Raw genomic sequence first — 69,549 nt, 5'->3', positions numbered from 1 at the left:
GACCTGGGCAACTTTTCCCTAATGTCCATGATATCATTCATACTTGGTCCAACTATCATTACTTCGTGTATACAAGTCGTATATAATTAAAATTAGTGAGACGGTCGGATGTACGACTCTGTCCCAGGTCCACAACCAAACAAGGAACAGGAGATAGGGCGGAAACACACATACTAAATCTGCATAATCATAATTATATACCACCCTCGCGTATACACTTATTAGTGATAGGTGGGTTGTATTCGTCCTTAGCCTCTATGCTTGAACTTGATATGTTGAACGAGTGGTATTTCGGGAAGGTCTGATGAACATACGGCGGCAAGGCTTCGGAAGGCAAAGTACTCTTCGCATGAGTACTTCGGGGTTTAGAATACGAGATAGGCGATTCCGAGGTCTGGGTCGGGCTGTCGTTACGAATGACGAAGGTTTCGTGAATTTGACGGTCAAGGCGATGGAAACATATGAACTTAGTATGGTGAGGACCATGCCAACTCATGATGAATGATAGCAACGGACTCTTTACTAAACAAAAGTTTGGCCGATTTGAAAGAAACGTCTGATATACGATGATGTATCCCTAGTGTGCTCGACAATGTACTCTGTGTATACTTTCTAGTGCTTTCTGTTTTCTCCTTGATGTTAACAATTCTACGTATTGTACCGTGATGAGCGAGTACATACAATGCAAGTGTTTTGATAACTAGTGTCGATACTTTATACTACGATCCTCCTCGGTACCACTATGATCGCCTGGAATATACAAGTTATGAATAATTAAGATGAATAAGACAGTCGACTGAGTAACTCTGCCTCAAATCCACAACCAAACATGGAACAGGAATTAAGGCAGAATCACTCACTCTAAGTCTGCAAAATCTTAGCTATGCACAACCCTGATGTACATACTAAGCCATCATAGCTTCTCTGAACGGATCTTTTAGTTCTCTTGAATACTGTGACTTGTTCCGATAAGTGAGTTATTATAATTACTTTTAAACGTTTTCCCCAAGTTTTAATCTTATATAAATATAAATTAAATTTTAAAGCAAATTATAATCCGAAAACGTACCGCTGCTCGCTGGCGACTCCGGGGTTGATTCTCCTGCGGTGATCATCAGAATCCGTCCATCCGCGCCTGAGTTCTTTGTTATCGGGCAGTCCCTCCTATAGTGTCCAATCTCACCACAGCCATAGCAGGCTTGGTTTTCTTCTACTCCGAGGACTTGGGAGATCGGTTGATTCGGTGCCCTGCAGAACCGGGTAGTGTGTCCCTTTCTGTGGCAGTTCAGGCACTGCATTTTCCGAGATACTCCGGTGTGGTGGTAGTTACAACCATCACACTTCATGATAGTTCCAGCATACCGACTGGCAGGTGCTGGAGTAGCAGGTGTTGTGGCGGCGTATATAGAACCCTTTTGTTGCTCCTGCGGGGTTTCCTGGGTTGTTCGCTCTTTCCTCTTTTTCCCCGACTTTCGTTTATGGTCTCCTCCCTTCAATTGCTCAGGAACGGGGACCACCACGCCATGGCGGACTCCATGGTCAATGAGTCGTTGGGCCAGGCGTTTGGCACTATCGAATGTAGTTGGGTTAGAAGATAGTACATCTCCTTAAATCGGGGTAGATAAACCCCAGATGTACCTTTCTATCTTCTTACTCTCCGTGTTAACCATCCCTGGACACAGTGCTACCAGGTCGCTAAACCTGTCAGTGTAGGTCACTATGTCCGAACCAACCATGGTATGCTCCCATAGTTCTTGTTCCAGCTTTTGAACTTCGCCCATCGGGCAGTATTCTTCTAACATCAACTCTTTTAGGTTCTCCCAACCTATTGATTTAGCCACTGTTAGGGTCATTGACTTAACATGGCTATTCCACCATGTCAGGGCTCTGTCGGAGAAGGTGCAAGCAGCAAACTTCACTTTGCTCCCTTCTGAGCACGAACAGATTTCGAAGACCGAATCTGTTTTCTCGAACCATCGCATCAAAGTAATGACTCCCCCGTTTCCATTAAAGGATTTGGGTTTGCAGTTCATGAAGTCCTTGTACGAACACTCCCTTGGGTGTCCGAGAGTAACTCCGGGGTTGGTTAAGTGGGTACCGCTACCAGTTCCGTAGGTACCACTTTCGCTGAAGTGAGATAGAGTAGTTGCCACTGCGGCTGATATAGCTGCTTGGAGAGCAGCAGGATCAAACTGAGGAGGAGGTAGTGGAGTTTGAACTAGAGTTATCAGAGTAGTGTGTCTGTTTGATCTACGAGGAGGCATCTTTGCTAAAAAGAATACAAAGATGAGATGGAAATAAGTCTATAGCAGTGGATATAAGCCGAAAGCTGAAAGACAAGGTTATCCTAGTTCTGAGTGTATCGGGTCCTGACTTTCACAGGGTTCTGGAAACAATTCATAAAAGAGTCTATACCAAATAAACTTTACGAATTAAAAATGGCTATCCTCGAATGAATATATGTGACTTGAATAACTGTTACCAGTTGCACGAAAGAAAATAATCCTAACACATAATGTGAGCAGCGTCTCCACTTGCTCATTAAGTTAAACAAGATTATTATTTATTAGTGTGACGCATAAGACGCTTTGGTTACTCCGGTTGATCCTTCTTTGAAAACTTCTCATGAACCTGCTCTTGTTCCTCCTTGACTCTTCTGTTGACCGCTACGAGGAAGTGGTTACATCTATCTGGGTTCGTCGTGCGAGAATGGAAGTGTCTAAAGAATCTATGAGATTTAAGTATAACATTATGGGGTGATCCTTACAGAGTCCTCCTATAATTTCACAATGTATACAAGTTGTATATAATTTAATATTAAATAGACCTTCGAATAAGTGATCCTACTCCAAAACCACAACCAAACAAGGAACAGGTAGTGAAGCATAGATCACAAATTCTAAGTCTATAAAATCTCAGTTATATAAAACCTTGGAAGTATACACTCCAAAATTATAGATCTATCCGTAAGGATCTTTTAAGTTATCACATAAGTTATTTATAGTGCCTAAAATTCGCCTATAGTATTTTAATGTAATGAACATGGTATGTTTCACTACTAGAAAAACAGCCTTTTACGACGCGCAATGTTTGTCGTAAAACGCTCAGATGACGCGCAAATACGTGTCAAGGAAGGCCCTGTCATAACGAGAGACGACACGCTTTTGCGCGTCGTCTATTTACGACGCGCATTTACGACGCACAGTTATGACACGCAATGCGTATCAAGGAAGGCCCTGTCATAAAAGAAGACGACACGCATTTGCGTGTCGTAACCTTACGACGCACGTGTTTATGACACGCAATGCGTATCAAGGAAGCCCCTGTCATAAACGAAGATGACACGCATTTGCGTGTCATAAACTGTTGGGGTACAAAGTTTTCCTTGAATGACTTTGTAATGTTTGACTTTTGTAAAACCCACTTGTATGTGGAGTATTAGCCTTGTGACACATGAAAGATAGAGAGTGAGAGAGAGACATGTAAACACCTCTATAAATAGTGGGTTCATACAACTTGTAGAGGTGTGCTTGAGAGATGTAAAAGTGAGTGTGTAAGTGTGTGTTATTTATGTAGTCTAGATCTAGATCCTTTTTGTGTAACACCATATACAATCAATACATCTCTTGAACACCCAAATCACCATGTTCATTGTGCAAACTTTAATTCCTCATGCCAAACCATGTTCTTATGTCACTACAATTGGTATCAGAGCGGGTCTTCAAGATCAAGGTGATTTTTGAAGAACGATTCTCGGTTTGGCAACTTTTGTCACAATGGAAGCAATTTTGGAAGTTACGATATATATCGACAGTTAAAGAATCAATTGGAATCGAAGTTCGATTTAACATGTTTTGATGTCAATTATAGATTAGAAAGAAGAACTGGAATGAAAACTTTGAATTTGTTGTTATGAATTCGATTAAACAGAAGAGTCAAACGGAAAGTCAAAATTGAGTTTTTGGGTTGATTCAATGAATTGTAAGAAGAAATTGATAGTGAGGTTGAAAGAGTCGAAATCTATTCTGATTACAGTTTATTTTCGAATTTGGAAGAGTCAACATTCTTGATGACGAACTCTATTTGAGTCGGTGGGTGATGTTTGGAGTCGATTTGATGATCAGGTGAATGACGAAGGTTTAATTTGGGTCGAGGATTTCTTATTTGTTAAAAGCAAAAGCGAAGTATGTATATGGTTTGATTTCGAATTCTTACAGAGTGTTAATCGATAATTTGGTTTGGGAATCGATGATTTGGGATCTATATTTGTGAATCAAAGGATCGAGTTGCTGTGATGAAAAAAGCGAATTTGTGGTTTACTGGAAATCGTTATTTGAAGTCAATTGACGAACAGATGACGAAAAATCGAACAGATGGGTTTTGGTTTTGGATTCGTTAGTTTGGAATCGATGGGTTAGTGTTTGAAAGACGAAAGTTTTTGATGATTTTGGAAGAAATGTAAAAACGAATATTTGGGTTCGTGTTTGAAAAGCGAAGTGACTGGAATCGATTATTTTGATTTCGTTGATTGATGATTTGGGAACGAATCAAATGGTCAAAAGCTTTGATTTTAACGAAGACTTGAAATCTGGATTTCGCATGATTGGAGTCGATGATCTGTAAAAGCAAATTGTTGATTTTGGATTGTTTGTCAATCGAAGATATTGGAACGGCAGTCAATATTTCGAAAATGGCTTCACAATTGGAATTTTGGGAAGAAGGCTTGTATTAACGAAAGCTTGGAAGAGTAATTTCGTTAGTTTGGGGATAAAGAACGAACTGGGAAAATCCGATTCAGAGGTTGGATGATTAAGAGGTTACTGTTCATTAAGAGGCTTCGTTATGCTTTGATTTCGTCTGAAAAAAAAAATTCGTTAATATGACATTGAAGATTTCGTACGAAGCAAAGAAATTCGTTCAAAGGGTGTAGTGAAATTTCGTATGCTTGGGAAAGAATAGTTTCGTACGAAGTATCAAATTTTCGTGTGAATTGAAAATAACAAAGCTCAAAGTTTCGTAAATGACCCCTAAACTTTGGACAGTTTAACAAATTTTCCAAACATCGTATGAATAGACAGGAGGAAATTTCGTATGAATTGAAGAACAAATGACAAATTTTCAAAATCAGCCCCTGAACCTTCGAATATTTGGCACTTTGAAAATTAAATGAAGCTTCGAATGTTTGGTCAACTTTTCGTACGTTTGGAGCAAAAATGGCAGAATTTTCGAAAATAGTCCTTGAGGCTTCGAATGTTTGGCAGTTTGTACCCAAGTTCGAAAAAAGACTGTTTCTGCTGAAAATTGAAGAAAATGCATTTCAAGCCCCTGCAGTTTGTGCAAATTGACGCTTTCTACTCAGCTTTAGAAAAGGGGAAGAGTTTTGCATATTTTGCTGTTTTGGGCGCACCGGGTCACTGCAGAATTTTGAAATTGACAATTTCTACCCATTTTTGTGAAATTTTATCAAAGGCGGTCCGTGAACGAAGCTAAAAATTGAATATTTTTTGGGTTTTCCGGATTGAAGCACAAAGTTTATGCCACATGTTAAGGGGGAGTTTTGACACGAAAAATTCCGAATAGAGCACGTTCTCTTTCCTTGAAGGTTTTATAATCAAGTTTCGATTATAAAAAGGAGGAGAAATTTATATGGAAATTCGAACTTGAATTTTTCATATTACGCGGATTTGACGACCGAAGTGATCTAGAATTTTTGAAGCTTACGAAATGATGAAATTAGAAGTTCGGAAGTGATGTATTCGAAATGGGTTTGGTTTTATTGAAGATTTTTGGGGTGTGCTTTATGCTCAACTTTTGGTGATCAATTTGGAGTTTGAGAAGCTCGTGATCATTCGTTGATGCTCGGTTTGTATGGTTTCACATCCTAGAGCCCAAATTGAAGAATCATGGAAGAATTGAAGATTGAAGTTCGTTTCGACATGTGTCACCCTTGAGGCTCGGACCGCGTAGTTGCTCGATTTTGGAAGATTTGAAGTGGGTCATTCATTCCTAACTTTGATGGGGAGAATGTTGGGGTACAAAGTTTTCCTTGAATGACTTTGTAATGTTTGACTTTTGTAAAACCCACTTGTATGTGGAGTATTAGCCTTATGACACATGAGAGATAGAGAGTGAGAGAGAGACATGTAAACACCTCTATAAATAGTGGGTTCATACCACTTGTAGAGGTGTGCTTGAGAGATGTAAAAGTGAGTGTGTAAGTGTGTGTTATTTATGTAGTCTAGATCTAGATCCTTTTTGTGTAACACCATATACAATCAATAAATCTCTTGAACACCCAAATCACCATGTTCATTGTGCAAACTTTAATTCCGCATGTCAAACCATGTTCTTATGTCACTACATAAACTTCAATAACCATTTACGATATGCATTTACGACGCGTCTTTACGATACTCATTTATGCATAATACAAAAATATGTAAACAAATATATACCAAAACAATCAATTTCATCCAATAACATCATGTCAAAAAATTGTAATACATTGATATTAAGGGGATCTAATTGTACATTGTTATTAAGAGGTTTTCCCTAACTATATAACCTAATACTACATTGCGTATCAAGGGACACCTTCTGCAAAGTAATGCTATACAAACTAACAAGATATACAAAAAGATGATAAACATCAAATTCCAACTAAGTAGAGTTGCATCTTGCCTTTCAAAATTCTTTAAGACTAATGAACCCCTGCTCCGATAATTCTTGTAACCTGATCAAATAAAAGTCAAAAAATTAATATGCTAATATAATTAATAGAAGAATCAAACAAGGAATGTTAGTTGCAAATACCTGTGCCAAATGTGAGTGGTCAAATGAGGGAAAAGTGAACATCTGCAAGCTTTTTGACACCGGCCTACACACAAGCACATATACATATCAAACAAAGAATGTTAGTTTTACTTTTTACCTTGTCTTTAACCAAACCACCCGATGTAAAAATCCCAGCATTTTCTAATGCAATTAAAACCTTTTTCTGCAACAAATAATAGTATCAATTAGCCAACAAGATAACAAAAAAATTAATAATTACCAAATTTATGATTATTCTTTATTGGTATTTAAATGGGACCCACAATATAAGTAAAGATATAAATTATAATACCTCACTTTCATCATCTAAGACTATTTCCATGAGATAAAGGTCACAGAATTTTGTTATCTCCAAAAGAACATCCAAAATAGATGATCTCACAGTTGCTTGATTATGTTTAAAAAAAATTAGTGAACACTTAAATGATTAAAGTATTGTTATAACTTATAATATATATATATATATATATATATATATATATATATATATATATATATATATATATATATATATATATATATTTCAGTGGCTAAATTTATAAAATGATGTGAATATTTTACTAATACTTGAAGCTCCTGTGGGGTACTTTCTTCAAGTATAACTCCAAGCAATCGACAGGTTACCTATAACAAAATCATGATATCATTATGAAAAATTCAAAGCCCCTCATACGTAAATCCAACTCCACTCCTTCAATAATTACAGCAGGCGTGGCATCAAACTCTCTTATATTTTGCCAGTTTTCGTGAGGGTAAGATGTTTGAACTTTCGTAACCAACGCAAAAGCAATGGATGAAGAACTGATGGTGATGCTTTCATGCGATATAATGATGCCATTTAATATCTCCAAATGATCCTTTGGCTTTTGGTGCAGTCCACCTAATATCGAATCTCCTACGATATAAGAAAAAAAAACGATAATCGAATGAGATAGATGTTTGTTTCTTTAGTTACTTTCTGCTTAAAGAGAAATAAATTAGATGTGGTTGAAGTCTTACGGTTTGAGCAATGAGCCATAGAGTTTTGTTTCTCCATTCAAATCCCCTAACTTGAAGGGTATAAGATGATTATAACCAGGAACATACTGATCCATGATTTTATCAAAGCATAGATTCCCAGAAAAGTTCACATCCATTGCTGTGTCATCTTCCTTGCCCTGTAAATAAATAGAAAATCCAAGATCAGATCATGGAGCCAATATAGAATTTCATTTTCCACCAGTGTCAATGAATAAGAGAAGTTGACGATAAAATTAATGATCTGAAGCCATAAACGATGACAAAACTGTCTTAAATTAAGTGTACACAAACAATATGAAATACATTAAATGCTAAGATAGAGAAGATGATGCATTATCAACAAGCGATAAGTACCTCTGGACAAATCCATGCATTATCAACAACCGAACTAGATAGCTTTCTTGAAACCAAACCACTTCCCACAAATACTGGAGCATCCAAAGGGCCTTGACAGTTGAAAACAGCTGTCATTGATCCTGCCAACTGCAACCACAGAGATAGGAAGTTAAAACCAAACCACACATTTGGAAATCTGTAGATTAGCATTAGCTTACTCAAAAGGAACATACATACCGGAAACAATAGAGGTTTCATTTTAAAACTTTTCATCAGGGCATTTACTTCCACAGAAGGAACCCGACACATAAGGTGATATTCTCCTTCCTCTGGTTCAATTCCGAAATCTCCAGAAGCTTCTAGAGGAACCGCGCCACACCAACCGCTCGCATTGTGTAAAAATATTCGTTGAGCCCGAAAACACAAGCTTGCAGATATATCCTACAAAAGGGGAGGGGGATGCTTATCAAGCAAAGGTAATTATGATGAAATTGTAGTAAAAATGGGACATACAGAAAATGAAGATGGTGCATCAGATATTTGAAAAGCCAACCCTGTCACATCATGTTGTCCATGAAGATTTGGGAAACTTTCTCCTTGTGACATGCAAATGCGAACCTGCAAGCTCCAATCCATACAAATAAACCCCGTATACTATCATCCCACCAATATAAAAATAAACCCAAATAGTAGTTATGCTTGCTCCCTTGTTCAATTTCAAAACAAGAGTAAGAGGAATATCTAAAAGGACTACATAATGCACTTTCATCCAAATAGAAAGCAATTTGATATAATAATTAAAGTAGATTTATCAAAGTATTAAGAAAAAAATTGACACATATGAATGGAAGTATGTTGCTATTTCTAAAACTAGAGAATACAAGAAACAGTGTCAAGAGGGAATCACCTCACCACTGGCTCTTCCTTCATACCATGCAATAGGAATTTCTAAAATCATTTCGAATAGCTGCAGTGCAGAAAAGACGAGTAAAAGAAAGGAACAGATTTAGCCCAAAGAAAGAAAAAAAAAGTATGGAAATATATTTTGTATGAAGCAAAGCAATACCTTACCGGAACAAAAAGACTGACGACTTTGAGATTGGCATGCCATTTTTGGTCGACCGTATCAACAAAAACATCTGTAGACAGCCAGCCACCATCTTCTGATGTTACATCCGATTCCGATTGCCACATCTTATAGTTACCACTCAGTTGCACATGGATACGACTGTAATTATTTTGGAACTTGACATGTCCACATCTTGTTTCAGGAATGATATCTTCCCTGGATCCAGATTGTTGAGAATGACATTATGGTTAGCTACTTCCAAAGCAGGAGATGACGTATCAACACCTGTCAATCAAACAACATACACATTGCTTATTGGAAATAAATAAATGCATTCCCTAATAATATCTAGTATTAAATAACCAATATGCATGCAGAAATAAGGGAGTGAAAACAAATACCAGTGACTTCCAAAGCATGACCATGTGCAGCATTTAGAGCAAAGCCACCAGTATATCAGCACATGTCAAGCACTCTTTGACCATCCGAAATGGTAGATATAAATTCACGGTTTTCACGCTGATCCGCATAAAACCCTGTCTTTTGTCCATCCAACGAGATCATATAAGATATCCTATTCTCCACAACCCTTCTTCTTTCAATATCTCTGTTGACGGCCTCCACACTATACTCTTGATCATATTCAATCCACTGATACACTTCTTAATATGGTTGTTGTACCAGTTCCAACTGCAGCTACCTTCACATTTGGGGTCCCAACAGCTCTATATATGATTGTAGATGACATGAGAGTAATTGGTTAGTTTTCTATAAATTTTCAGAAGACAACCCTTTTCAAGCCCTCGTGTTTAGAGTTTAGAGTACAAAAACTTGCATTGAATCAAATATATAATAAAACTAACATTTACCAAAACAGGAAACTAAGATAAAGTAACCTAAGATTACACAAATGACAAAACCCTATACCTAGTATATCTAACATACATATATTGATGATATGTGAGTAACCTTATTAATAGAGATGATGCCCATGCATGTTCTACCTTCACCAAATCAGGTCATGTACTTTTTCCTTACATATTCTCAGAGTATTTCCTTATAACCCTAAACTATGGTCACAATTAACAAATAACAAATAAGACACTAGTGGAAATAACGCAAGAACAAAACTCCAAATTACTAGTGCATATGTGAATAAAACACTGGTTAGCTTTTCGAAGGATTAGCACTTAAGTATATTTATTCACAAATTCCTCTCCATTCTTATTACATGCCCTCCATCAAACACTAAGCTACTTTCACCAAAAGTCACTACTAACCAATCATTTTAAGTAATACAACATCCAGAGATAACTGCAACGCTTTTTACAAGTTGAAAATTTTGGATACAGGCTGGGATAGAGTGGAAAGGAGGTCATGAATCTTATTTGTGAGACATAAATAAATTCAGCACCTTGAAAACATCGACTAAAAATAAAGAAATAAATAAAAGGATGGCATGGAGCCATTGCAACTTGAAATTATAGATGGGTAATTTCTGAACTTACTTCCATGCTTGAAGAAAAACCAGAGCTGCTTCTGGTGAAGTTATGACGATCCAATCAAAACTAGTGGCTGCTACCAAAAGATCACAAGAAGAAAACAGATAAACAGTAAACATTACTCTTAGAAGAAAAGAAGCAACAAGCAGAAATTAAGGAGTTTGAGCTTATCAGCTTACCACTCAAGAGAGAAACAAGTTTTTCCAGATCAGGCAACTGTGTATGCTGAATTAGAGGAAGCTCCAAACTGTTGATCCCATGTTTTGTCTATCATTATAAAACAAAAAAGTTACATTTAATGAGTGATCTAAAACAAATAAACAATAACTCCATGGTTCAATGTTGGCATTTTCCCAACATATTCACTCCTTTATCACTATATATTCTTCAAACTAGGTTATAACCTGTGTACTACACGGGACAACGTAAAATAATTTTGAAAGTTAATAAACCTTAAAATAATATTACATTTGCAAAGATTTATTTTTTTAGAAACTTTCAGCCCATAGTTTTATAGTTGTTAATTTAAATTAATTTTGCAATGTGTTTTGAGGATAGCAACCATTCATTATGTCTAAATTAAAGATAAATGGTTATATTGTACAATGATATATTTAATTATAAAAATTGAAAAAAAAAATTGTTTGAAGTAGGAATAAATGCAAGAAATATCAAAGTTCTGATATAGAATTCTTAACATACAACGAAATTGTCATTGTAAAAAAAAGTGAGCAATAAAAATTAAAAAATTTACCTGCAAAATACAATACACTGAAAATATTGTAAGTGTTACGGATTGACCTCCTACATGGGTTTTGGGACGGTTTACCATTTGTTTTTTAAGTCACCTCTATTATACTATTAACTAAATTTAGCCTATCATCTTTATTACTTTAAAGTTACCTAACCTATTAAATTAATTTTCAAGTTTTCAAATTTTAAAGGATCCAACTTTCAGGTAAGCTTCAGATTACGATATCTAAGTACTTTTATTTATGATTTTCCCATTTTAAAGTATCCAACTCTCATTTCAAATATATCTATCCCGTGAACTTTGAAAATACGAAAACCCAGTCAAAGATCTTATTTACACCAAAAATAACAAAAATGTGATTAAATTTATTGATAATCTAAACTAACAAAACACATCATTAAACTGATTAAGTTTGATGAGAAATTAAACTAACAAAGCACATATCACTATTAAACGCTTGGTTAGGGTGAGGGTATATAAGTAAAAAAAATCTCACTTTTGAAGAAAAAAAATTAGCACAGGAGAATGTTATATTAAAGAAAGAAAATGCCCACAAGGGAATTGGGAAAGGGTACAAACATTACATCTCACTAACTAGTTGAGTACCCAACAAATAATGCACCTTAACAAAGAGTACAAAGAAATCGGAAAACCAAAATGTATTGAGTCCTGCACCTAATCAGCATAAATAATCAATTGAAACACCAAGTACACAGATTATATATTGCAAACAAACTCCATGACTTATGAATGGTGAGTAGGACCACAAAGCAGCATTGTTAGTGACTTATAGAAACACCATATTTCATCTTCAATGTAATTACTCCTAAAAAGATTGGAATTGCATAGCAAACATATTGTGGGATTGACATGTAACTGTCCACACAACATCTCAGTAGTAAAAGTGTATATCCACAAAATAAAACTTTAATCCAGAAGTTAATTTGTCTACTGTTAAATATAGTTAAGTAATTTCAAAGAACAAATAGACAAGAACAAAGCTGCAAGCACACCTCAAGACAAATGATATTTTAACTCATTCTCATCTATATTGGTTTTATAATGTGATTAACGAAATTTAAATGTTCTACATGTGCATTTTTAAAGCAAGCCTAACCTCAAAATTTCAAATTATGCAGTCTCCTTACGCTAAAAAAAATCTAGGAATGATCAGTGGACTTCTCTACGGATAAAATAAAAAATCGAATAACGGAATACTCACATTATTATACACGGATAACACTTTAAAGCAACCTGCAAAAGCACTAATTTCAAAAATCGATTGAAATATGCGTGAAACCCCTAATAAACAGATCAACGATTAAAGTTTACATCTGAATGGATTTGCTCGAGAATAAGGAAATTAATGGAGAGGATGAACAACGATGATTACCGTTAAAACAGGGGTTTAAAACAACAGCCTTCAACCGAAAGATCAACGATGATCGGATCTGCGCTTAGCCACGTCGGAAATCTCAAAAATTGAAGCTTTTGGAGTTGTAATCTCCTGGAAGAGATCAATCATGAACTGTTCTGGTTGTTGCTTAGCAACAATTATTTAACAGAAATTTGGCTCCTTCTTAGTCGTCTCTGATAGGTTATAGCGAGAAACGGGGGAGATAGAGAATAAAGAAGGAAGTAATATACTGATTTGTATTGATGATATATATCTGATTTAGGGAGATTTGGGTTGATGATTGATATCTTCTAGGAGATTACAACTCCACGGGTTTAAAAGCGGAAAAAGGGGGAGAAGATATAAATAAAATGGAGGAATCATGTTTCCATTTTAAATGCAGAACTCGTTCTGATTTTTCTCTACCGTGAGTTGAATCGAACAAATGGGCATTTTCGGAAATTCACTTAATAATTTGAGCGGGAAAATTCAATTTTGGGGGGCTTGGAGAATGTCACGTGGCAAAATTCTACTTATTTATTAGATTAGAGGATGTTTCTAAAGTTCCACATATAGTAATAGTTAAAACTGTTGGAATAGAAAAAAAAATATTAAGACTGCTTCAGTTCAGAATAATTACAAGTCAGCAGCAATATGATCACAGTCTTCATAGACAATGTAAACTTTTAACTTTTATAACTTCTTTTACAGAAAAAAATTCGCATATATCAAAATAAGCACCGGAATGAACCAACTTGTAATTTGTTGCATTAATGTTGCAACCATTAAACGAATATAATACTCTCATGTACAATTAATGCAGCTTGTACTTCTCAACCCATGCAGCTGACGACGCAATCACAGCCAAATCCCCAAACACATCAACTATAAGGCCTGACAATTTGTACTTTGGATAAATTATTAAGCCATAGCTATAAACAACAGAGTCAAAATAATAGGAAATAGCTACCTATCTCCTTCACTATTCACAAGACGATATGCATTTGTATTGGCAGAAGGGAGGCCCAAGCTCTTACGTAATTTGATGGCTGCATCTATTCTTGTTTCAAGCAGCTTTTCCACATTCAATGCACAAGAAGGATCTCTGTGCCATTCAATTCATTCATTCCATCCAGATATTAATTAAAATAATCTTAATTCATCACATGGTTTTTTAATTTGACTTGAGTAATGACAGAATACCCTGATACTTCCTCCTCTAGCTGCATGAGCCTCACACAGAACATAGAGCACGAGTTGTACAAGCCCCAACCGATTGGCTTTCGTGTCCCGTCAGCCAGCAGCACAACGTCACCTGTTTTTGGGGGTGGTCTACCAATAATTCTATCAACTGCACCGCTGTAAACCATTGGGCTTCCATCACGAAACAGTTGTGTTTTCCCCTTCTTCAGGATAACCTTTGCAACACCTGCAAATTCCATGTTACCATTGTGAAGGGTATATGCTAACTGCTAAGGGCTAATCCTATATATGAAACCCATAACCAAGTTTTAAAAATCAGACAGACCATGCTTCCTGACACACGCCACGTGCATGAAAACCTATATATTTATAAAACTAAAATTAATTGCTTTAGGTTTTGGTTACATAAACAACCAACATCAATCAATTGTGAAGGGTAAAATTAATTGGTTCCGTTCGCTGGCGTGCCATTCAGAATAATATGAAAATACCCAAAAAAAACCACATAAGCTTAAGACTTACGACTAACAGAAGGGCATTCACATCCTCAGATTTACCTGGGCTCATTGTCACCATATGCAAGCAACAATAATGTTCCACCTTTAAAATGGACAGAATCCAGAATAATAGGAAGCATCTTCTCAGCTCCTGCTGTTTTTTCGCCATTAGCCCCCCCTTCCATAAGTTCAACAACAATACCTTCAACTCTGATGCATCCTCCCCTCAGCCTTAAACTCTCTTTTCTCTCTTTCTGCTCGTTTTTTCTTTTCTTTCCCATTTTCTGTTCAGTCTTGCCGCGCACACACACAGACCATCTGGGAAGTAGGACGATGTCAACGATGGTGGAGGTGATAGCCGGCGGTGGCTGGTTTAGGGCTTTTAGAGAATATGAGATATTTTTGTTCAGAGAGAGAAAGTGGAATCGATGAGAATGTAAGCTTCGGTTACTGGATACCAAAAAAACCGATGTAAGCTTGAATGAAAGTAGAATCGATGAGAATGTAGAGAGCCCCAAATTGAAACCTTGTCCAGTAGAATCGATTTGAGAGTGAGTGTTGGATTTATTGCTTCCCTTTCCCGGTTCGCTTACCCTTTAGTTACCCTAGTCGATCGATTCAAGCTTTCACGAAAAACCCAAGGTAGCAACCGATAGAGGCAAGAAGGATGGGGCGAAGGTAGGATTGGATCCGATTTCAAAGAGTAACGGTAGATTTCACTGAAAACCCTTTCCCGGTTCGCTTGACCTTTGGTTACCTCAGTCGATCGATTCAAGCTTTCAATAAAAACTCTAGGTAGCGACCGAGAGAGACAAGAGGGAAAGGAAGGAGCGTCGATAATTAGGGCAAGAGGGAAAGAAGAAAAAGATGCAGGGTTTTTAATTTTTTAGGATTTCATTTTCCCCCGGATGGAACGCGCGTTCCATTAAAATTTATAAAGCGACATCTTTAGACGACACACATTTTATTATAGGTGCCCTCCGTGTTTTTTTTTTCTGTTTAGACACTAATTTAAGGGCACACAATAATGTGTGACATAAATCCTTAAATTTTTTGAAGAGACGACACTTTTTTAATGTCACTCTCTTTTGCGAAACATAAATCAATGAGTGTCGTTGTTTGCGCGTCGTAAAAGGGTCTTTTTCTTGTAGTGTTTTAAACTTGTTATCGTGTTATAGTATCATAAAATACTCCCATAGTATTCTAACTTTATGTACTGATCTAGAAGTCCCTTGAATAGAGTTAGGTAAGTTTTAAGACTGTTGCAACACCACATCACTCCCAAACACATGTCGGTCACATCTCGAATGAATATAGTTGATCAGGCTATATTGATCCTAGATATGATTACATAACTGTCCAGGTTTGACCGCAGTGTTCAACCTTTAAATACTTATGTTCTGTTCTTCTTGTGATACTTGTTCTAGTATGTATATATGTATAAGCACGTATGTATACTTTTATAAGGTACTGTTATATCCTAAAAATATATTATTATCCAAAGCACTTATGCCCCATTGTATTTATAGTTGTATATCTTTTATCGGTTGATATACTTAGTTTACTATAAACAATGCTCTGATACCAATCTGTCACACACCAAAACCGGAACGGCGGAAACGTTCGGGGGCGGAGGACGTCATGTTTAGTATCACAAGACATGCATCATAGTAATCAAAGTAATAAACAACCATTTCATTAGAAAGAAAGTGTTTACAAAGTATGTGGTTTACATAAGATAGACTACAAAAGTAAATAACAAAACAGGACATGAAGCTATTATGCTCCATCTTCTCAATCCCAGTGCGTGTACCTGTCTACTGGTTTCCTGAGAATACAAGTTATTTTGAAAGCGTAGATCAGCATTTAAGCTGGTGAGTTCATAAGATTTTAGTGATGTAGGTAAGTTGTAAGTAAGTTGTAAGTTCTTTTAGAAAAGTTCGCCTGTTCCTCCAGAAAATCCTATATTTCCTGCTTTGATGAAAGATAAGTAAAAATGACTCTACAATCCTTTCTATGAGTACTAAATGGATACAAGTTATATACAACCCAGAGTAAACAAACAATTGATTGTGTGTATCTGCCCTAAGCCCACAACCAAACAAGGAACAGGAAATGAGGCGGAAGGCACACATCCCATTGTTTGTTAGATCATCGTTGTATATAACCCTAGCGTATTCACTTGGTACTCACGGAGTTAACTGTAATAGTTCCTTTATATTTGATGAAAACGTTCTTTAAGAAAACCCTTATTTCTTTTAGTAAAAATGGTAACCACAATGGTTCCTTCTATAATCACTTAGTTTATACTAGCTATATATAATATAATATCGAACGGATAGTTAATTGTGTGAATCTGCCCTAAGCCCACAACCAAACAAGGAACAGGAAATGAGGCGGAAAGCACACATCCAACTACCTGTCGGGTATTAATTATATATAACCCTGATGTATAAACTAAGGTATTATAGAATTAACCACCTAAGGTCCTTTAAGTTATATTGGTTTAATAAAATGGATTAAACCCTTTACTGGTAAGTTTTTAGTTTTGTCTACCAAATGTTCTATTTGAAAAGTATGTTTTGTACTAGAAAACGGTGTATTGAATTTGTATACTATGATCTGACCTATACCTGGTACTCCTTATGATTACTTGGTGTATACGGAATATATATATATATATATATATATATATATATATATATAGCTAAGATCGAATAAATAGTAGACTGGGTGCATCTGCTCTAAGACCACAACCAAACAAGGAACAGGAAATGAAGCGGAAAGCACACATCCTACTACCTGTCGGATCCGATTAATATATATCCCCGATGTATAAACTAAGGAATCATAAAGTTAGCATTATAGGACCCTTTCTAAGTTAATGTACTAGACTCGATTGTTCTGTTTGTCGTTTGAAAAGATGTAAATTTTCCCTAGTTTATAACTATCTTAACTCGAAAATAGTTTGCATTAACTTTCAAGTGGAACTGTCACAATATGAAAGTAATGGGAAAAATGTAAGTATGCAGTAGTCTTTTAAAGTGACTACTGAAGTATTGACTACCTTAAAACCCAGATTGTTTTATTAAAGTCATAATGTGATGAGTCGTGCCTATACTATATGCTCTCCCTGCAAGAGATTCTGGTTACGAAACGTGACTTCAGCAAACAAATTGCTAAGCCGTGAAGTAGTCTCACATTAAAGTTATCTTGTATACCACATTTATTATCACCTTTTGTTTAGAACAATGAGTTAGTGATCATTGGTATAATGTTGTTAATCATGATTTGTTCTTCTATTATAGTGTATAGTGTTCTCTCTGTTATAGTGTATTGTATCTTCCTCCCTGTTTCTCTTTATAGTATGTTCTAGTATCTAGTATGAACTGAACCCCTAAACTATACCTATTATAGTTTACTAGTATCTATACTTTGAACTGTTTCTGACTTGAAGAAAAGACTCATTTATCTACTAAGTTATGATTGTACTTTAAAAACGGAGTTTTATAAACTGTAAAGTAACAAAACTTAAAAAGAGTTTTTGAAATGTTTTGATCACTTATAAATACATAAGCAATATGTTAAAATGATGTTTATAGAAAAACATTTACACAATTATCATTGTGTTCAACTTGTATTCTCCCCTTAAAAGCATTTAAAACAATTAAAATATTGATTATAGGGGTATGAACTCACCTTATGTGGGTGATTCAATCGAATATGCGCGTAAGGATGAGAAGTTCCATGAATGAAGTCTCGAGACACAAACGAGTCCTAATGACATATAATGGCATATATTGGCATGAATTTAGTGTTTAAAGCAACTAACATGCAAGGAAACACCCTCGAGGACTAGGAAACACTTGGACTAAGTGTTAGAATCACATGTGATTCATCAAAGGAGTGTGTACGGCCACAATATGGTGTGTACGGCCATGGGTGTACGGCCATGGAGTGTACGGCCGTACACTCATGGTAAAACATGCACAAAAAGGTGTTTGAACCATGGGGAAGCTTGGGGGACTAATGCTCAACAAGAATATGAACTAGATTCTCACTTTGGAGGCCCTTTTGGGGTGTTTTGAGGGGTGTACGGCCATGCAAGGGTGTATGGCCGTACACTCCTTTTTTTCTTGTAAAATGGTCATTTCTAAGGTGTTTAGCAAGAGTTCCTAACGTATTCTATGCATAAGGAAAGGATACTTATGATTTGGAGGCTCAAAAGGGTGTTCACGGCCACCAAGAACAAGTGTGTGTTCTTGGTGTTCTTGGTGAAAGATGAAGATCTTGAAGATCTACCCAAAAAGATGATTTCCATGGATGAAATCAAAGGGTGATACATGATTAAGAAGGATAACAACTCAAAGATGGAAGAAACACTTACGTTTCTGAAGATCTAGGATGAAGAACTCGATGATAGTTGAGAGAGAATCGATTTTATGGACTTGGGAATGTGAGAAATGACTAGAAATGAAAGGATATCACACTTATGGAGGTGGGTGTACGGTCATGATGGGTGTACGGTCGTACACCCATGTGTACGGCCGTACACTCCCTTGAATGGAGTGTTCGGCTTGATTTTAACGCGAAGAACTTTAACTACTCAATCCTACACTCAATGCTTGAATGTACTGAGCTTTGAACCCTTAAACAGACTCTAAACAAGGCTAAAAGATAGCAGAAACGAGTCTGGCACATGGTTGAATTGAATGGCTGGACTTACAAGGAAAAAAAATTCGGGTTGTCACACTTTATGATGATAAGAGCCAAGATGAGCCTAGATCTGAAGTTGCAACTTCAGATCTTGGTTCATCACTCGAAATGCAACACCAAATGCCCAAAATGGTCCCAAGACTCAAATATAAAAGGGATCTAGCTAGAAGAAGCTCAAGGTGATGACTTGATACCTTCAAATGATGATAAAATGAGGTAGACTTCAGATCCCCAACTGTTCCTTGCTCAAAGCTTCTTGATCTTCAAGCCTTTCCTCACCAAGATCCACCTTTCAAGCTTAAACACACAAGTATGGAGAGAAAATGGAGATTTAAGGTTTCTGGACTCACAGGGGTTGTAAGGGAAGGCTAAGGGGACAAAGGATCCTTTAAATAGGGTGCAAAATCCCAGGGATTAGGGTTTCACCCTCCAGCTCCAACATGTCGATTCACTCTTCTGACTCGGCGAGTTGGTCACTTAAATATGTGGCCCAATCCCGCTCCTACTCGACGAGCCAGCGCATCCACTCATCGAGTAGACCTTGGAACTTGAAATTTAAAGTCATACTATCAATACTTGAGAATCGGGGCGTTACACATCTTGCCATTAACAATGGTGTTATTAGTTACAACAGTGAAAGATGCTTATGAAGACTGGAGACGACACAGATCTGACGGGATTGAAAACAATCGTTTATCATCTATTCTAGTGAACACTTCATACGAACAGAAGAAATGGAAAGACATTCAAGTAGGAGAAATCATCAAATTTTCTGCCAACTAAACAATTCCATGTGATATCGTTGTGAAAAACCCAACAGGAATATATTGTTGGATTAATGTCTAAGTCCATAACTATAATTGGTAAGACTTGACCCGACCCGGCATGGTCCATTTGGGTTGCATGGCATCATGCATTTGGATAGACTATAATGAGAGAAATAACACTTAAGGTTGGTTAATATATTATAAGCTCTAATATATTAATAAGGTTATTTAATTAGTATTGATCAAGAATTAATTTGGAATTAATTAAGTGATCAAAAGGAGACTAATTAAATATATGGGTTGATTGTGTAAATCATTCATTCTTATATATGTGGGCTTGTGATCCAAGATTCCTTATGTTGGACTAAGTTCATGGGGTGACCCATGGATACTCCATGGAGGTTAAAATCCATGGAGCATAAGGAATGGGTAAAGTTATGAGTTACATGGTGTAACCCTAATAGCCACCATATAAAAGAATCTCATGGCTCAAGAAATCGTGCACTAATGTGTGAGTGTGAGGGCTAGACGATTTCAAGGAGTGTTCAAGTTTCTCTCAAGTTATTCCAAGTGTATTTGGTTTTGTGTGAACCATTTGAGGTGTCACACTTGGGGCACTAGGCACTCAAGCTTCATGAAGACATTCTACATCAAAGAGGTATGTATTCTATCTTGTTATATTTATTATTTTGTATGCTAGATTAGGATAATACCTTGGATGTTCATAATTGTATGTATAATAGAGAAAACATAGATCCAAGGTATTTAGGGTTGCATGTACACTTAGGAGTGTTAGAATGCTCATAACCCAACAGTGGTATCAGAGACTAGGCTTGTTTTCTTGTTATACTTGCAAAAGTAGCTGAAAAATCGAGTTGGATGCATATATTCGATTGTCTTGGCTGGAATTGGACTAGGAACATTACCCTAAGATGTTTTTGGACTTATAAACTTGTTTTTGATGTGGTAATGTTCATGCTAATCCAATTTCTAAGATAATTGTCATAATTAAATGGTTTTATGACTCCATAACTTGTCAAAGGTTACAAAATGAAGAGTCTAGTTCTAATTAAATGGTTTTATGACTCCATAACTTGTCCTCAAGTTATGGAGGTTCAAGAGTCTCTTCATTAAATTAAAAAAAAGTGTAACCTTAATTAGTTCCATAAGTTACAATAAAAAAAAGTTATTTTTTTTTATTAATTAGTTTAAAGTCTTCCATAACTTGTCCTCAAGTTATGGAACTTGAAGAGTTTTTTTTTTTTTTTAATTAAAACTACTTTAAACTCATAAGTTATGGAATTAATTAGTTTTGAATAGTTTCAAAACTTGCCCTCAAGTTTTGGAATTTGAAAAGTTTTCACTTATGAATACTTTAATTCCAAGTTAGCCCTTAGAATTTTAAAAGTTAAAATTCAACCCTTATACTTTATAATATTATAAGTTAATAATATTTATATATATGTATAAGAGTAAAGTCAGTCTTACCGTTAGTAGGCCTCATTCACGAAGCCGGTCTATAAGGGGGGTATAAGGTTACTGCCTATAAAATGGCACTTTAATGGGTGTCCACTCTCACCCACCGCTTCCTTGACTGGTGGAGGGTCGTTAGCCGAACGCGTAGGACAAGGACTATAATTCTCCTTTCATTAAAAGTATTAATGATAAATACTAAGTAACTAAACTCTTATTAATACCCAATCTTAGTTACTTAGGAAAATGTGAATTTGGTGCTAACCCATGAAATTACACTTTGCACTTTGCTTAAGTCGTTAGTGGAGCGTGTGTGGTTAACCGGCACACTAACCTGGACTTAACAAGGTAGGCAAAGGGTAACTTAATATTTATCATAGTATCGGTGGAGCGTGTGTGGTTAACCGGCACACTGATTAAGGGGTAAATATTAAGGGTACCAAGTATATTTGCATGGTTATTCACACCTTGTTTTGTGATCCTCGACATCCCAGTCACAAAACCTGAAGGGCACACTCGAGATTGAAACATGCCTTTGAACAGTTCAATGAATCTCAAAGATCTAGGACTTTCAAATCCAATTAAAACCTAATAAATTATTTCGTTTTTCATGGTGGAAATTGGTGAATCGTCATTCACCTACCTTCAAATATTTTATAGCTTGGATTACGGCATCCCTCTTCTAAGTTATAAAATAGTTTGTTGGGTCCTAGCCTTAATATTTCATATTGGGTGTCATATTAAGGACTTTAAATCAAATATCTTGAATATCTCCCAAAAAGATGTCTGGTCTAGACATTTATGATCTTCCCAAATCTCTTGAAACAAGCTTTCCTAAATGAAGATGATGTCCCATGGATATCATACTTCTTTCACCTCCTCCAATTATTCTCCCTAACCCACAAGTTCCTAAAAAGTTTAAGGTCGCTCAAGCCCTATTGGCAAGGCAAGGTCTAGGTGTGATCACATCTTGGAGATGTAGTCACATATTGACAAGCCGGGAGAGTTGGGTGTCAAAGTCTTGAGAAAGTTGGTGGCTCAACTACTTTCTAAGTCACATAGTGAGTTCTTTTGGGAATCCTATGAAACAGACTAAGACAAGACCCTTAATGATCTTATCTATTTGCTAAGATCAACTTCCTAAAACGCTATGGACATTGACAATGATGACATTGGATATCCAGTAAAGCTCTCTCTTCCCAATGGAAAGGGATCGGCCATAGTCAACTCGGTTGACCCAATGGTAAAGAGAGAGGTGAAGTCTGAGATAGTCCCATTATCAAGGGTCCATAGGTAACTATTGCCAAAGGAAGGGACATTGGTTACGAAGCTGCCAAATTTACCTAAGGATGTCAATGTCAATAAGTTTGGCTCTACTTCAAGTAAAGTCCATTGTCTAACTCTATTAAGTACATGCTGATTCTGATCGCGAAGATGGGTTTCAATCGCATGGTTCGGTGATCAGAACTTTGGGCTATTACTTAAGAGTTATGATATTTATTTTAAGTATCCTTACAATGGCATTTGTGAAAAGTTGTTGCTTATAAGATTCCATTGATAGCAATATTGGAAAAATGGATTTGATTCTTTCGGTTGTGGTAGTGTCTAATATTACCAAATAAGGAAAGATTCTCATCACCCAAGGTTCAATTGGACCGAAACTTGGAATCATGCAAGTTGTATAGTATGATGAATGAGAACTTTCAGCTTGGAAAATTAAGACTAATTCCTTATGTGAATAAGGAAAGGACTAAGGGATCGAGTACACATTCTTGTGCACTGGTCAAGTCCACCACAAAAGATCAAGAAGACTATTCGCCATGATTTACTTAAGTTCAGTAAATATGGTTATACTTATAAGTTTAAGTATAAGTCTGTAGCATTGGAGAAGTTTCAATGTGAGACAGAACGAATAAGAAGAATCAAAGTATGGCAGAAAGATAAAAGTTTCTCAAATCTGAAAAGATGGGAGAGTACTTTAGTATCATGTTTATGATCAGCTTAATGATTAAGATACCATATCACAATTGGTCCTCTAAAGTCATCTTAGTGCATTCTTATGACTAAGAAGAGGAGTCATGAATTGTTGAAATGGTTAAATCAAAAAGATGAGTCATACTTCGTTCCAAAACAATTCTTAGAGTCATACTCCAAGATTGTAACTTGAGTGATATATCTTAAAGAGGGTTTGTTAACACTAGTCAAATGTAAGAGTAAAAGGTTATCTACTCTTGTACATTTGAAATTGGTAAGTTGTGATGTTTTGGATAAAACAGAGACCAACTTAGGCCAATTGTGTAAAGTGTTAGTCTTGATAAAGAATCCGCACTATCTCTTGAATATTTGACAAGGGAGTCTTATATGTCAAGAGGACAGTGGGAGTCTTAAAGCTCTTGAAAGTTTCAAGACTTAATCAAGAATAAAACCTAAAGTCCTTCACTAGCACACGACTTGAGGTTTATAACCTATCGTGTTGAAATTTTTGTGCCTATTCAAGTTGGCTTTGCATAGGAGTTCTGAGAGTTCTCAATTGGTTGCACAACTACTTGGAAGCAATGGCAGGCACCTGAGCTGCCAAATGGCAAGAATTTAAGATTGCACAAGTTTAATCAATATGAGTTTGGATTTGTCACTAACCTTGTCTTGTGATTATGGTTTTGACAAATTCACATGGATAAGAACACATACACTATTAAATCTAAGTGTCATAAGGTTTCTCTCCGATTCATGAAAATGATGGTGAGGAAACACTTTCACTAAGTAGATTTTAGCTAGATAGCAATTGTGATATTTGCATTCTCAAAGTCGTTAGTGGAGCGTGTGTGGTTTACCGGCACACTAACATGGACTTGTGAGAAGTGGCAAAGGTCTAAACAATTGAGACTATGATTACGGCATCCCTTTTCATAGTTCTAAAATTGTTTAGACACACATGTGAGCTATCTAAGAGAGGTGTATGATTTTGATAAAGTTTTATCAAAACAATCTAGTATCAGAAATCTGAACTTTGGTAAGAAAGTCAGCTGATTTCTGAGTACATGTCAAAGCTAGTGGGAGCATAAGTGTTATGCTAATAATCATCATGTTAGTGTGAGCATGATAATTATGACAAAGGTTGCAAGTTAGCAATGTTAATTATAGAAAACAAAAGTTTCAATTCGTGAGGTTGCAGGGGTTGAAAAAGTTGTTTTGCTATAATTAAGGGAGAGGAAATTATACTTCATTTCAATTCTAAAAGCTTAGATTGAGATTTTAATCGTATTTAATCAAGGATATATATATGAATTTCATGTTGGAATGGCTCAACATAAGGAAATTCTATATATGGGTCCATTATTTGCGTTCTAAAATTCGATTATGATTACGGCATCCCTTTTCATAATTTGAATTTTGAGAACTTGGCAAATTGAAATGGAAATATTATAGCATAAGACTGGTTTAGTCTTTATGTGAGACATCATGAATCGTGTCCCATATGCTTCGGATATAGGATCGATTACATGTGCTATATTCATCCTTTCTAAAATTTTCCAAATGCCTGGGGCATTATGAAGGGAAAAGGTCTAGAATTGGATATAACTAAAATGATTAAGCAATTGTCGAGGACAATCTAAGGTTTACCAAAGATTGGTTGCTCAAGAAAAGTTGGAAGTATAATGTTAATTCTGGAAGGACCATATTGACATAATCTGTAAGGAGGCAACTCTTATTCAGAAGTGATAGTCAAAATGGAATATGGAAATGTTTCAAAGTTAGAAATTATTCAATCTGTGTAAGATTAGGAAACTTAATGAAAGAAGGATGTTTCCAAGGAGCTGATCTCCTTTGGAATGCTCTATAATGATTGTTGTCAAGTCTTTCTGACTTCGTGCATAATCATTAAGAGGATCAATGCATATAAGTTTAGAATCTAACAGATTTCAGTAAATGGCATGAATTTGGAATTCTTGCATTTGCAGTAAGGATTTGGGACTGTGAAAAGAGGATCATTGGAGTGATGTTCAATTGATCTATTTTACAAAGTAAAGATCATAGACAAACATAGTATGCATACTTGGTGTATGGCATGACTAGTGTTTAGAAAACATAGTGTACATGCTTGGAGCATGGGACAACTATTGTTTTAAATTCAAGTATAAAGTTGATAAAACCGAAACAATGAATAATGAGTAATCAGTATGGTGATAAATAAAAGTGTTTATTTATATTCATAGGGTTTGATACCATATTTGATTCATTTATTCTTGTGTTTCACTTTGCATGTTTTGACTTCCAGAATAACTAAGGCGCTCTTCCTGAATGATTAAGTTATTCAAACCATCCACAGTCGGTCATATGTTGGAAGTAGATATGAATCAAGACTGTCATGGGTTGGTTTGTAGAGGTCCAAGTTGGTGGACAAAGTGGTGCTACAACACTCATGAGTGCTCATAAGTTCTGAGTATTGGATTCAACCCGCGCTCATTTGAATCACTTCATGGATTTTATCACGAGTGATCATGAGACGATAATATCTTATATTCTTCAAACCTAGAGATATGAGTTGTTACTATGAGCTGGTTATACATTGATTGCACGAAAACGCATTGGTAACTCGATGTTATAAAACGTGCCTTTGTGTATGATTCAACAAGTAGTAGAACAAGCCATATGAGTCGAAGTTTATTCATTCCTTTTACCTTCGGGATAAAAGCGATATCTGTGGGCCCCTCGATGATTTAAAGATGATACATGTGAGTGCTTGGCCAAGTCAGGACTGATTTGATTTGTTCAATCAGTCAGTCATCATGAATCGGAAATCGGGAAACAACAAATGGACAGAGAGAATGATTGATAATCCATGTCTCAGTCCATATGATATCTAGAATGGAGGAATATATGATCCCTTATCTAATGGACAAGTCATTGACAAAGGTCAGAGTTCATCGACAAGGTCAGAGTTCGACAGAAGCTTTTGAGAGCTACGATTGCTGATCGGTTCCTGAAGTCATACGCAATAATAGTTTTAGACTTATCCAAGTGGGAGATTGTTGGATTAATGTCTAAGTCCATAACTATAATTGGTAAGACTTGACCCGACCCGGCATGGTCCATTTGGGTTGCATGGCATCATGCATTTGGATAGACTATAATGAGAGAAATAACACTTAAGGTTGGTTAATATATTATAAGTTCTAATATATTAATAAGGTTATTTAATTAGTATTGATCAAGAATTAATTTGGAATTAATTAAGTGATCAAAAGGAGACTAATTAAATATATGGGTTGATTGTGTAAATCATTCATTCTTATATATGTGGGCTTGTGATCCAAGATTCCTTATGTTGGACTAAGTCCATGGGGTGACCCATGGATACTCCATGGAGGTTAAAATCCATGGAGCATAAGGAATGGGTAAAGTTATGAGTTACATGGTGTAACCCTAATAGCCACCATATAAAAGAATCCCATGGCTCAAGAAATCGTGCACTAATGTGTGAGTGTGAGGGCTAGACGATTTCAAGGAGTGTTCAAGTTTCTCTCAAGTTATTCCAAGTGTATTTGGTGTTGTGTGAACCATTTGAGGTGTCACACTTGGGGCACTAGGCACTCAAGCTTCATGAAGACATTCTACATCAAAGAGGTATGTATTCTATCTTGTTATATTTATTATTTTGTATGCTAGATTAGGATAATACCTTGGATGTTCATAATTGTATGTATAATAGAGAAAACATAGATCCAAGGTATTTAGGGTTGCATGTACACTTAGGAGTGTTAGAATGCTCATAACCCAACATATATACGGTTTCTTAGCCAACATGGAGATCGATCAAAAACGCGTCTCACTTGGCCCTTCCAACATCGTTCTTCGTGGATGTGTCATCAAGAACACGAACTGGGCAGTAGGAGTTATGGTGTACACAGGAATGGAAACCAAAGTCATGCTCAACAATTCAGGCGCCCAATCGAAACGAAGCCATCTTGAAGCTCACATGAACAGAGAAATCATATTTTTATCGATTTTTCTTGTTGTTTTATGCTCGGTTGTTTCAATTTGTGTTGGAGTTTGCTTGAGACGCCATAGAGAAGACCTTGATATCATGTCCTTTTATAGAAGAAAATATTATTCAGATGGAGATGTTGATAATTACAAGTATTACGAATGGGGGATGGAGATATTCTTTACGTGAAGGCGATGTGGAGGAACATTTGGAGGTGGATAGGAGTCGATGATATGAATTAGGGCAGATTAACAAATTTGGGGTTGTTCTATAAGGGTAGTGGGTAATGCTTTTGATTTCTTCCATGAATTGTAGTTCTGGAAATACACACACATTTACTTTCAATGGGAAACTCGGTTAGGAGAGAGAGAGAGAGAGAGAGAGAGAGAGAGGGAGATAGAGATAGAGAGAGAGAGAGAGACCTTTAATATTAAATAATTTTTTTTTCTTTTTTTTAAATAAGACAAAACTTCATAAATGGTCCCTGTGATTGTGAAATGACAGAATTACCCTTAACTTAACGGCAAAAAGATAACTGAGTTAGCGAAAATGACCATTTGTTAAAAGTTTTGAAACCACAGGGACCATCTGTGAGGTTTTAAAGATTAGGGACTAAACTTCAGATTTTCGAAAACCACAGGGACCATTTTTGAAGTTTTGTCTACATTAAATAAGAAATAGATAAATAAGTTATCTTATGGTCTTCCTAGAAGACTCAAATTTAAGGTTATGTTTTGAGTCAAAATCAGTTTATTTTTCTAGTTTTTAAGGTTTTTATATTTGAAAAAATAACTTATGAATTAAAGCTATTCAGAGTAGCATTTCAACATGATTATTGAAATTTTTTTGAAACTCTCACAAATATACATTTTAACAATTAAAAAAAACCCTCAATTTTCAGTATGTTTTTTTATGTTATTTTATAAACTAAGTTTTCAGCTAGTTCATCAAAAATCACCTAAATCTTGAAGGCTTCAATCATGAGTGACCATAAGAGAGTAATGTAGCGTCGTTTGCAAAACAAGACAAATATTTTATACATTTCAATTAGCTTATCATCTAGTTTCACCAAACATCATTTTTTATAAACTAAGTTTTCAGCTAGTCCATCAAAAATCACCTAAATCGTGAAGGCTTCAATCATGAGTAACAATATGAGAGTAATGTAGCGTCGTTTTCAAAACAAGACAAAACGCTTTGTATCTTCACTAAATGATGCACCACCTGCGGGAAAGTATTTTCAAAACAGGAATACTCCTTTTAAATATAAATATGTGGTTTTTGAAAATACAAACTTAAGTCGGAAATAGGCATAAATTGCATTGAGTTTTAGTGCAATGCGTCAGTTTTATTTTTACAATCCTTACACTAAACATTACAACAAATGTGATGTTGGTGAATAATATAATGTATGATATCAAATATGATATTTAAGTTTCACTAGAATAAAATTAGTTCCTAACTTGGAGAATGCATAGTTTTGTCTCCTCGTCTGTTTCTTTCTAGGAGGGGGATGCAAATTCCTTCCTTGCAATGCCCTATTTGTGATAAAGGGGTTGACTCGGTTATTCACCTTTTTTGTGTTCGTTTGTTTTGGAAGTGCAACACAAAATCTTATGTTGGTTGGACATTACTATGACGATTATTTTGTGTTATAGAGATTGGTTATTGTGGTTTGCTAGTATTCAGATTTCCAAACTTCATAAGGAGTTTCTTGAAGTTGTGTTCCTTTTCATGTAGTGGCATATTTGGTTGTTCAGAAACAAGGTTATCTTTGGTAAAAGTGTCCATAAGAAACCTGTTATTTTTTATTGCATTGTCACACAAGCGTTCTTTTGGTGTCAATATAGATATAAGGGGTCGTTTAGTTGGGTTGTATGGCTTAATAGTCCTATGATGGATATTGTGTAATTTGTTTCCTTGTTTTGTTCTTCTAGCTTCTTTCTATTTCTCATCTTGTATGAAGTACTTATTAAGTCTTTAAGCACTTATCACAATTAAGTACTAAAGAAGCACTTCTAAGCACCCAACACTTTCACTAGTCTACTCTAGAGAGAAAGAGATGGAGAGAGGAGGAATTTCGACCACACCAAGGGAAGAGCAAAAAAATCGCTCAAAAGAGGAAGTCTTACACTCTCTTATACACCCACATGTGAGATATAAGACCCATGCTTTCATTAAATGCAAAGGGATGGGATTTAGAAGCATGGTGCATGTAAGAAACTAGTCAAACAAGAAAAACACATCCATGCTTGTGCCTAGTGGTCGTAGGTACGAAGAGAGGGAGAGGGGTAGCTTTTACTCCATCTTTATTCCATACATGTACAAGTTTTGGCTAGTGGACTTCTATGTGTCCAAAAATGTGTACACACATATTTAATCATACCGTGTGATTAAATAGCTAGTTTGTAACATCCCAAAATTTCAATAACTTTAAACTTTTCAAAACAACCCTTTTACTAAGAAAAGTTTTTACAAAATCGTTATATCTAAAACATTATTTGAAACCATAGTTTCCCAAGATCCATTCAGTAGTAAAACCAAGGATGTGTACGGTCACGCCCTCTCCTCGCCACAATCATCAGAAGTACTTGAAACCATAAACCAAAAACTGTAAGCACAGAGCTTAGTGAGTTTCCCCTTGAATACCAACACTCAACAAATGACCTATACCATAAACAACATGCATAAAAGGCCTTCAGCATGACTGGAACGCCCCACCGGCCTATAGTCCATCTGGTACACCAAAGAGCCTTCAGTCTGACTAGAACGCCCCATCGGCCTACAGTTTATCTGGTACACTCACAGAACCTTCAACATGACTGGTACGCCTCACCGGGCCTTCAGCCTATCTGGAACATTCTCTGGGCCTTCGGCCTGACTGGTACGCCCCCACTGGCCTTCAGTCTATCCGGGACGCCCTGGGTCTGTTGGCCTTCAGCACAAAGCAGGTCTACGTCAAGCCAACCACACAAAAACCATGTCGACATATATATAATAGATAAACATACATAATAACATACCGATATAAATATTACTGGGTTTGTTGACTGACAGCACAAAGCAGTACAGTCTCAACCCAACCACACTACATCAACATATGCATCCGGTAAACATATAGCCAGAACAGATAACAGGCAGATCTAACAGATCACTAAGCATAGCATCATCCTATCTACCAGGACACAGATCTAACAGATCACTACAGTACTCAAACATACGATAAACCAGGATAACAATCCAAAGGGTTCGGTATTGGTGCCTTCGACCCGTAAGTACAGTGAGGAAAACTCACCTCCCGATCTGATCCATAGCTGATGAGGTCCCGACTCCAAATCTCAGCTCCAACCAATACCTACCCATTCAAGTGACCAATAATCATCAAAATCCCAAAATACCACAATACCCAAAATACCCCCTCAAGGTCAAACTTGGTCAAAGTTAAAAGTCAAAGTCAACAGTCCATGTTGACTCCAACACGTCGTGTTAACTTGCATACATGTCGTGTTCCCCCCGCATCCAAACAGTCGGGAAAACCCCAGCCAACACGTCGTGTTGTCTTGCAAACACGTCGTGTTTGCTAAGTTTCAGCAACTTAATCCATTAAGCTGCTTCCTTCGATTCCCAGAGCTCCAAAGCTCAGATCTGGACCAAAACGATATGAAGAAGGATAAAGTTTCCAACTTTATCCTCTGGGACTACTCCAAAGGGTCCAAAACCCATCTATAAGGCTTGAAGATGCAAGTACATAACCAATAAGCACTTAATCCTTAAAGTTGATGTCCAATACTTTCCAAAAGAGGTTCTAGCACTAAACCATCCCCAAAGGTCGGTGCTTTATGGACATGCATGCCCAATGCATGTCTTGAACCCAAATTAGGTCAACAATGAGGATTATGAACTAATCTTTATACATGGTGTAACATTCCGTTTAAAATAGAATAATTAAATAATAAACTTGGAACCCCGAGAAGTAATTTTATTATTATTTTATATTATTATTGTCCAAAATCAAATAATAATTAGTGGGGTGTTGGTTTCGGGAAGCCAAATGACAAGATTGGAACCTCTGGGGGGTTAAAGTGTAATTTCAAGACTTGTTTTGCAAAGGATTTTAGAAGTCAGGGGGTGTTTGGTATTATTTGGACTTAATATGTAAGGGTTTATGGAAGCATGGGCTGATTGGTAACATTTTGTACTTGATTTGTAATGAATTTTAATGCTGAGGGTTAAAAGGTAAAATATGGATTTATTTTGAAAGAAATGGGGGAAAGAGGGACCATTTTAGTCATTATGGAAACAAGTTGTGGGGATCGGGGTATTTAAACCCGTCACCCCCAGTACAAACCCTAACCCTAATGCTTCATTCGACCGCCACCCTCACCTCACCCATCTCCGGCGCCACTATCCTCTTTCCGTCAAGTCGCCGCCACCTCCTCCCATTGTTGCCGACGAAACTTGTTTCCGCTGCTGTACTGCTGACATGAATCAGCCAGGAAGATCGGGGGTGCGGGGGTTGCTTATGACGCTGTTGTTCGACCATGGAAGCCTCGTCCGTCAACCGTTATTCCGTCATCGTAGCAACACCACCACTTCCGTGAACCACCACACTTTACTCGGCCGATGAAGGGAGCACCGAGACTGAAGTCGCGCCTGTCGGTAGATTTGAAGTCGAAGACCGGAGCTGCTGCCGCCGCTGCCCGCTTCCGTTGAAGATGAGGCTGTCACCGGACGTAGCGATGACTAAGGTTGCTTTTCCGACCTATTCTCCTTCTCCACCTTCTACTGGTGTTGCGTCGCTACTGCTGCCCCAACAACTGATGTTGCTGCCAACTGTTCCGCTAATTTCCCTCGCCGCCATGCGGCTGTGCCACCGATAGCCGCTGCTGCTGTCGTTTTCCTGTGCCGCTACCACCGCCTTACGCCACCAGGTGGGTGGCTGGACTCTTTTATGAATAGAAGACGTGTTGTGTGTGTGGCTAGTTGGCCAGTAATCACAAGAGGGCCACCACCACCACCGTGAGGTGGTGGCTAGCACCTCCGACCACCGCCTGCCGCCATAGAACGGATGTGTGTGTAGCCTAGTGTGTGTGTGTGTTAATTGGGTTTTTGTGTTGTATGATGTAATCGGTAAAGGAATAATTAAAAGAAAACTCATAACCACCACCGTGAGGTGGTGGCTGCCGCCACCAGCCGTGTTGGGTGGCGGTGTGCCTAGTTTGCGTTTTGACTCGTTTTGGATGCTTAGACAGAATGGGCCTAACGAAACCCTAGTGGGCCCAATGAAACCCTAATGGGCCCAATGAAACCCTAATGGGACCAATGAAGCCCTAATTGACCTAAAAGCCCAACCATGTGACAAATGGGCTAGTATTTGGATTGGAAGCCCTAATTAGGCTTTGGAAAACCCTAATGTCATGAAACCCTAATTTTGGGGATTTATCGGGACCCGCACTGGAATTATTTGCTAAACTTAAAATAATTAATTAATAATCATTTACAATTAATCTAAGGCAATATTGGACTTAATGGATTAAGTCCTTAATGGGTTAAGTGATTCTCACTTAACCCTAATCGTCATTTTATGTGAAAACCCTAATTTCACTTGGGCCTTAAGTTGGGCCTTTCCATTGGGCTTTGGTAATTGGATTATTAATGGGCCATCCAAGAGTAATCATATGGACTAAAATATTTAGATGGGCTTTAGGGTAAGGCCCATATGAAGGGTTGGGCCCAATTTAGAAAATTGGGCCATAGATGGGCCATAGTTGGGCCTTTATGATCATGAGATATTGGGCCATTAGAAATGCCAAATGTTTGGACTGGACTAAATGGTTGGGCCTTAGGGGAAGACCATGGAGAGGTTTGGGCCCAATTTGGAAAATTGGGCCATGTGTTGGGCTTTGATTCCTAGTTTGACCTTTGGGACTTTGGATTAGGCCTTGGGCTTGAATCAAGCTAAGATGGGGTAAAGTAGTTTTACTCCAAGTATTTATGGTTATGTGTTGGAACCAATTATTAATTGGGTATTGTTTGATGTTGGTAGTTCGGGAATCTGTCAACCAACAGCTGGAGTTTCATCCGCGGGACTTCAGCAGTGTCAGGTGAGTTATCCTCACTATACTAAGGGGTCGAAGGCACCAATGCCAGCCCATTGGATATGTTATCCTAGCAGTTGGTATTATGTTGAGTATGAGTTAGTTTTACATACTAGTTGCTATGCCAGTTTGGTAGATCTGTAGGACTACCTGTGTTATTATATTATTATTTGTATGTGCATTAGTTATGTTATATGTCGACATATTATGTGGGTTGGGTTGAGGTTGTACTGCTCCGTGCGGTAGCCAACAAACCCTAGAGTATTCCAGATATGAGCTGAGGGCCGGGCAGGGCATGCTAGACTCATACTGAGGACTCGGCAGCATTCCAGATACGAGCTGAGGGTCGGGTAGGGCATTCCAGACTCGCACTGTGGGCTCGGGAGCATTCCAGATACGAGCTGAGGGCCGAGTAGGGAATACCATACTCGTACTTTGGGCTCGGTGGCAATCCAGATGTGAGCTGTGGGCCCAGAAGGCAAGCCAGACTCACACTGTGGGCCCAGTGGTAATCAAATCTGTAAAGTTGTGGACCCAGTACATGATGTTATTTGTATATGTGTTATTTGCAGTGTATCGGTATTTTGGGGGAACTCACTAAGCTTTGGGCTTACAGTTTCAGTTTTGGTTTCAGGTACCTCAGATGATAGCAGGAAGGCAAAGGCGTGATCGTACAACTCCTCATATTTTATGACTATGTTTCTGGGATACTCTGATATATAACTGTTTTGAAAACAAATTGGTAATAACTGTTGGTTTCTAAATGTTTTAAAAAGTTTAAATTTGGCCTGATTTTTATGGGTGTTACACATGGCATCAAAACCCAACCATAAGCCAGATCCAACACTCAACAAGGTCACCCTGACCTAGAGATTCATAAAGTTGCAAACTTTATGAGATCTAACCATCCTATCATTCAAGAACAAGAAGCTAAAGGGACAAAACTCAATATCTAGAAACATGGAATGATAAAAATCGGATCATAGACACTTACAAAGGTCCAGAAGAATGCCAAGTTGAAAGATGAGGGACTTGTTTGCTGGATATTGCTTCCTTCTTCCAACTTCTTCCTTCTTTGGCTCCAAGAACACCACACTAGATCACAAATGATAGGGAAAGATGATTAGGATTTCCTTCAGGTCCCGAGGGATGATGGGGGCTGAGGGTGAACAAACCCTAGCCATCTCATTCCTTTAAATAAGGCGCAAAACCCAGAAGATTAGGGTTTCATTTCCAGCAACCAAGACACTGTGTTCCAGGAGGCAACACGTCGTGTTGCTCTAAAAGAAACTCGCGCCTTTTCTTATCTCGTCACGCCGTGTTGGTGCCTCCAACACACCGTGTCCAATCCCCAAAAGGGGATTTATACCCAAGGTTGTTCCTCAAATTCCGGGTGTTACAACTTTCCCCACTTAAATTAGATTTCGTCCTCGAAATCATTCTGATGTGCACAAAAGTACCCACTAATTTTATAATTTATAACCTAACTAACTTAACTAACTAAACTGCACCTAGGCAGTGTACCTAGTCGAATTATAGAATAGTTTGGTAAGTCGGGTGTCGATCACAGGGAACGGTGTTAACTAATTAATTTATCTACTATTAAATTAACCTAATTTTAGAGCAAAGATGGGGTTTTATCTGATTTTACAAGACCAGATCAACTTAAGTCACAGAATTCAATCAAGTAATTAAAAACACTCTTGTTTAGTTCGAATCCACTTCCTCTTTATGGTTAGCTAGCTATTATGGATTATCAAGTTGGTCACCAATTATTATATTATTAGCAATTTAAGTCTAAATTTACTAATCTTTTTACCAATTCATGAACTACCTTGTATGGTCATACATAAGCAAAACACAGAACTAGTTATTAGTTATAGGTATGCTATGTAAGATTTATTATGCAAACACAATTATGGTCATAATTTATGTTCTCTAGCACAACTAAATTTATTTACTCTAATTACCATCTAAGATTTTGGTCGATCCTAGCTCTAGCAAATTAGTGTTCACTAAATCACTAGGTTATCAAGTTTATGCAGTTTAATGATCACTAACTACACATAACATGAATTCAAGCAGCTAAAGAAACAAATATTAACATGCTAGGTAGTAACAAATCGAACACAAGCAATTTACCAACTAACAAATCCAATAATCATTAAGCTAAACCATATGTTAGAAGCTTCATCTAGCTAAACAAGAGTTGCTAGATTTAGCTACTCATAGTAGCAAATAAACAAACACAAATCAAAGTATAGAACATGTTCAAGTATCAAACAAATAAACTAATTATGAACCTTTACTCCTTTGGTGTTGAAAACCTTTTTCCAGAGCTTCTCTCTGCTAAAATTCGTCTTCTGGAACCCTTTCAATCAGCCAAAAAACTTTTCAAATCGTAATGGGCAAGGGAATTTATAGTTTTCTGAAAAGTCGCGATCCACGTCGTGGAAGGAAGCTCCACGTCGTGATCCGAGAATTATCCGTATCGGGCAAGGATTCCTTCTTCACGTAAGCTTATCTTCTAGAATACTCGTGCCACGTCGTGGTCTTCTCGTCCACGTCGTGACTTCGGTTGAATCCGTGAATTTCTTCATCTTTTGTACTCCAAGTCTCCAATGTTCCAAGTATTGTCAATTTTGGTCCCTTTCTTCGAAAATGCTTCACTTTGGCTGCAAATAACAATTTATCCTTATAAGTACCATAATTCTATGCAAATAACCAAAATGTTAATAAAAATGTAAGTAAATATTGCCTAAAAATATATATAAATATGGCAATATCAAAATACCCCACACTTGTACTTTGTTTGCCCTCAAGCAAATCTACTTAATTGAAACTTAAACCTTCATCACTAACATCATATAGAACAATCCATTTTTGAACTCAGCCATTATGCCATGACCTCAACGCATGCATTTGTGTCTAAAATTTTACTAAAGGACCCCCCCATACTCTAAATACTCACAATCTTCATAAACACTCGCCCACTTCTTTCGAACAATGCTCATTTTATGCAACCCTCCGAATCCATCCTCAGAAATCTTACTTAGCGTCGAAGTATTTTTGTAAAGCTACCCAAGCATACATAATTCTAGAAATTACAACTTTTGATACCACAATGGAGCTCTTGGAATTCTTCACTTCTTGATATTTTAATCTTTGACTTCTTTGAATTCACCAACTTTTTGTGTAATTTTGATATCTTCAACTTTTGAAACTTCAGAATTTTCGATCTTTGATCTTCATACTTTGATACTTTTATGCTCCAAAAATTCTTCAATTTTTTCACTTTTTGGTAATTTCTCTCTTTTTTTTCTTTTGTAAATATATCACTTTTTCCACTCAAAACTTACATGTTTAAGCAGGGGTGCTTAACTTCAACCTTTATTGGCTAAGACATAGCTTTCCTGGATATATTTCTGGTACAGGCTGCTAAACATATCGCATTCCTCAAACTAAGCGAGGTTGTGTTTTTGTTCCATGATTTCACTAAAATAAGGGAGGTCACAAATGCACTATAATGTGTATCGGCTTAATTAAACATTTGAGCTCTTATCGGATCATCCCAATACAACACTAGCAATTACAACTCAAATTGTTATTACTAGATCCAATTATTAAAAATTTTAAAATTTACCAAATTTCTAGTAATTAGTAATTTACCTTTTCTACCTCCTACCCACACTTATCACATACAATGCCCTCATTGTATGCATAAAAATAAATTAAAAACAATAAAAGGGAGAAAAAGGAACAGACTCCCCTGGGATAGCAGCGTGATCGAACTCCAAAAGTGTGGATAAAATGTGCATCTCGAATATGGACCCCTTCAAAATATGAACTTGGACTTGAACTTGATAGATATGTAAATAAGCCATCAAACAACAAATCGAAACTTCCAATCATCAATAAAAGTGATGCAAATGTGTAGAATAATGTGGGAAAGAAAACGCCACAGTATATGGTGGGGGAAACGAGCCATAATAGTCTTTAGAATGATCCCAAGAAGATACGTGGAAAGCCATAAGGTAAAACACCCAATGGTCTTCAAAATGGAGAAAAATTTAGAAATCACGTCGTGATGTAGAATACCACGTCGTGTTGTCGTTAAAGAACGCATGCAGAATTTCTCATTTATATCAATCCACGACGTGAACAGGAGAGCCACGTCGTGAAAACTGGCCTTCAGAAAATATTCATAACCCACTTCTTCTTGAACCTTGCAATTTGACTAATGTCTTAATGGGTTAAGACTCTTCTAATTCAGTATGTAAAGACACTTTTCTAACTCGATCCTCTCTCTCTCTAACGCATCCCACACTTATGTCGAATTGTGGGTCGCGACTCTTGACTTCTAGACTCTAACTGATTCTTGACTTGACCTTCCTTACCGAGACTCCATTGCAAAACTGAAATAAAACAACCAAAAGACAAGTAAAAGTAACATAATAGTTGTCAAGTCTTACAAACCATAAGTTTAAAAACAAATCAAAAACCACACAAAACAAAACCAAATAACAACTAAATGAAAACTAAGAAAAAGGAAATCAATCATCATCGCCATGTCCTTGTACTCCACTAGGTCCTTCTCCATCGTTTCTCGGGTTCCAAAGCTCCTCCCAAGTAGGCATGTACGGGCACTGCGGTGGCACGGAAGGTGGTCGAACCACACCCATATGAGAAAACATTGCCTCCAAAATTTGAGTATTATAAGTTACCCCTCCGCGAAGATTATCCAAATAGGACCCAACCCAGCTTTGAAACGGGTCGGTGGGCATTCCTCCCATATGTTGTTGAGCAGCACGTTCTCTCTCAATGTCTCCCCGAGCTCTAACATTTCGTCTACGGGGCCTCGCTGGAGGTTGTTGCTCTGGTTGCTCCTCCTCTTGCTCTCCATCCTCTGAGGGTATAACATAGCCGCCCCCGACATTTACCACCACCCGCATAACTCCCAACACTTGACTCGACAATTCATTGTCGGGAAAACGTGTAAGATTCCGCACAAACTCATGAGACAAAATACCATACGACCGAGCAAGGCGGGTGACCAAATGTCCACCCGTTATCGGACTCCCCTTCCTAGAACCAGTCGCTTTCTTCCCCATGAATCTCGCAAGCATATATGGTAAATCACAACAGACCCCGGGAGTAATGATACTCCATAGATAGAACAAATTCTGAATGGAAACCTTATCACCATGGTGCTTGTGATTGATAGAAAAGGTGATAAGGCGATGAAGAAAACGATACACGGGATTCCGAATTTGCGTTTCACTAGAGTCACGAGAATCGTACTCGTGATTAGAGATAGTCCGCCAAAACTGAACATCAAAAGTGTCGGGAGTAAAATCCCGAACACACCCAAGTAGAAAAGGCACAAAGAATGGAGATTGAGTCTCCACTTCTGTATATAACCCCATGCGCCAAGCGAACTCATGAAGACTGCACTCTCGATATACCCCTCCTAATCGGAAAACTAGCGCCCCACGCCCGTCCGTAATCAAAGTCCACAGTCCTCTCTTCAAAATTAACGGTAGCAAAGAACTCCACCGATAATTCCCGATAAACAGGTTCTTGAAGTGTAAACAGGTTCCTCCACCCATGACAAGTAAAAGAAAAATCATTCCCTTCATATACCTTCGTCCAAAAGTGCTCCAATTCTGAAATCATACCCACACCCCTAAGCCAATTCCAATTCACAATGGGTGATATTGCAAACTCCCGATTATATAACCATCCTAACCGGTTCTCATATGTGTTCAATAATTCTCGAGAGATGTTTTGAGGAAACCGATACAATGGATGAATACTTGCCACATCAATCGGGTTATTCTCCTGTTGAACGGCACGTCTAGGAGCCATGCCTGAAATAAAAAATAAACCAAAACCAACAAAAACACCCAAAGCATTATAAAAAACGAAATTGAATTCTGTTCACCCAGAAACCACGTCGTGGTTCTGAGCGCCACGGCGTGGGACGCAGTCGGGACGTGGGGTTCAGATAGAACAATGTCCAGTCAAATTCATCCAAAAATCATACTTGGGGTTTGTTTCTCTTGCTATTCTAAAGTCATGCATCCGAAAAATACTAACCAATTCAACCAATTTGGGATTTTTAACTTCAAAACAAACCCTAACCAAGAGAATGTATAAATTGCAAGTAATGTCAACAATTAAGGGATGAAATACATACCAAATGGAGTTAAAAGACAAGAAAATACAAGAAACTTGGAAGAAAAATGAAGAAAAATCGGTTGTGGGGTTGCTTCCGTGCGTGCGATAGTAAACAAATGGGGAAAAAGACTTGTGGTCAAAGTGTTTATGAACTCGTCCCCCCTGACTTTTAAAGGCCACGTCGTGGAAGGGAATACCACGACGTGGTTTTTGTAAAAAGATAATTTGGTCAGTTCTAAATCAGTCCCCGTATTCCATCTTAAACAACGACGTGGCGCATCAGCCCACGACGTGAATTATGTCTGGACACAGAATATAATTTAGCTAATATTAATATTTGTTTATTTTTATTGTTTAACAAAACACCCCACAGCCAAGTTTTAATAGTTTTTTTTAGATGGTGACTTGATAACTTTCCTAATCAAAAACTCAAAAACTAAAAAGAAAAGAAAAGAAAATGCAAACCAAACTCGGGTTGCCTCCCGAGAAGCGCTTCTTTTTGATGGAGTCGTGAGCCGGACTCCGTGCTTCCTACGTTGAATTTCCAGATGAGTCCATCACCAGCTGGATTTTCTGCTCCTTCCATCGCCTCTTGTATGCTTGGACTTGTCTAATGAACGCCTTCTTCGAGTTTTCCTTTTTAGCTTTCACCTCGCCTATGTCAAGCTTCCTTTTTGTTCCTTTTATTTCCACTTTTTCTTCATTCTTCTTTAGCTCAATAAGGACCTTCTCTTCCTTTATCATTGGAACCGTCTCCTTGGAAGTAGCCTCATCCTTATCACTTGACAACTCATCGTTTTCCTCGCTCAACAAAGATGTCGGTTTTGTGTAGGCAATGACTTCAACGAAAAACGGAACGGATGCTCTTGGTTTAGTGCGTTTGACTTGATTAATTGTCTTGATTTCTTCTTCCATAAGCTTCTCTAATTCTTCAAGTTCATTATCTTCATCAATATTGAACACTTCACCCTTAACATCATATCCTTGAAATCCATCTTGTATTCCAAAATCTTCCTTATCATCACCAACCCTCAATGTAAGCTTAGATTCACGAACATCAACTAAAGCACCAGCGGTATTTAGCAAAGGGCGACCAAGAATGATTGGGATATTTGCATCCTCCTTCATATCCATAACGACAAAGTCAACTGGGAAAACAAATTTCCCAATTTTAACAAGGATGTCTTCAACAATTCCTCTCGGATGCGTCACCGAACGATTGGCCATGTGGATGGTCATTTTTGTTGCCTTCATCTTCTGGATATTTAACTTTTGGTAGAACGAAAAAGGCATCAAATTTATGCTAGCCCCAGAATCGGCTAAAGCATAAGTCTTCAAATTGTTTCCAAACTCACATGGAAGAGTGAGGCGTCCGGGATCTCCCATCTTCTTAGGTAACTCTCCCATTACAGCCCTTGAACTTTGCTCACTTAGAATCACCTTAGAATTCTTCTTTAGTTGCTGACGAGTGTCTATTAAATCTTGTAAAAACTTTGCATATTCGGGAATTTTGGATAATGACTCGACAAAAGGAGTATTAATCGAGATACCCCTCACGTGCTTAATAAACTCCAAATGCTCTCTTTCCAGTGGACTAATACCAGCTCGGGAAGGAAACGATAGAGGCGGACGATATACCGGAACGGAATCTGAATTTTGATGTTCAGGTCGGGGCCATGTCGTGAACAGAGGAGGTTCACGACGTGAATTTGGTAGTTCAGCAACATTCTCATATTCAATTTTCGACTTCTTTGGCTTTGGTCCGGATGGCTTTGGCTCCACTTCAAGGGTTTCTAGGAACTCAGAGATGGCCTCTTCTTCAGTATCAATCATCATTGCATGGGATTGAACGTTCTTTTCGGGAAATTGTGAAGACAATTTGTTGCTCACCAAAGTAGTTAGTTGACCAATTTGGACTTCGAGATTATGGATTGATGCTTGATGATTTCTTAATGAAGCTTGCTGGTCAATCATCATTGTTTGATGTTCTTTCATCATTTTCATGTGTTCCTTTAGCACTGCATCGGTGTCATTATGCCTTTTCTCGAAAGCTTCCATAAATTTGGTCAGAATGTTTTCCAAGTCTACTTTCTTCTCAGCTGGTGGTTGCTCTTTTTGGTAGAAGCATCGGCCTGTCTGCTTAAAATTTTCTTCTTTTTGTCTCTTGTACTCATCATATGGCAGCCACTCTTTCTTTGGTTTCCTCCAGTCTTCATCATACTTGTCCCCACTCGAGTAGCAAACTTGAGCCTTCTTGTTCCCATATTCATCCAAATGGCAATCTTTAGTCAAGTGTGGACCACTGCATCTTTCACAACCAACTCTAATTGCATGAATTGTTTGGTCCATTTGGGTCATCCTTCGGTCCATATTATTTAGCATTGCCATCATAGCAGCCATCTCTTCAGAATGTGCATTCCCAACTCCCTTTACTCCTTCATTCCTTGGATTGTGGTATTCACGAGAATGCTTTGCAAATTCTTCAACTAATTCCTTGACTTCACCCGGATTTTTCTTTGTAAGTGGTCTTTGAGAATCAAGGAGTTGCCTAGTCATTACATTGACCCCGTCATAGAATATAGATACTTCTTGTTGGATGTTAAGGTCATGTTGAGGACAATTCCTTAACAACCCCTTGTAGCGCTCCCAAGCCTCATAAAGTGACTCCCCCGGGTTTTGCTCAAAATTGGCTATTGCCTTCTTGAGTTTAGCTATCTTGGATGGTGGGCAGAACTGATCTAGAAATTGCTCACGCATTTGAGCCCAAGTAGTGATTGTACCCGGTGGTAGTGCTTTTAACCAATCTTTTGCTGCTCCCTTGAAGGTGACTGGTAGCATCCTTAGCAAGACGGTATCTCTATTCACATTCGGGACATTGAAATAATCAGCAATGTCGTTGACTTCATCTAAGTGCATAAACGCATCCTCATGATCTTTTCCATGGAATGGGATATCCTTCAGTGCAGAAAGGATATGTCCTTTCAGCTCGAATGTGGCAGTGGCAGGAATGGCAGTTTGTACTAAACCTGGACCAACATCATCCCTAATTCTCTTTCTGTAAGCTCCCATAGACATTTCTTCAATGTTTGCCATCTCGTTCCTTGGCTCGTTCTCGGGTTCACTTGTATAAAGTCCAAACTCGGCTTCGGATTCGTATTCGGATTCGTTCGGGATAGGTATTTGGTCTAAGTCTTCAACCTTGTTCTTATCCTTTGAAGATGAACTTGATCCTTCCGTCTTCCTTCCCGACTTCTTTGAGAATACTGACTTGAGTTCTTGTAAGGGCGTCTTCTTTGGTGTTTGATCTTCTTTCACGTTCTTATCTTTCTTTTTGTGAAGGGCAGACTCTGGGTCTTCAAGAGGTGGCACCAAAGGTGTGTTAGAACCTCTGGTCATGAACTCCTGAAATAAAACAAAAATAAAAACGTAAAACTGAACTAAAATAGAAAAATAAACTAAAAATCAAAGAAAACTAGAATTCACAGTTTTCACGTCGCGAGCCTATGGGTTCACGTCGTGAATCCTGTAACTAAAAGAAAATAATAATAAAAAAAATAAATTATACTATGCTTGGTAAAATAACTTTTTGCAGGTTTTATCCCACAAAAAGGATCGATTAATCAAAAGCAAATAAATAATTTATAACTAAGCCGTTCCCCGGCAACGGCGCCAAAAACTTGATGTGCACAAAAGTACTCACTAATTTTATAATTTATAACCTAACTAACTTAACTAACTAAAATGCACCTAGGCAGTGTACCTAGTCGAATTATAGAATAGTTGGGTAAGTCGGGTGTCGATCATAGGGAACGGTGTTAACTAATTAATTTATCTACTATTAAATTAACCTAATTTTAGAGCAAAGATGGGGTTTTATCTGATTTTACAAGACCAGATCAACTTAAGTCACAGAATTCAATCAAGTAATTAAAAACACTCTTGTTTAGTTCGAATCCACTTCCTCTTTATGGTTAGCTAGCTATTATGGATTATCAAGTTGGTCACCAATTATTATATTATTAGCAATATAAGTCTAAATTTACTAATCTTTTTACCAATTCATGAACTACCTTGTATGGTCATACATAAGCAAAACACAGAACTAGTTATTAGTTATAGGTATGCTATGTAAGATTTATTATGCAAACACAATTATGGTCATAATTTATGTTCTCTAGCACAACTAAATTTATTTACTCTAATTACCATCTAAGATTTTGGTCGATCCTAGCTCTAGCAAATTAGTGTTCACTAAATCACTAGGTTATCAAGTTTATGCAGTTTAATAATCACTAACTACACATAACATGAATTCAAGCAGCTAAAGAAACAAATATTAACATGCTAGGTAGTAACAAATCGAACACAAGCAATTTACCAACTAACAAATCCAATAATCATTAAGCTAAACCATATGTTAGAAGCTTCATCTAGCTAAACAAGAGTTGCTAGATTTAGCTACTCATAGTAGCAAATAAACAAACACAAATCAAAGTATAGAACATGTTCAAGTATCAAACAAATAAACTAATTATGAACCTTTACTCCTTTTGTAACATCCCAAAATTCAAGGCCAAAAATTTCATTTTTAAATAAGTTATTACATAGACCATTAGTATAAAAACATACATAATAATATCTCGTGTCAAGCCAAAGTGTCAGTAATCAAAACATATTATCATAAAACCATATCAGAGTGTGATCCCAAAGATCTCATGTGCGGAAAACATAGTGTGATGCGCTGCGATCGAGCCGGCTCCTTTCCTTGAAAACAAAGTACCTGAAACCAAAACTGAAAATCGTAAGCACGAAGCTTAGTGAGTTCCCCAGATACCACATACCATACAACCCAGCTGATCCATACATGCCATACGTAACCATGAGCCATACATAACAAACATATTCATAATCAAGTAAAGTGCTATGTGCCAAACATAGTCTTGCTGTATTGCCACGGGCCGCACATGGTCTTTCTTGTCAAGCCTGGGGGCCACTCCCTGGGTCTTACAGACAAGTGCCAAGGGCCACCCTCTGGTCTTCCATGCAATCATCACAAAGACAACTTTACATACTACTCTACTAGGCTACTCAGCATATAGTGTGCCAGGAGCCACCTCCTGGTCTTTCATTCATAATAGTATACAGTGTGCCAGGAGCCACCTCCTGGTCTTTCATACATGTTGCCTAGGGCTAACCCCCGGGTCTTCCTACCATACATAATAACATACTGTGTGCCAAGAGCCTCCTCCTGGTCTTTCATGCATAATGTCTAGGGCTAACCCCCGGGTCTTCCTACCATACATAATAACATACTGTGTGTCAGGAGCCTCCTCCTGGTCTTTCATGCATAATGCCTAGGGCTAACCCCTGGGTCTTCCTACCATACATAAACTAAATGGGTTGGCATTGTGGCCGTAGACCCATACAAACAGTGAGGAGACTCACCTCGCACTGCTGAACTTTGCTGATAACGCTCTGGCTGCTGTCCGACCACTCCCTGAACCGCTGCTCCACTAGCTCCCCGAGCTACTAATATCAATAAAACACTTAGTTCCAAACTGAACTCTAGAAGTCAAACTAAGTCAACTCTGGATAAAGTCAAAGTCCTGGTCAAAGTCAACCTTCCAGTTGACTCGACTCGTCGAGTCAACCCGTAGACTCGCCGAGTCCTTAAACTCAGAAGCTCTCAAAATATGACCCAACTCGCCGAGTCACCCCAGGTTTCGTCGAGTTCAACGATCTCTGAGTCCCATCCTGTCCAACTCACTGAGTCACCACTCAACTCACTTATCTGCGTCTTAACCAGAAGAGGTTGGGGGTTCTGCGACCTGACTCGTCGAGTCCAAGAACAGACTCGCCGAGTCCTAGGCAATCTTCAACAGACTCGCCGAGTTGTTCTTCCAACTCGCCGAGCCCATGCACATATTCATACAACTCGTCGAGTACACCCATGTGACTCGCCGAGTTTCTCCAGTTCTCAATCCATACAGTGGCTTTTCGAGCCATGCAGGGGCTCCAATCCATAGATCCACTCTTCTACAGTCTATCCCCCACGTAAAGTTGCAAACTTTACGTGAAACCAAGGAGCTAAAGGCCCAAAACACTCAAGGGATAGGGTTTAAGACAAAGGGGCTTCACCAACAACTTATTGACATGAACTTTATGACCTTCTGGACCATCACAAGTCTAGATCTGAGGTAGCAACCTCATATCTAGGCCTCTAACTCGACATAGATCTCAATCATGCCCAAAATGCCCCAAATCTCAAACATAAGATAGATCTATTTGCAATAAAGCCAAAGCAACAGCTTATTACCTCCAATATATGCTCCAACTGAAGTAGATCCCGGATCTACACCACTCCTTTGCAGCAAGCCTCTTGATCTTCAAGCCCCTTTCCACCAAAATCACTTATCTAGGCTCTAAATTGCTTCCAAGGGCTCTCACTCACGATTTAGGGTTTCTGGATCTCAAAAGGGGAGTAAAGAGGCTGGGGAAGGGATGTAATGTTCTTTAAATAGGGCACAACCCCCGGGATTAGGGTTTTTCTCGCCCAGACCAGACTCGCCGAGTCCACTAGCCGACTCGCCGAGTCGGTCACTTACTCTATGCCCCGGATCCCGCTCCGACTCGTCGAGTTCCTCCCTGGACTCGACGAGTTGACTCTTGACTTAGAGCCTTTCCTTTCTTTTCTTGGTCTTTCTGATTCTGGGTGTTACACCTTTGGTGTTGAAAACCTTTTTCCAGAGCTTCTCTTCTGCTAAAATTCGTCTTTTGGAACCCTTTCAATCAGCCAAAAAACTTTTCAAATCGTAATGGGCAAGGGAATTTATAGTTTTCTGAAAAGTCGCGATCCACGTCGTGGCAGGAAGCTCCACGTCGTGATCCGAGAATTATCCGTATCGGGCAAGGATTCCTTCTTCACGTATATCTTCTAGAATACTCGTGCCATGTCGTGGTCTTCTCGTCCACGTCGTGACTTCGGTTGAATCTGTGAATTTCTTCATCTTTTGTACTCCAAGTCTCCAATGTTCCAAGTATTGTCAATTTTGGTCCCTTTCTTCGAAAATGCTTCACTTTGGCTGCAAATAACAATTTATCCTTATAAGTACCATAATTCTATGCAAATAACCAAAATGTTAATAAAAATGTAAGTAAATATTGCCTAAAAATATATATAAATATGGCAATATCACATTCCTCACTATCTCCTTTACCGGCTTAAACGATCATTGATTGAACTCCCTAAATCCCATAATGAAGGGGGAAGTCACCTCGCTCAGATGACCACCCACCCTTACTGATGTCGAACCCAAATAGAAGATATCACAAGCCCTAACGAAGAATGAACCTCAACTTTTCCTTAAGCCAACGAGTATCCAATCGATATACCTGAAATTGAAAACCCTGAACAATGTCAGGCTCCGGGACAAACATAACTAATCAAAACTGCTCCCACACAGACTCAACTTCACAACCCAAACCGAACAACCTCTCCGGCCTAGCCATCTCATTCCTTTAAAAATGGGGCAAAACCCAGAAGATTAGGGTTTCATTTCCAGCGACCAACACGTCGTGTTCCAGGAGGCAACACGTCGTGTTGCTCTAAATGAAACTCGCGCCTTTTCTTATCTCGACACGCCATGTTGGTGCCTCCAACACGCCGTGTCCAATCCCCAAAAGGTGATTTATACCAAAGGTTTCTCCTCAAATTTCGGGTGTTACATAGTTATACTCTCTAAAATATTATTTTCATAAAATAATAATTTCCCAATATTATTTTCACAAAATAGTAATTTCTCCAAATTAAAATACAAGAGTTGAGTATATTTATTAATAATCGAATTCTTAATAAATAATCAATAAGTGACAACTTGCTAAAGGTGTGACCCTAGAGGATCATATGTTATTGGCAAACATCATTCTAAAATGATTCTTGAGCATATAGATCCAACAAGTCACCAGCCTTTGTTAACACCATCCACCACCACCTCCACCCTTTGTCATTACCACTGCACATACTTGGAAAATGAAACACACATAGCAAATCTGAAAATCAAAACACACATACACAAATCGAGAAATTGATACACACACACACACCTGAAAAGAGGCAACGATTCATCTGATGGTGGTGGTTTGTCTGACGGAGGTTAGGGTTTAAAAAGAACACAACAGAGGCGACAAACACACATGAAAAGAGATGACGGTTAGGGTTTACAATGAGGTGAAGATTGTGGTTTACAACAGTGGCAGCGCATCTAAATTTGGAGGGGATGGTGGTGAAGGTGGCGAGCGACGGGGGGTGTTGATGATGGTGTCGAAGATGAGAGGGGATAACAGTGGCATGAGGGTGTTGAAGATGGTGTTGGAGATGGGATGGACGGTGGTGAATTCGGAGAGCGTCGAAGATGGTGTCTAAGGTGGCGGCTGACAGTTGCACGAGGTTGGAGCTGAATGTTGTGGTGGTGACTGCTCTTTAAGAGGGATGTGGTCAAGAATGTAAATTGTAATTGGTTTTAGCATAGGGTTTTGATTACTGTATAATAAAGAAGGAATGTGGTTAAAATGGTAATGGGGAATGAGTTATTTAAAAAAGTTCAAAATGGTATTCACCAAAATCGTTTTAGCTTGGCGAGAAGATGCTTGGTTGTTGTGTGGGAGGTCACGGGTTCGAAACCCGATCACCTCCTTTTCTTCCTTTTAAAGCCTTTAATTTTTAATGAAAGGAAAACACACTGACATGGATTGCAGGGGCGGACATAAGGGGTTCCCGAGGTGGCCGGTGCAACCCTAATTTTCTGACGTAATGTAAATTTTCCGGCGTGTCATCCCTAAAATCATATGTGTTATCACTGAGATTTTGTCAGGTGTCCGCCATCCGCCACTGGTGGAATGTCACGTCAATCTTATGCTAGATCAACACAAACATGGCGTGTCATGTGGCAAGTGTTATTGGCTTAACTTACTAAAAGCTATTACGACAATATTTTGGCAAAATTGATAATTTCGTATAAATTTAAAGATTTTTATTACAATATTTTTATCTGTTAATTTCATAAACTTGGTTGTATAATAACATTCGGTTGTTTTGGTGAATATCCAATTTATAAACACGACATGATTGTCTTTTCAAAATTTGGTAGTTTTCATACATGATTAATCATAAAGATAATAAACTATTATTTTGAAAATTTTGAATGATATGATTTTAATACCATCTAATTTTTGTTATTTGTTATAATAATTTATTTAAATAAACTTAATATTATTTAGTTTGACATTCTAAATTAAATTTTCAAAAGTTTTAAAACGTTTCTCAAAATTTAGATACATAATTTATTAAATGGCATACCAAAAAACATATTAACATTTGTTTTTATATTGAAATTTATGAAAATATAGTAGGGATGAGCATCGGAACCGAGTACCCGCTTTTGGAACCGGAACCGCCTCGGAACTGTCGGTTTTGGAACTTTAAGCGGTTCCGGTTCCGGTTCCTAAAATTATGGAACCGCCTTAAGCGGTTCCGGTTCCGGTTCTTGTTTTTTCGGAACCGCTACCTGCTGGGTACCCGCCGGAACCGGTTTATATATATATATATATATATATATATATATATATATATATATATATATATATATATATATACACACATTATTGCATATAAATATGTGTGTTACTTAGACCGGTTTAGAATATATTGGTCCGATTTTGTCCGTTTTTGGTCCGAATTGATTTGATTTGGATCAAACTAAATTGTGGTTTTATCGACAAAAGTTAACAAAATTAAGGTAACTGAGTTACCCGCTCCCGGAACCGGAACCGCCGGTTCCGGGACTGGTTCCAAACATTTGAGAACTGCCTAGAGCGGTTCCGGTTCCGGTTCTAACTTTCTAGGAACCGCCGGTTCCGGTTCCGGTTCTCGCCAAATGAGGCGGGTACCCGCCTATGCTCATCCCTAAAATATAGTATATAAATATAATCAAATAAAATAAAATAAAGAGATATTTTGTGTTGGGGAAGACATTCTCCCAATCTCCCTCCTTCCATTTTGACTTAGAACATGGCAGATGGCACCATCACCGGAGATTCCTCCATTTCCTCTCTCCTCATTCCAAAACCTAGGCAGAAAGAGAAGACGACGATTCAGAAGCTTGGTCCAAGAACACAATTCGTCTGTCCTACTCTTTCTTCATTGTTTCATCGTACGTCTATCTCTCTCTACACTTTTTCCTTGTTACGTTTTGTTCTTCTCTCCAGGAAGCATCTCGGACTGTTTACTTTATTTACCATTACCCTTTTCTGAGTTTGGAAACGATCAGATGATTATATAGAATCACAATTTCCTTACCAATGTAAAAGAAGTGCTTTCCACCATTGTATCCTTTTGCTCTCTCGTCATAGATCTTCTCTGATCCTTCTTTTGCATTCGCAGGTTTTTGGAATGCTGCTTTTGTCAGGTAACCATTTTGTCTAATCGTTGACGAAATATTTTTGTTGCACTCGATTTCTTTCTCCTTCGTTTCTTCCGTTGAGGTTAATTATAGATTTTGCATGTTTGTATTTTGATTTTCTCTGGGTTAATCCTTAGATCTTGGCATTCGATTGTATTTTTGTACAGTATGATGATCTCATGTTGGTCATGCTGACCTTTTGTTGAATTTGATTGAAGATCGAGCTTAGTGAATTTGATCCTCGTTCCCGGATATCGATTTATACACTGCTTTTGCTATGTATTTCAAATTCTTAAGCTCGAGTAATATTTTTTCAGTTGAATTGAACTCTTACTGATGATAAAATCATTACCAAGGCTCTTGTTTCTGTTTCCTTGTTCTGTCTCTTACTTCCATGAAACTTTAACAATATAATTCTACTACTGATCAAAGCAAGGTGTGTCTTACAGTTTAATCAACAATAGTTAATTTCACAGAGGGATTCTTCTTCTACAAATGCTAAACTTTAACAAGCCAAGAACTCAGCCAAGGCCTAACAGGTCTTATGCTTTAGGAGGTAATCTCGCAACTTGATGGTTGATAAAACTTTTACATGAAAGTTTACAGAATTTGAAGTTGTTTTCGGTTTCTGTGGTTGCAGGTATGGATCATACAGAGCCAAACAAGAAGAAAGGATTTGTAAGAAAGATTATTTTTGCTTCTTTCCTTATAGCATTGTGCATCTTCATGCTCAAACAATCCCCATCTTTCAGGAGCCCTAGCCCAGTAAGTAAACAGACCCTTTTCATTCATTTGTTTATTTATTTATTTTTTGTCCATTTCTGCTTATTTTTCATTTTGTTTTGAAGTTCTCTAGGCATGAAACAGGAATTACTCATGTCTTAGTAACTGGAGGTGCTGGCTATATTGGCTCCCATGCTACATTACGCCTGCTAAAAGACTCTTATCGTGTAACCATAGTGGTATATGTTATAATTATCTCTTCTTTATATATATATATATATATATATATATATATATATATATATATATATATATATATATATATTAAATTTAGAACATATAATCCAACTGTAAGTAATGTAAATCTGTGATAGGACAATCTCTCTCGTGGAAACATAGGAGCTGTGAAAGTTCTTCAAGACCTGTTCCCACAACCTGGGAGACTCCAATTCATTTATGCTGATTTGGGAGATGCAAAAGCTGTAAACAAAATCTTTTCTGAAAATGCTTTTGATGCAGTAATACATTTTGCAGCAGTTGCATATGTGGGTGAGAGTACCCTTGATCCATTAAAGTAGGTATTATCAATTATATCTGCTCTTTTCTTCACTTCAATTATCTTGAAAATGTTGTTGTTTTTTTTTTTGTAATGATGCAGGTATTATCACAACATTACATCAAATACCCTTGTGGTATTGGAGGCTATGTCAATACATAATGTTAACACTCTTATATATTCTAGCACATGTGCTACATATGGGGAACCTGAAAAGATGCCAATTACAGAAGAAACCCCGCAAAATCCTATTAATCCATATGGGAAAGCCAAAAAGATGTCTGAAGATATCATTCAAGATTTTCATCAAAACTCAGACATGGCAGTTATGATTTTAAGGTTGATTAACACTGTTTGATTTGACACATAGTTTAGTAAAAATATTTCTGACAATTTATTGAATTCCAGATACTTCAATGTGATTGGGTCAGATCCAGAAGGAAGATTAGGAGAAGCACCAAGACCAGAGTTACGTGAACATGGAAGAATATCGGGTGCATGTTTTGATGCAGCTCGTGGTATTACCAATGGGCTCAAGGTAATCTTTCATTCCATTCCATTCCCACATCTGATTCCATTCCCATCCAACCAAACAGATTAAGTTTGTAGATGAATGTGATTCAGGTGCGAGGAACAGACTATAAAACCCCAGATGGAACCTGCATACGTGACTACATTGATGTTACTGATTTAGTTGATGCTCATGTAAAAGCACTTGAGAATGCAAAACCTGGCCATCTTGGGATTTACAATGTTGGCACAGGAAAAGGTGCAATCTTTTTTTATAATATAACATAATTAATAGGTACAATCTTTTTTTTTTTTTTTCTTTTCAAATTACAATGTTGTTTTGTTAATGTGATGACAGGTAGATCAGTTAAGGAGTTTGTGGAAGCATGTAAGAAGGCAACAGGGGCATCAATTAAAGTTGACTACCTGCCACGTAGGCCTGGTGACTATGCTGAGGTGTACAGTGACCCATCAAAGATACTTCGGGAACTCAACTGGTCAGCTCGGCACACTGATTTAGAAAAAAGTTTGGAGGTTGCATGGAAATGGCAGAAGTCACATCATAATGGATATGGGTCCATAAAGACTATATTTTAATATGTGGTTAAAGATTTGAAGATTTTGACCTGGTTTCATGATTAGGTTTATTATGAAAATTTGGGGTTGAGGTTTAGGGTAATTTATATATAATTTTTTCCACACATTTGAATATCATCATATCATTATTTCTTACATTGGGACTGGTTACTGATGAGATCTTAGAAATAATGTGCCTTTATCAGGTTTAGCTTAAACTCATGTTATATGTAACGTAACCCGATCATATGAGAAATGCAAAAATTGTAGGAAATGAAAGAAATGATATGTAATACCCGTTCTTTTTTTAGTCGTCATATGTGAATTAAAATGTCAAAATGGTATTTTTGTGGTTTTTTGGGTATAACCAATGTAATGTAATAAAATGTGTGAAAATTTGAGGTTTAAAACCCTAAAATAATGAGGTTTTATTTATAAAGGGAATGTAAATGTAAAGGCTAAGTAGGAGGACCAAAGGGGTAATTTATGCGATTTGGATTAGTGAGTTTTGTGGCAAGAACCATTGTTGATAATCGTTGAATTACCTTGAAAGAATATGTGATTTATACATGTTTATGTTGATTGAATCGTTATTGTTGATTGTGGTTGATATTATAGGTATATGGTTATTACTTATTAGAGTACTCACTAAGCTTGCATACCTTAATCGTTACTTCTTGTGCCTTTAAGTTCCAAGTGAAACCGATAAAGGTAAGGAGATAGCCGAGAGATAGAAGAATTGTTAGATAAATGGTAACACCTGACTCGAATCTTTGTATAATTTTGTGGCATACGATCCTTTTTTATAAGTACTTGTATACTAGCATGTTAATATGAATGTACACCATGTAGTTTGTGATTTAAAAAGAAATGAGTGTATTTTGTATTATTTTGCCGGATGTTACAAGTTAGTATCAGAGTTATGTTTTAAGTGAACTAGATGTCTTATAGTAGATTCATATATTTATATTTAAACCGGTGGGAAGGGAAGAGAAATATAAGTTGATTAGATCTTGTGGACATAGGTTAGCCAACTATCAGACATATTTAGGAAATATTAGGGTGCGTATACTCTAGTTACCTATAAACTGTGTTATAGAGAGGAAATTTTTGATTGTGTGGGCTAGACTGATGAGAGTAGTACTCGTACTGAGTAATCCTATTAAGTTATTTAAACATGAATTCAATTGATTAATACTAAAATTAGATGCATTTAGTCCCGGCTAGGGATGTATTCATATTTGATACTATGGGGATATCCTTTAATTGTCCGCCTTTGAGATCGCTACTATTTGTTCCTTATGGGGATGGTGCAATATGTGGTTTATGATAGAGGAAGAGAAATTTTGGTATGTCTAAATCGGAACTACATAATTACAATGGAGTCGGGACAATATTTATATATATTGTGACGTGTCCAAGTCGGGAGATACCCACAAAGTAGTTAAAATAGTTAGACGACGATATCTACTGTTTTCTAATAGAGTTTATTTAACCATTCAAGTTTCTCCAAAGATATCAACTCATTTTCAGATTTTTTTTATTATTATTAATTATTAATTGAATAGCTGTTATGTTGTTTCTATACTGGTTGTAGCATAGTGAATCATTTTTTTCAACTGAATCATCATATATGTAACTAAGTGTTCTTTTGATGAAATGAATCATTATAGTAAAAGTTGATTACAAACAGTATATATAATCACTAAATGAATCATGAATCATCATATTGCAATGGATGTATAGAAGTTGTCATGAATCATTTTTCTTACTTCTATAATATGATTCTATAACTTTATTTTAATTATATATAGACTTAAATTATTCATTTACTTGAACTTTGTTGAATTATAACCTCTGCTTTGCAAAAAGAGACCAAGATCATCCAAAACAACAAACTCGTACCAAAGATTGCATATCTTGAAAACTCTCTGAGACATTTTGTTCATTGTTTACAACACAAACACCCAAAACAGATAACTTCACAAAAACCAAAACCAAACCTGTCCTTCATCTTTTCCGTTTGGGAGCAGCACCACCCCCTCTTCCCCTGCCTCCTCCTCCTCCTGCAGCAGGGGCCTTCTTTGAGCCTGAAGCCTTTTTTGCATCCACTTGTACTTGAATTCCTACATACATACATACAAACAAAATAATCCAACTCAATAAAAGATTTATCTGCTTCTAGAAATTGTAAGGAGGAGAATCTTACCTTTTGAAGAGAGGCTTGCAATGTCCACTTTAGGTTTTTCCTCCTCAGCATCACCTTCTGATTTTTTTTATAAATCACACAAAAATCATACTCGTGAATGAAAACCATTTTATAAGATGATAAACAAAAACAATGTGAAGAAGAAGAATACCCAAATCCTCAACATCATCCGAGTTGTTTTCCTCATTCTCCACTGTTGTATCACCAACATCTACTGGCTCTAGCATTGCTTGAACCCGTTTCTTTGGAGCTTTTTTGATGCCTGGAAGTGTGATCAAATCTGCTGTACGTATCACTCGTGTCTTGCTTCCTTTATTGTACGCCTTCGTCAGTGCAGCTTTCACAGCAGGTTGCACACCCTCAAGTAAATTCGGCCTCCCCTACACATATATAATAATAATAATTATTATAAATTTATAATCCAAGTGAATAAAAAAACCACAACTTGTTATTTACCTGAAACTTGGACATGAGCATCAGTGACTCAAAATCCTCCTGACTAATAGAGTATGCATCCATAAACTCCACAACCGTTTCAACACCTTCATCCTGCCATTTATCCAAAACAACATTCAGTTAAAAGAAATCATAACACTTTTTTTTTTAAAAAGAAATCACTTGTACCTTTGGCAGTGTCTTTAATGGATCAGTCATGTGCTTAAGTAGAAGAGACAGATAATCGAGACATAGGGTTGACCTACACCAGTTGACCAACATTATCAAACTCTTACACTTAAAGAAAAAACTAAAAAAAACTCAATAACTTATACATTACCTGCCCAAATTGAATTGTAGGGAAGCTAGAAGATGAACATGAGCATCTTCAAGAAGCCTATAATTCTTTCCCATGGTAGAGTTCTTTCCAAGCCACCCCCCAAATCTGTTAAAGTTTCGTTCACCCTATATACATAAAAAAAAAAAATAAAAAAAAAATAAGACATACATAGATTTATTTATACCCAATTAAAGAACTTTTACCTGTTCAAGTGTTTCCCTTTGTCCACGTAGCAAAGCAGCCCTTTTTCAAAAAAAAGAAAAAAAAAATTATCATCATCTACAATTATCCACATAATTAAAAAAATAAATTAAAACTAACTTACGGGATTATAGCTGACACAAGCGAGCCACTTTGAGAGAGTTGCCACTTTTGGTATCTTCTTATTTGTACATTGATTATATCTCCACTTGCAATAGAATCAGCAGCACGTGCGATCAAGTTCAACCTCTTGAGACCATTCTCATCTTTGCCAGCTGTACTTGGCCTGTAGTTTATATAGTTTTCCTGAATCAAAAGAGGTACTAAATCCATATCACTCATGCTCAGATCAAACCGTTCATCCATCCGTAGCTTTCCACCATTGTAACCAAACAACCTTCAACAAGAAAAAAGCAAATAATTAGCCATGGATTGTTTTTTATAAATATAACAAAAATGTAGACTTGTTATTGCTTCATACTTATCAACTGCTGTAAATGGAGAAATGTCTTCATCTTTAGAGCTAGTAAGAAGGCGTTGTCTCACATCATCAAACTTAATGACAGACATTGAGAGACTCATGTATTGTAATTGATTCAGAGCCATACGCATATCTCCATTAACTCTTTCAGCAAGTTCTTCAAGTGCCACCTCATTTACTTGAATCTTTTCTGCATTTGCAACCTGTAACAATCTTTTCGCCATTTGTTGTTTTGTTGGTTTCCGGAAGGAAAGAAGTAAGCAGTAGTTGACCAAGCTTTTTAGTTTTTGACTGTATCGATCGTTGCATATACAAATTATAGGGATTTTAGATATTTTAATGCTGGCAATAAGATCAGCCACACCACCTCTATCTCCAGCAGACATACCATCAACCTCATCCATAATCAACACTGCCTTTGGATGCTTTGACCGGTCAAAGTCAACACTTAAAGATTGATTACTCACAAGCTCTTTAACAGAATTAGCAGTGCTACTACCAATTCCCTTTTCAATTTTGGCATCAGCTTTTCCACGACTATCACTGGCATTAACCTCAATTGTCTGGAACCCAAGCATCTGACTAACCAACTTTGCTGATGTGGTCTTCCCTATGCCAGGTGTACCACTTAACAATATTGCTTTCTTTGCCCCTGAGTCGCTCTGTTTCTTTCCCTTCGCCTTGCTGGCACCATTTAGGAAATTATCATTCCAATGTATCAACCAATCATGAAGCTGCTTTACTAGAGACTGATTCCCTATGATGTCATTTGGAACCTTTGGTTTGTACTTTTCTGTCCATGGTAGTGAAGACTGCCCCACTGTTGGTTTTTTCCGCATGGAAGAAGCAACACCTGGACTAGCATGCGTGGTAGCTTTACCCTTTTGTGGAGATTCACCAACTTCTTCCTCTAAAATGTTGCAAATAAAATGGTTAACACATAAAGATAGATGGTTATTGTTAAAGTTTTATATAAAGTTTCATACTTTTATTTCCTCCTTTAATAGGGCTTGCTTTTGAAGGTGTAGCTATTTTGTCCACTTGTTTCTTGGGATCTTCTTTTTTGGTGGATTTTGAACGATTTGATGCACGAATCATGTCAAACAATCCATCCTCAGTGAGAAAACCAGTACTTCATAAAGATTTTGAAAGAAAAGTCACAAAATTAGATTGAAAAATAAATCAAGGGAAAGTGGATATCAATCAATGCAAGAATCGAGATAACAAACCCTAGCTCTTTTGCTTTTGCTGATTTCCTTCCACCAATATCTTCATCGCATAAAAGATAATTCTTTCATAAAGAAACAAAAAAAGAAAAGAAAAAATGTCAAAATCACACATAGTCAAAATCAAAATCGCAAGAAAGCATCAAGAAGTCAACCGTTTTCTTGCTGACAGATCCAGTAACACGACCACCATATCGTTTAATCAAATCTTCAGCTTCTTCTCTTTCCAAACTGTCGAGTGTTCCACTGATGACAAATGTCAAACCAGATAAACACTCAGGAGAACCTTCCGGAACTTCCTGTCACCAAAATAATATGTAAGCATTTGGATTTGGCAATTAGAAATTCAACTAATGATCCACAAACCTTTTCTCCTTTGTGGGGAGGATCTTTTCTTTCACCATAAGCCATGAATCCACCACGTCCACCACCTCTTCCGCCACCTGCCGCCGCTGAACCACCCCTTCCACCACGACCACGGCCAACAGACTTAACCTCTTTAGCATCCTCATCATCATCAGCATTGCCCTCATCACTTTCCAACTTTGTCCCCCTTCCGCCAGCTGTCCTACCCCTACCACGACCTCTTCCAGCAGATTTAGGACTTATCACAACATCCTCTTCTTTCACACTTGCATTGGGAATCCCCTTGCCTGAACCACTCTTAAGTTTCTTACTAGGAGTTGTTTCAACTGAGATTTTTTCAGTTTTGGGCATTACAAAGTCGTCATCATCATCATCATCATCCACTTTCCGTGACTTCTTTACAGGTGAAGGTTTCACATCATCACTCTTTGCCTTTCTTTTTGCTGTGACTTCAGATACTTCTGTAGGATCTTCTTTGTTTTGTTTGTCACTGGCAAAGTATTTACTGGTTTTCCGCCTCCCGGAACTTTCTTGACCACCTTGTACCTACAAGTCACAAACATCAAACTCATCATTTTATAAATTTTCAAAACCCTTGTGATGCTATAACTATAATCAACTTTTTTTATACTTACTGATGTCACGGGTGATGAAGGTGAGGCATCTTTAGCAGTTGACACCTTCCCAGGTATCGCAAGTGTGGGTTTTGCAGGTTTTGGTGCTTTGCCATTATCGTCTGCTTTGTCATGTTGCTTCATGAACCATTTTCTAATATCTGGCTGCTGTAGGAACACAAAGTTCAAGCCAGAAAAGAGTTATATTCTCCAAATAATGACCAGACAAAAGAGAAGAAGACACACCGAAATTGAAAAATAAGTACATTATGATATACAGTAGAACACCAACTAACCATAACTCATAACTTACCATTTTTCAGGTTTCTTTCTCGCTCTGCCTACTACCTCCAGAATAGGATCTTCTCAATAACCGGTGAAACTGGAAGCAAAAAAATATATTCAGTACCTTTGGGTCAGTTTGCATGGGCGCAATAAATCAGTTAGTGTAGACAATATCTAAGAAGCCATAGCCTCAAAACAATGGAGGATAATGCACTAGAAATGGTTAAAGTATTTTCTCAGCGACGTCGACCAGAAAATGGTTGACAAAATGTGAAAGAAGTGACGTCGGAAATCGATAGGAGATCAAGATTAAACGCAGTACCAAATTGATTAATCAGTAGGAAAAGAAGAATGCACCGTTGTTAGACGCACTCAACTCTCACCGGTTCCGCGTATGTAGATATGGCACGTACTAGCACCCTTCTAAAACCCTAAATTACAAACATAGAACTGTGAGGAGCACTCGACGAACAAACCCTAGATTTATTACAAAACCTTACGTAAAAACGCACAAATAACTAAAATCGAACATTAAATGACTGGGTTACCTGAAGCGGAATTCGTCTTTTTCTTGGCAGGAAGCCATTATACTATAAGCCAAAGCTGAATATGAAATGAGAATAAAACAATGGAATGATGGCGATGTACTCTGGAAGGAGATCGTCTTCCTTTGTTCGTGTCTCCTTGAAAGTTCGTCTTCCTTTGTTCGCGTCTCCTTGAAAGTTCAGCAAAGAGAGTGGATTTTCCGATTAGGGTTGAAGCTTCGGTATCAGAGGTCTTTTTTTCCTTTCAAAAAAGTAGGGTCTCTGGGTATCTGTTTCTGGGAATTTACATATTTGGGTAACAAAATTATGTAATACGTGTTTAAAATAATATTTTGAAAATAATTTTTTATTATTTAAAAAAAATATAGTTTTAAAAAAAAAACATGGTCTTATTTTTAAAATTAATTTACTATTTTTCCATATAAAATAACTTTTTTTTGAACAGTTGTTTAGTAGGAAAGTTAAATTCACCAAGTTAGTTAATTCATTTATGTATGAACCGGAAACCTTCAATTTAAGAGGCTTATTTCTACAAAGTGGGTTAGTCTCTCATTGGCTATATAAACTAATCTAGACATTCTTTTAGAAAAAAAAAAATTGTCATCATATAATTTAATAAGCACTATGTGTGAAACTCATGTATTACACGAGTTTATTAAAACTAAAAATTTAATATCAATATATAAACATTAAATATTTTAGAAATTAATAGTTTTACATAACAAAATATAATCTTTTGAGACATTTATAAAAAAATCAAATCGTTTGAAGCATTTATGAAAATTTATTATCAAATTAATATATAAAATAACTCTTTCCCGTTAGAATTTTATAAAATTTTATTTTAAGAAAAATAGAAATCCTAAAAAAATGACAAGTGGAAAAATAAAATTTCTAAAACTCCTACAAAATGACATGTGTCAAAATGAATAAGAAGATGACATGTGGCAAAACGATTTTCATTTATTATGGTAGATTTTATTCAAAAGTATTTATTGAGTTAAATAAATTGTTATTGTACCTGTAGTCCAATGAACTTATTGGTTTTTGTTTAAATGGTCCTTCGTGATATTGTTTTGCATTATAAGGGAGCGAATTCATGTTTTAAGGTTTTAAAATGTCATTATGAAAAATGTGAAATGGGTCACCATGTGAACCCCTTCCTACTTAGCAGGTACCATTTGACAAGTAATTAATATAATGTCAGCTCACTTGCCACTTGTCTGAATATTTAACACGTCACCAACGACTTGTTTGACTCAAAGACCTAGACCTAAATAATGTTTCCTTTAAAAGCTAAATGTGACAACCCGAAACTTTTACCTTGTACACTTAGTCAATTCAATCTATGTTAAACTTGTTCTGTTAACTTCTAGCACTGTTTAAGGGTTCATTTAAGCGTTCTAATCTTGAGTATAGCCAAGGTTGAGGTTAGGAATGAGTCAACAAGCCGTAGAGTGTCAAAAACCGGACCATACACCCCTTTTGAGGAGTGTGCGGCCGCACACATTGGTGTACGGCCGTACACACCCCTCATGACCACACACCCACCCTATATAAAGGGTAGACCCCTTTCCTTTAACATCCTGGCAGCACACAACACCTTTTCTCTCAAGACTCTTCAACCGCAAACCCTCCCAAGACTTCAAAAACGTGAGTAATCCATCCCTTAGCTTGTTGTACTTGAAGAACCACTTTCATCTAAGCCTTGATTCATCAAGTTTCATCATGTTCTTCATCTCTTGAAGGAGTGCGGCCGCACACCTTCATAAGGTTGGCCGCACACTCCTAAAAGACCCTCCAAAGTGAGAGTTGGACTTCCATATTCGAGTTGGACATGAACCTAGCCTTGCTACACCCTAGATTTGATGTTTTGGACATCTTTGTGTGGGGTGTACGACCGCACACACCTGTGTACGGCCGCACACACCCTTGTGCGGCAGCATACTCCTTGTGTGCGGCAGCATACTCCCGTGTGCGACCACACACACACCCTAGGACCACAAACCCACCTCTAGGACCCTTAACTTGCACAACAATCGAGTATAGACCTAGAACACTTCATGGATGCAAGTATGGACCTTGAAACACCACAAAGGCACCTTTCGTCATGAGTGTACGGCCGCACACCCATGGCCGCACACACCCATAAGGTGGACATACACTCCCCTCATGCAATCCTTTAAGGTTCTAGCACCTAGTGTAAGTAGTCCCAAGTCCTTAGAGTGGTTCTCCATCACTTTTAGTAAGGAAATACCTTCATTTAACTCATTTATGTGTCATTACATGTTAATTAGGATCAGATTGTGTTCAAGGCTTCACTTGAACAAACTCGCTTTCCGCATCGATCTTTCATTTAAATCGCCCGAGGTGAGTTCATACCCCTACGCTTTTTCCGAGTTTTTCATGTTTTTAGGGGGGAATACAAGCAAAAGTACAAGGAAACTTGTGCTCAAAATATATTATTTTGTTAAGATAATTATATTTTCGGTATGCTTTTAACACGGAAAACAGTTTTACCAAACGATTAAAAAAATCAACTCGCAGAAACAGTTTTCAAAACTAGAGCAATGAACTTATGAATCAAGTAGTAAAATGTATCATTTTATAAAGGATTCATGGTAATCATAAAAGGATTTCTATATTATTACTTGTAAATTTGTTAGTCTAAGTTGGAGACACGTCCTTGGTAACACTCCCACAGAATCAGAGTGTAGGACTAGCACTTGTGACCAGAGTCTCTTGTAGGGAGAGTGTGATTGTTGTGTATAGATCTATACGGGACTGACAATCCCGCACCTTGATGCTAGCTACAGTCGGACCGGCAGGTCTACGGGTGACAAAGTCATTAAGGATACCGGCCGTTTCGGGCCATATCCAGTCAGTTATGGTCATGACACTCACAACCTAGATAACATGGATTTACTTTTGTAATAATGAATCAAGTGAACTACCCTCAAAGTAATAACCGATTTATTACTGGAGGGTATTAACAATACCTTCAGGATTTAGTTCACCACGTATTTATTAGTTTTATTTATGTAATAAGGCTAATATACCTCACTGGGAGTAACCAGGGTTTTTCAAGGAAACTACGTTTATCGAGATAGGTATGGTAGATACTTGTACACCTCAGTTTAGAACGGATAACCAACCATCAACTTTCAGGGAAAATATAGGATTTTCCAGGGATAACTCGGTTTTTCATAAATGGATCGTTTAACAAGTAACCAACGGATATTCATATTCATTCCACGACACCATGGATTGTACATATCTTGTATGAATCTGGAAGTCATGGAAGGAATGGGTTTTCAAACACGCTTTTCATAAGAAAATGTAGGATTTTCTTGAGGAACACTTTTCAAAAGGATTCAAAGAACACTTTTCCCGCAAAAAAAAAAACTAAATGCTTATGAACTCACCAGCTTTATGCTGAAATTCTTTCAAAACTGCTTGTATTCTCAGAGATTTAGTAGACAGGTACTTCCAGAACTTTTGGAGAAGTCGGCGCGTTAGAGTCACGTTTTTCGGTTCTACTTTTGTCATGAACAAAACTATGTACTAAGACAATGTAAACCTTTTTCATATATGTATTCAATGTTTGGTTGTGTTTACTTTGCTTGCTATGATACAACTGTTGTGATACTACGCATGACGTCAACCACCCCCGAACGTTTCCGCCGTTCCGGTTTGGGGGTGTGACAGATTGGTATCAGAGCTCTTGTTTATAGTGAACTAAGTATATCGAACCATACATGGTATAGAACTATAAACATTAAGGGGCCTAAGTGCTCTAAACTAAAAGTATATTTTCAAAAATATAAGTATTTTTATAAAAAGTATACAAGTATACCTAAGTACCCGAACCAGTGTCATAAGTAGAACAAAACAAAAGTACCTGGATGTTGAACATCGCAGTTAAACCTGGGCAGTTATGTAATCATGTCTAGGGTCAATATAGCTTGATCAACTATATTCATTCCAGACATGACCAACATGTGCTTGGGAGTGACTGTGGTGTTGCAGCAAGCCTAAAACTTACCTAGGTACCAGAAAAGTTCTAAAATCAAACATAAGGGTTAAAATAGTATAGGAGTATTTTAGCGTGCTATAACGACCGAACCAAAAACTTACCTAAGAATCCATCCCTCAAGAATCAATCATGAAACTATAATACATTTGAAGTATTATTAGATTCGATGCCTAATAACTATCCCTTTACCTCTTATCTCGCGTAGATAGCATGGCCGGATTCCATCTCCCTGGCGACCCGTACTTTCCCAACCAAGGAAATGCTGGATGGCTCGAGGCAGAGCCAGAAGAAAATCACGAAATTCCCTTGGACGATGACTTCGCAGAACAATTCCCCGAAGAGGCCGACTCGGAACCCGAAGTTGAGAACCTACCTCAAGTAGCCCCGATACCAAATCCTAACCCCCGACTTGAGTTCGAAGGCCCAACGCCTATGTGGGTTGGAAGCTTGGATAGATGGAGTCACAAACAAGGCCAACCCCGCCCGTACGAAGGGGATCGTCGCTTCTACAACGTGAATGAGGGAGGCTCCGCAGACAGAGCCCTTCCAATCATAGTCCGTCGAGTGGCTCGCAATGTGGAGCTAAGTGTGGCAACCCTTTAGCGAATTATGGAGCTTGAGGCAGACTCGGATGCCAACACAAACCGCATTCGCAATCTTGAAGTTGGTCATGGGAGAACTATGAGGGACAATGAAGTTGTGCAACAAGAGCTAGCTACCACTCGAGCTGAGGTCATAGAACTCCGAGCACGCCAGATAGTATACGAGAGCCGCCTGTTTGACTTGGAGCGCCATCTGGCTAACTTAAGGATCCGTCCGAGGAGTGCCCGTCGCCGATAGGAGAATACTCTACTCATCCTTCCTTTTTTGTCTAAGGAATAACTTCCATATCTATGTTTTAAGTAGCTCCTTTCTGTAAACATCTATGTCCTTCATGATTGCCAGGACTCTTTCCCTGTTAGAATGATTTAGACCTATTTATAGGTCAAGGATTCCGAAATATGTGTAATCTCAGTTTCAGCTACAATGACAACAATCATATTCAGTTAAAGATTATCTTTGTCAAAAGTATACCTTAAATCGATAGCATGCAAATTAAGCAACTTTATCAAGGACCTGTCACTGTTTTGTCTTCAAAACACGTATCATAGGATGTACTTAGACGATCATTCCTTTTCCCCCATCAATTCCATATCAGTCTTCATGAAAATTTTATTCGAACCTTCGTATCATTTTCTGCGCCAAAACCCAGACGTATCTGCGAAAGAGATGTCATGCATTCCTGGCTCATGTGGTTGATGAGATGCAAAAAGTTAAGGACCTCGAGAGCATCCCCGAAGTCTGCAACTTTCCTGATGTCTTCCCCAAAGACATTCCAGGGATTTCATCCGAGCGTCAAGTTGAATCCCGTATCGACTTGATCCCCGGAACTACCTTTATAACTAAATCTCCATATCGTCTAGAGCTGACGAAATGTGAGAATTATCCAGCCAGCGCAATGAGCTGAACAACAAGGAGTTTGTAAGTTTATTGTATGTGAACTTTATTGCGTTCAAATCGTTTCCTATTCTTGCTAGGACCACATCATGGGGATGTGGGTCGAATCAATGAGAGTCAGATTGCAAAAAACGGGAAATCTTAATGCATAGATAATCATTTAGGATACATCCAGAGGCAACCATTGTTGCTCAGAAGCTTCTTTTCTTGACATGTAGCAGAATCATGCCTCCGAAGAAACGTAACAAACCCACAGGTAAGACGCCAATCCTCCATATGGACTCAGCTACGTTCCAAGCTACTGTCACAGCAGCGGTGACAGCCGTCCTAGCTGTTCTTAACGTTAACAACACGAATGTGGGTGGAAGTGTTAATGGCAATCCGAATATTGGTGTTAACCAATCTCAACAGCAAGTGCCTACTAGAAAGGACACACCTAACCTCCTAAAACGAAAGTTCAAAGGAAGTTGTTCAACCCAAAGACCTACTGAGAGGCAGCGAATTGGGACAGTCAGTACCCCAGTCATCCCTATTGTTCTAACACCAACCATACCCTACTGTGGAAATCTTCCGCACTGCAGCAAATGCAACTACCATCATCATGGAGTCTGCCGAGTGTTGCATTGCACTAGATGCAACAGGAAGGGGCACACCTCTCGCGGTTATAGGACCCTAGCCAAGTTCATCACTCTGACTACCAATGTTGGGACAAGTCCAACCTGTTACCTCTGTGGAAGTGTAGGACATTTCAAAAGAGACTGCCCAACAGAGAAGAACAATGAGGAAACAGGAGGAGTCTGACCTCAGAGAAGGAGGAAGCATCGAAGGACCCTGCCTTGTTTTGGTACGTTTTTCGAAAACCCCAATAATTGTTCATAATTGTGATTACTTTCTCATCCGGATTAAACCACAAAATCCTTATAAGGTTTAAAGCCCTAATGAGCAAATTATGATAGCTTAGTGAATACGCTAGGGTCAGTTGTAACTATACACGGCTTGTGTACACCAAACGATCTTAGAGAGATATAGTAAGAATCATTTCATGAAAGTTCATAGTTTCAAAACATCAGAACCCTCGTGTTAGTAGTACCTGTTAACTTCGAGTCAAACACAGAAAGCACCAGAGACATTCACCCAGGGGCATTAGTGTCCTAACAAAACGATCCTTCCAAACTAACTTAATGCATGACTCTACGACGTCGTTCCGCTTAGTCCGATTGAGTCTGTGTTATACCAAGCCCTTTTGTCTTAAATCGTTCGATCGCAAAACTCTCGTCGCTCGTAACGACAAATTAGATGCGAACTTCGAAAATTCATCTCTCTTCGAAACCCGAAAGTATTCATGCGAAGAGTATCACCCACAAAGAAATGGACAGAGTAAGAGGACAATCCGGACAATTGTAGATACGTCGTGGGACACTCATCTACCCTTAGTTGAACTTTCTCGCAACACACGATGACCTTTCCAGCATCAAGGTTGCGCCGTTCGAAGCCCTCTATGGCCGTAAGTATAGATCCCCTTTGTGCTGGGCCGAGGTGGACGACACACAACTAGTCAAGAGTCAAGTCCACGACAGTACTCTCATAAGTCCTGAAATCATCTGAGAGGCGACTGAAAGGGATCGTACGAAAGGGCTACGCCGATAAGAGACAAAAATCCTTGGAATTCCAGGATTGGTGACCGTGTCCTTTTAAAAGTCTCTGTGACAACCCGAAATCTACTCCGTCACTGTAACCCGTTTCCGTTAATAAAAGTTAGTCCTATTAAAATTTTCCGTTAACTTTTATTTATTAAAATAATTCATTGTGAGTTATTAAAATAATATATATTTAATGACGGAATAAAAACAACTAAGTCGGGTTACGGTTAGTTTACCGGGTAAAAACATTTAGCTTCGTTTAAACGACAGTGTATGGTGGGTCCCCACTAGGCAGCCATATATAAAGGAGGAGTGTCCACCTTTAGAGCCTTTTCCCCACCTTGGAGCTTTCTCTCTCTACTTTCTCTCCCTAAAATCGGGTTTGGCTCAAGAACACCACTTTCAAGCCTCAAAAATCAAAGGTAATCTTCCTAACTTGTTGTTTAACTTAGTATTCATGCCATCTCAAGTTTGAATCATCCAAATACCTCAACATGCATGTGTTTACGGTTTGGGGAGCCTCCCAAAACCGTGAACTCCTATATGCGGGTTTTGAAGCCCCAAAACACTTCCAAACCTTCTCTAATGCTTAGATATAGCTTAGATACTTGCATGCATGAACTAAGGAACCCAAAATCGTGACTTTTGGCCATAAACTTGAGTTTACGGTTCTTGAACATTCAAGAACCGTAAACCCAAAATCGTAAACACCTCAAATTGTGTTTTGATGCCCCTAAACCCTTCATTAGCTTGTTTGATGAACATGAAACTAGTGTAGATGAGCTTAGGACCCCAAAACATGAAATGGTTGAAGTGGTCAAGGGTTTACGGCCGTAAACCCCAGAGTTTACGACCGTAAACTCCCAAGAAGTGGTCAAGGGTTTACGACCGTAAACCCTAGAGTTTACGACCGTAAACTCCCAAGGAGTGGTCCAAGGACCGTAAACTCCAAGGGAGTACCCAATTGAACCCTAATCACCTCCCAAGCCCTCGAATTGATCATAGGAGCCTTCCTTGTGATGCATGAGACCTTTAGACACACAAACTCACCATTTCCATGAGTTTACAGCCGTAAACTCATGGGGGAAATGGTCTTCCAACCGTAAACACACTTAAGTGAGGCAAAGTGAAGTGTAAACTCCATAGTGAGGCCATACACTCCTTAGATGCAACCTTTAGCACTCCTAACACTTGAAACAAAGTGTTTTCATACATTAAAGTGCCTTTACTCACTTAATTGGCGATTACACAACTGATTGGATACTTTATACATCACTACATGTTACATAGGATCCGTGTGTGTGTTCAAGTCCTCACTTGACACCTAGCATCCTACCCGGCGTTTCCATCCACTTCACTCACTACAGGTGAGTTCATACCCCTAAATGAACCTTTTTAAATGTTTTTAACTGTTTTATGGGGGGGAATACAAGTTGAACCAAATAAGTTATAGTAACAATCGCATGTGAATTATAACTTGCAACCAAAAGGATTTTCTACACTATTAACTGTTTTTACCACCAAAAAGGAATTTTCTATACTTTCAACTATATTGCCAATTAAACTGTTTTCAAATGCCTTCCAAATTCATTTTCGTGTAAATCACTATAAAACTATTTTCCAAAATTCGTTTAAACTATTTTTATTCTCAAACCATATCTACACCAATATATTTATATAAGTAAGACTTGAAGGACTTAGGACTAATAGCTCACCTTATTTCCTGTTCTTGTTTGATTGTGGGCTTAGGGTATCTTGTTATTAGTCCGACTCTCGTTGAATTCTTAGTTATATATCTCATATATTTGTGTCAGATATAAAAGTTTTCATATCAGTTCAATGCCTTTGGATATCAAAGACATGCAACCAACAATACTATTTAACTATAATAGGTATAGTTAAGGGATACTACTCACTACTACTATTGCCATGACAACTACTAGAGTCAGTTCAGTTGTGAGTCAATATATGCTATGTACTATACAATAGAACACTATATACTATACAAGAGAACACTATATACTATACGAGGAGAACATTATGTACTATACAAAGAGAACACTACATACTATACAAGAGAACTTACTAAAACAGAATGTGACATACTATTTCTCGATACGACACATCTTTGTGCTATCACCGCGTAACCAGAGTCTCCTGGAGGGAGAGCGGGCATTATGTGTATAGATCTATACGGGACAGACACTCCCACATCCCGACTGCTAGCTACAGTACGAGCCGTCTAGGCCCAGGGGTGACAAAATGTCACATCTACATATGACTCGGAGGGTCAAAGGGATTCGATCGTCAATCAGCATGGTTACGTACGAGTTCACATTCAAACCTTTAATTAATACTTTAAGAATTAAAGGCAACAGACTCCCTGAGGAGTATTGTACATTTAATACTACCTGGAGCCTGCATTTCATTACATATGGCCGACAGTGATACTGTTGGGGTAAAACATTTTTCTCATTACTATACATGAATAAAGTCTAAAACTATATTTCAAACTAATAACTACTGGGAAAACTTGTACATTATCAAAGGAACAAACAAACCACCGGGTCTTGGTGAAGACTACTTTTTCTGGAAAACATAGGGTTTTCTAGGGCTCATACTATTTTCGAACATCGAAACTTGCTTTTACAATGTATAATTGTGAATATTTTATACATGAAACGACACTAAATACTTATGAACTCACCAGCTTTATGCTGATAAACGTTTTCAAAATAACTTGTATTCTCAGGTCATCAGTAGACAGGTACGGATGCAGCTTTTGAGAAGATGGAGCACACATAAGACTCCACTTTATTTTGATTGTATTTTTGGTGTCTAACAGTTGTACCGAACACGTTTGTATTACAAATATTATCTTAATGCAATGGATGTTGTTGCTTGTCTTTACTATTATGCTTTGTTATGATATTGTACATGACGTCCTCCACCCCAGAACGTATTCCGCCGTTCTCGATTTTGGGGTGTGACAGTCTCACCCTGGGAAAAAGCCTGATACGC

The 69,549-nt window shown here is 37.7% G+C and overlaps 3 protein-coding genes, 1 non-coding gene and 1 pseudogene across 8 annotated transcripts; 2 read left to right on the top strand and 3 right to left on the bottom strand.

The window, feature by feature from the left end:
- Positions 1-9,383: 9,383 nt before the first annotated feature.
- LOC145104450 (uncharacterized) lies at positions 9,384-15,480 on the bottom strand (annotated as a pseudogene). Its single transcript, XR_013707087.1, has 10 exons — positions 14,672-15,480; positions 14,115-14,340; positions 13,882-14,016; positions 13,733-13,813; positions 11,166-11,172; positions 10,941-11,028; positions 10,768-10,837; positions 9,941-9,984; positions 9,661-9,891; positions 9,384-9,544 (listed from the first exon to the last, which is right to left on the bottom strand). The product of XR_013707087.1 is annotated as an uncharacterized LOC145104450 (transcript).
- A 24,882-nt stretch (positions 15,481-40,362) lies between these two features.
- On the bottom strand, positions 40,363-42,924 carry LOC145104449 (uncharacterized). Its single transcript, XM_079041695.1, has 3 exons — positions 42,076-42,924; positions 41,470-41,967; positions 40,363-41,088 (listed from the first exon to the last, which is right to left on the bottom strand). Exons 1-3 carry the CDS (start codon positions 42,922-42,924, stop codon positions 40,363-40,365), a joined length of 2,073 nt encoding a protein of 690 aa, XP_078897821.1.
- LOC145110130 (small nucleolar RNA R71) lies at positions 42,434-42,540 on the top strand. Its single transcript, XR_013709510.1, has one exon. It is a non-coding gene; the product is annotated as a small nucleolar RNA R71 (small nucleolar RNA).
- A 6,929-nt stretch (positions 42,925-49,853) lies between the features above and the next one.
- LOC145104131 (putative UDP-arabinose 4-epimerase 3) lies at positions 49,854-53,020 on the top strand. 2 transcript variants are annotated; one of them, XM_079041414.1, is made up of 10 exons: positions 49,854-50,039; positions 50,270-50,294; positions 50,765-50,844; positions 50,929-51,053; positions 51,137-51,250; positions 51,386-51,585; positions 51,670-51,906; positions 51,976-52,105; positions 52,192-52,336; positions 52,436-53,020. In XM_079041414.1, the coding sequence occupies exons 1-10, from the start codon at positions 49,898-49,900 to the stop codon at positions 52,672-52,674; spliced, it is 1,437 nt and encodes a 478-aa protein (XP_078897540.1). In that variant the 5' UTR covers positions 49,854-49,897; the 3' UTR covers positions 52,675-53,020. The 2 variants fall into 2 exon arrangements, with proteins under 2 accessions (XP_078897540.1, XP_078897541.1); XM_079041415.1 differs by having other exon boundaries at positions 49,927-50,039; positions 50,738-50,844.
- A 1,514-nt stretch (positions 53,021-54,534) lies between these two features.
- On the bottom strand, positions 54,535-59,628 carry RFC1 (replication factor C1). Of its 3 annotated transcripts, none has more exons than XM_079041412.1 (17): positions 59,359-59,628; positions 59,133-59,241; positions 58,839-58,907; positions 58,547-58,693; positions 57,912-58,457; positions 57,701-57,844; positions 57,549-57,610; positions 57,306-57,451; positions 56,320-57,229; positions 55,963-56,235; positions 55,841-55,880; positions 55,638-55,762; positions 55,487-55,559; positions 55,319-55,411; positions 55,014-55,242; positions 54,863-54,919; positions 54,535-54,779 (listed from the first exon to the last, which is right to left on the bottom strand). In XM_079041412.1, exons 3-17 carry the CDS (start codon positions 58,839-58,841, stop codon positions 54,664-54,666), a joined length of 2,964 nt encoding a protein of 987 aa, XP_078897538.1. In that variant the 5' UTR covers positions 58,842-58,907; positions 59,133-59,241; positions 59,359-59,628; the 3' UTR covers positions 54,535-54,663. The 3 variants fall into 3 exon arrangements, with proteins under 3 accessions (XP_078897538.1, XP_078897537.1, XP_078897539.1); XM_079041411.1 differs by having other exon boundaries at positions 59,168-59,241; XM_079041413.1 differs by having other exon boundaries at positions 59,194-59,241.
- Positions 59,629-69,549: the final 9,921 nt, after the last annotated feature.

This window comes from Lactuca virosa, chromosome 4 (genome assembly GCF_052849685.1).
Source record: "Lactuca virosa cultivar CGN04683 chromosome 4, Lactuca_virosa_CGN04683_v6, whole genome shotgun sequence".
NCBI classification, from domain to species: Eukaryota; Viridiplantae; Streptophyta; class Magnoliopsida; order Asterales; family Asteraceae; genus Lactuca; species Lactuca virosa.
This window is presented reverse-complemented; position numbering and strand designations above follow the sequence as displayed.

What these genes read in the sequence shown, in the direction of transcription:
- LOC145104449 (XM_079041695.1), bottom strand. Translation starts at nt 42,924, where the DNA reads ATGGCAAACATTGAAGAAATGTCTATGGGAGCTTACAGAAAGAGAATT. An exon ending in ATGGGAACAAGAAGGCTCAA is followed by an intron (nt 41,968 to 42,075) that starts GTTTGCTACTCG and finishes AATTTTAAGCAG; the next exon opens with ACAGGCCGATGCTTCTACCA. An exon ending in AAAATTCAGATTCCGTTCCG is followed by an intron (nt 41,089 to 41,469) that starts GTATATCGTCCG and finishes TTAAATATCCAG; the next exon opens with AAGATGAAGGCAACAAAAAT.
- LOC145104131 (XM_079041414.1), top strand. Translation starts at nt 49,898, where the DNA reads ATGGCAGATGGCACCATCACCGGAGATTCCTCCATTTCCTCTCTCCTC. An exon ending in GTATTACCAATGGGCTCAAG is followed by an intron (nt 52,106 to 52,191) that starts GTAATCTTTCAT and finishes AATGTGATTCAG; the next exon opens with GTGCGAGGAACAGACTATAA. An exon ending in CAATGTTGGCACAGGAAAAG is followed by an intron (nt 52,337 to 52,435) that starts GTGCAATCTTTT and finishes ATGTGATGACAG; the next exon opens with GTAGATCAGTTAAGGAGTTT.
- RFC1 (XM_079041412.1), bottom strand. An exon ending in CATTAAAGACACTGCCAAAG is followed by an intron (nt 55,412 to 55,486) that starts GTACAAGTGATT and finishes GATAAATGGCAG; the next exon opens with GATGAAGGTGTTGAAACGGT. An exon ending in TGCAAGCCTCTCTTCAAAAG is followed by an intron (nt 54,780 to 54,862) that starts GTAAGATTCTCC and finishes GTATGTATGTAG; the next exon opens with GAATTCAAGTACAAGTGGAT.